General features: G+C 36.1%; 3 protein-coding genes across 5 annotated transcripts; 1 reads left to right on the top strand and 2 right to left on the bottom strand.

Annotated features, from left to right (window-relative positions):
- Positions 1 to 1,223: 1,223 nt before the first annotated feature.
- LOC106130231 (E3 ubiquitin-protein ligase NRDP1) lies at positions 1,224 to 10,535 on the bottom strand. 2 transcript variants are annotated; one of them, XM_013329025.2, is made up of 7 exons: positions 10,271 to 10,535; positions 10,055 to 10,197; positions 9,581 to 9,663; positions 8,116 to 8,321; positions 6,803 to 6,961; positions 5,657 to 5,787; positions 1,224 to 4,393 (listed from the first exon to the last, which is right to left on the bottom strand). In XM_013329025.2, exons 1-7 carry the CDS (start codon positions 10,358 to 10,360, stop codon positions 4,255 to 4,257), a joined length of 951 nt encoding a protein of 316 aa, XP_013184479.1. In that variant the 5' UTR covers positions 10,361 to 10,535; the 3' UTR covers positions 1,224 to 4,254. The 2 variants fall into 2 exon arrangements, with proteins under 2 accessions (XP_013184479.1, XP_013184480.1); XM_013329026.2 differs by having other exon boundaries at positions 6,806 to 6,961.
- An 881-nt stretch (positions 10,536 to 11,416) lies between these two features.
- Positions 11,417 to 44,638, top strand: LOC106130206 (cyclin-G-associated kinase). The gene is made up of 19 exons (XM_013328996.2): positions 11,417 to 11,688; positions 14,479 to 14,883; positions 15,502 to 15,599; positions 17,315 to 17,540; positions 18,309 to 18,464; positions 27,683 to 27,914; positions 30,124 to 30,241; positions 31,211 to 31,435; positions 32,205 to 32,368; positions 32,684 to 32,767; positions 33,144 to 33,249; positions 34,177 to 34,334; positions 36,023 to 36,231; positions 37,455 to 37,717; positions 38,412 to 38,562; positions 39,020 to 39,191; positions 40,031 to 40,226; positions 40,677 to 40,838; positions 41,279 to 44,638. The coding sequence occupies exons 1-19, from the start codon at positions 11,556 to 11,558 to the stop codon at positions 41,387 to 41,389; spliced, it is 3,369 nt and encodes a 1,122-aa protein (XP_013184450.1). The 5' UTR covers positions 11,417 to 11,555; the 3' UTR covers positions 41,390 to 44,638.
- A 606-nt stretch (positions 44,639 to 45,244) lies between these two features.
- Positions 45,245 to 59,048, bottom strand: LOC106130247 (LMBR1 domain-containing protein 2 homolog). Of its 2 annotated transcripts, none has more exons than XM_013329051.2 (11): positions 58,396 to 59,048; positions 57,924 to 58,075; positions 57,254 to 57,434; positions 56,606 to 56,803; positions 54,951 to 55,121; positions 54,263 to 54,440; positions 53,458 to 53,639; positions 52,734 to 52,973; positions 51,566 to 51,767; positions 49,983 to 50,081; positions 45,245 to 48,389 (listed from the first exon to the last, which is right to left on the bottom strand). In XM_013329051.2, exons 1-11 carry the CDS (start codon positions 58,564 to 58,566, stop codon positions 48,166 to 48,168), a joined length of 1,998 nt encoding a protein of 665 aa, XP_013184505.1. In that variant the 5' UTR covers positions 58,567 to 59,048; the 3' UTR covers positions 45,245 to 48,165. The 2 variants fall into 2 exon arrangements, with proteins under 2 accessions (XP_013184505.1, XP_013184506.1); XM_013329052.2 differs by having other exon boundaries at positions 45,245 to 48,356.
- Between the last annotated feature and the right edge of the window lie 2,908 nt (positions 59,049 to 61,956).

Here is a 61,956-nt window from a genome sequence, read left to right as displayed (position 1 = left end):
TGACACCGTCGTAATTTCTGTTGTGATGTTACTTCATGGGAGAAGTCTAGGTAAAAGACTAGTCGATTAGATTTCTCACCCAAAGGTCAACTCACGTGAGATGTACAGAATACGATTATCCATTACAGTTCCTCTATTTTCTCTGTCTGTATTTATGCGCTAAGCTCGGCAAGTTGTGGGCTGATTTTGTTCGTGTTTGCAATGTTGGAAAGAGGGATTTCTAAGGTAGGGTTTAATCTATAAATGTCCGCTGCCCGTGCGAAGCCAGAGCGGGTCACTAATGAAAAAATAAATAAAAACACCAATAGGCTATTTGACTGTATTAAAAATATACATTTCTTTTATGTCATCAGTCTTAATATTATTTTTTTGGAGCGATTTGTAATAACGCGAGATAAAAATATTGCATTATTTAAACAAAATCCGTCTCAGAAAATTAGGTTTTTATATGCAGCTGTCACGTGACTAAAAACGAACGTGATTGGCTATTTCTATTATGACGTCAATTATCCATAAACAGACTGTGGATCGTACCGTTCCTTAGTGTTCGCTATTATTTTTCAAGATTTTATAAGTGTTTGATCGCTCAGGATTACTCAGATAACATAGGTATTTAATAATGAAAACCAATTCCGCGAAAGCTGACAGTCGAAACCTACCAAAAGTGGACGCAATAATGGTTGGCGTCTTCTTCAAAGACAATCCAGATTTCTATGCTGCCGAACTGAGGAATGTGAAAACATCAATGTAATTATATCTTGGTAACCACTGATCTTAGATCATGATCTGAAACCACTTCTTGCGAATATTCAAATCCATCGGCAAAGAAAAAAAACAGTTTCGTAGGAGATTTTATTGTTGTATTAGTGCATTGAGGCACTGCACAACATTTATAGGAACTCATTTTAATTATTTTCACACATATGACGTGGCACAAGTTAAATAAAACAAGAGAAAATCAAAACTTTTCGAAACACCAACAAGCTTTGTATGATATTTACACGAAATTTACGTCACTGCATGCCATGGCCGCCATATTGCTAAAAGTCGCGTTTTGGCGGCATATTTGAATATTTCATTTTCTTTTTCGATTTTTTAATAAAATAGCTGTAATAAAGGCAGAAAAGTATTTTTGTAGGGCTCCTTATAAACAAATAAATACCCTAAGATAGTTTTTAGAACTTTGTCAAATAGCCTATTATAGAAATTATTAAATAGTCATGTTCAATTGCAATTGAGCTAAATATATTAATTTTAACGCCAATTAAAAAAACACAAACAAAACATGTAAACTATGAACTAACTAAATTGATTGTCAAGTCTTGTTATACAGGAATTTTGGAACACTCAAAAAGGCAGTAATACACGATTTATATTGAACAAAAATACACACTATATCTTAACACAGCACTCGATCATCACTGATTATAAAAAAAATATGTAGAAAACATTTTACTGGCATTTATAAACCTATTCAAAATGTTCCTTTGTAGGCTGGGTTTTCAACAAAGCTTAATATGTGTGAAATAAAGAATAATCCAAACACAATAGGCCAAATATTTTTTACAAATGGACAGAAATGATTCTGTACATTCATTTAAAGACACGTTACTTTAAAGAAAGACATTAAGAAACATTTAAAGAAAGACATTAAGAAACTGTTAAAGTACATTTTGAAGCTTTGTTGTAAGAACCAGTCTTGCGATAGGGAATGTTCAATACTCCAATTTTAACTAAGAATTAGTATCGTTACAAACTTACATTCACCAACCAACTTTATGAACTACATACATGCTTCTTTCCCGGAGGGTTAGACAGAGACCAAATCTTTCAACTTTATGAACTATCTGAGGAATTGTCTGAAATTATTTTAGTTTAGGAAGAAGATATTTAAATTGTAAGATAATATTTACGTGTCTAATTGTAGCGTCTTACGCATAATAAACTTCCGTATCTGTCAAAATCAAAATCATTTAATAATAAAAAAAAAAAAATTCAGTAAATAGGCCTTTGCAGGCACTTTTTCACGTCATTTTAATTTTTCAATAAAATAAATTTAAGTTGTTTCTTACATATTAATATTTGTCAAAGCTACATAATACTATATAAGCCTCAGTGAGGCGTGTTTGTCAGTTACACAGTCAGTCATCAACACCCAGTATTTATAGATACTAAGTAATTTTAAATAAAAGATTATTGATATTTATCATATAAAATTTCCTTTTTTTTAGCATTCGATGGGATAACACCTACATCTACCCTTAATGAAAAATAACGTAATTTTCCGTCAAGTTCAGATAGTTCATAAAGATTATACTCATTCCAATAAGCGAACAAATACAATTCGTTTCTTTTTACCGTGTACTTCGCCACTCACATTCCGTTACTACTCCGCTACAACCTGAAGACGCATGTCAAACTTGACGATATCGGATTTTGTAATCAGTCAGAGGATCAGTTCTAGTCATGGTCCAGTCATTTAGATGCTATACATCTGTTTTCTTTTCAATGATATTTTTCTTTCTTTTCAATTTCAATGATAAAATCTTCTTCTTCACTTCCACAAGCATTTAATTATCAACAACAGACCATTATTAGCATAAAGAGCATATCATTATTAGCATAAACAGCATAATAATCGTTTGTATTCCCGCCAAAATCTCTTCAGTCATCGAATATAAAGCACTACCACAAATGCTTTGCATTTTATGGCGTGCTATCCACATGTATTTACACACATTTCACATCTATTCGACGCGCGTCTTCAAGTAACCAGACTACAAAATTAACACTATAAAAAAACATTGTAATACTTAAAAAATACTTCATCAACACACGTATCAAACAATCGTATATATTGTACAAAATCATTGGTCTTTTACAGTAAATTTTTTGCACCTAGCAACACTAAACCACAACTTTTAATCACTTCTCGTAACTGGAATTTTGGGAGACTTCTTTTCGAGTGAAATGGTATATCTTCGCTGGGGTCGAACTAGAACTTTAGAACTAATTCTTGTTAGAAAGTAAGTTTGTGTTGCTTCCTCAATGCTGCGGCGGAAAAATAGTATCACCGAAACTTGCCCGACTCTTTCACACAAAGTGTTCTTATAACCTGAAGAATTGGTCGATCATAAAACCTACCAATCTTACTCAGTTTAGTTTCCTAGTAATTTGCGGTGAACAGTATGATTACTTGATGCCATGGACCGATATCATTTTGAGTCCAGATTCACCTGTATTCCGGATACTTTTTCGATATGATGATTATGACTCCAGCGACATATCTATATATTGTATTGTATATGTTAGGACGCCATGAGCTCAGATCATGCTCGATCCATACTGGGTAATATTAATTACGATTACTCCAGCGACATATCTATATATTGTATTGTATATGTTAGGACGCCATGAGCTCAGATCATGCTCGATCCATACTGGGTAATATTAATTACGATTACTCCAGTGACATGTTTTGTGGTAAACTGCATGCTCTATCCAGACTGGGTAGTATTAATTACGATTACTCCAGCGACATATCTATATATTGTATTGTATATGTTAGGATGCCATGAGCTGAGATCATGCTCAATCCATACTGGGTAATATTAATTACGATTACTCCAGTGACATGTTTTGTGGTAAACTGCATGCTCTATCCAGACTGGGTAGTATTAATTACGATTACTCCAGCGACATATCTATATATTGTATTGTATATTGTATATGATAGGATGCCACGAGCTCAGATCATGCTCGATCCAGACTGGATACTCTTAAATTACGATGACTCCAGTGACATGTTTTGTGGTAAACTGCATGCTCTATCCAGACTGGGTAGTATTAATAACGACTACTCCAGCGACATATCTATATATTGTATTGTATATGATAGGACGCCACGAGCTCAGATCATGCTCGATCCAGACTGGATACTCTTTAATTACAATTACTCCAGCGACATGTTTTGTGGTAAACTGCATGCTCTATCCAGACTGGGTTCTCTTTAATTACGATTACTCCAGCAACATATCTACATATTGTATTGTATATTGTATATGATAGGACGCCACGAGCTCAGATCATGCTCGATCCAAACTGGATACTCTTTAATTACGATTACTCCAGCAACATATCTACATATTGTATTGTATATGATAGGATGCCATGAGCTCAGTTCATGCTCGATCCAGATCTCTTAAATAACGATGACTCCAGTGACATATATCTTTGTGGTAAACTGTTCACTCGTTATTCGATGCCGTGTGCGAATATCATGACGAGGCCGGGCTCCAGCATCATGTGCTCGTCCACGTGCGCGTTGTCGCAGTGCAGCACCAGCACCGCTTGCTTGCCGGGCACCCGCTTGCACACGTACTTCTCGTATAACCTGTAATAATAATGGGAAAATCATTGATTTTTGGTGTCACCTTTACATGTTAGTATTATTGTCATTTTAATATTTTGCTCATCATATATGTATGTATAGGATAGGAGAGAGTTATGAATGTGGATGAAGCGAAGGAAGTGTGTAGTGAATAGATGTAGTCTCTGCCTACCTCTCCGAGAAAAAGGCGTGATTTTATGTACGTATGTATATTTCTGTTTGCAACATCTATATATAAGTGAATAATTTTTGACGGCCTCTGTGGCGCAGCGGCAGTACGCTTGTCTGTGACATCGGAGGTCCCGGGTTCGAATCGTGGCCAGGGCATGATGAGAAAAGAACTTTTTCTGATTGTCTTGGGTCTTGGATGTTTATCTATATAAGTATTTATTATAAAATATAGTATCGTTGAGTTAGTATCTCGTGACACAAGTCTCGAACTTACTTCGAGGCTCACTCAATCAGTGTAATCTGTCAAAAAAAAAAATTCTACCTTATTTATGTGCTACTTTCTGTACTACGCTATTACGTCAAAATCGGTCGAGAAATTTTAAGTTTATTCATTACATTTTATTTTTTTACAAATTTTTTCTCGTTTTAATATAAGAATTTGCAGTTACATTTCCTTTCATTTGTGTACATGAAACATTAAATAAGTGTACAAAAGTTTGCACGAGTGTAGAGTGCACTTGGCACAATAGTACAAAAAGTACATCACAGAAATTGTTTCTTTTTTTAATTTTTATTTTACATTTTCGGAAAACTTACAGCCAAAAACATAAGTAATTTGACAACAAAAAGAATATAAGGCCAATTACAAGTTTACTTATTATAATTAACTTTACAAATCCTCAAGATTAAGGAATGCGTCTTAAAAGCCGTTGTTACATCCTTAAAATTGAGGATCTTGACTTCAAAAAGACATTCACATTGTAAAAGTGCTCCAGTTAAGCGTAGAGTGCCTGTTTCATTTAATAAAAGTATTAACAAATACAAAGGGGTAAGTCCGCCCTTGTACGTCGTTATTTTTAATGTTTTTTTATGTATCACTATAAAACAAAGTCGCTATTTTAGTCTGTTTGTCTGTATGCTTAAATCTTTAAAATTACGCAACGGATTTTGATGCGGTTTTTTGTAACAGGTAGAGTGATTTTTATGTATATTAACATTTATAATTTTGCACCAGTGCGAAACCGGGGCGGGTCGCTAGTTACTTATAATTTGTTATGTACAATAAAGAATTTACAAACAAACAAATCTACCCACCTTCTGTTGTTCTGCCTGGTCTCCAAGGAAGACAGCCCGGGCGGCCACCGTCTCTCGTGGCAGTTCTCCATCAGCTCGTCGATGATGTGCGGCGGGCAGCCAGATTCTGACAGACTCCTTTTAATCATCATCTGAAAACATAAAGAAGATAAATAAGAATAATAAGATTCCTCTTTATGGGAGTTATTTATAACGTGGTCATTTGATACCATGCAGGTTTTGGGAATGATGAAAAATATATTTATGGAATCTTAATGTATGTAAAATGTACAATGGATGTACATACATAATGCCACAAGGCATTCTTCTTCCACCTGGCTTTAGTCTTGCATCCTCACCACTCTGAAGAGCAGCCTTGCAGTATGCCTTTGACAATGGACCCTGGATTGGACTATGAACAGATGGACCTAATACCACAAGGCATTCTCTTCAAGTTAAGCCATAAGCCCATCCCTTAATCGCCTATAACTACATCCACGGGAATGAGACAGAGTGGTCCTATTCTTTTTTCATTGGTGCCAGAAACCACACGGCACACTGCTCACATACAAACATACATAAAATCACGCCTCCTTCCCGGAGGAGGTGCTGATTTGACACTGGTTCCATATAGGGTTGTAAAATTACGTAATTTTACTGAAATCATCGGTAAAATACGCGTATTTTACGGTAATTTATATATATTACGGTAAAATTACGAGTGACTTTTTTTTTACCTCCATGTTTACGACATTTAGAATTTACATACATACATACATCTATATCCATAAAAGTCACGTCTCCATAAAATTTCATTCAAATCTATAAATCCATAACAGAGTAAACAAGTAAGCAAGCAAATATATACAATTCTGTATTTTAAAGTTTTGCCAACGTAAGTACGTTTAAAACATTTTTTACCAAATTTTACCGTAGTTTTACCGTAAAATACCAAAAATTACGTCGTATATCGTTTTTTACCGAATTTTACCAGGGTAAAATTACCGATTTACATCCCTAGTTCCATATGAAGTAGGTAAGAAGGTGTGACGAGCTGGTGATAGACACTGGTTCCATATGAAGTAGGTAAGAAGGTGTGACGAGCTGGTGATAGACACTGGCTCCATATGAAGTAGGTAAGAAGGTGCGACGAGCTGGTGATATTACCACCTGCAGCATGTCGTCGGGCGTGGAGATCATGCCGCCCCAGCGCGTCACCCGCGCCCGGGCCAGCGAGGCGGCCCAGCGCGCCACCTCGTCGCGCTCCATCTGCTCGGCCAGCGCGCGCATCGTGGGGTTCGACACGCGCATGGCCCGCATGAACTCCTGACACATTAACAAAAATTCGAATTGAGGAAAGGTACTTAGATGATTTTTTCTTTTTTAACATTTACTATGGACACACGCGCATGGCTCGCATGAACTCCTCCTGGCACGTTAAACAAATTGCAATTGAGGAAAGGTACTTTGATGACTTTTTCTTTTTTAACATTTGCTATGGACACACGCGCATGGCCTGCATGAACTCCTGGCACGTTAAACAAATTGCAATTGAGGAAAGGTACTTTGATGACTTTTTCTTTTTTAACATTTGCTATGGACACACGCGCATGGCTCGCATGAACTCCTCCTGGCACGTTAAACAAATTGCAATTGAGGAAAGGTACTTAGATGATTTTTTCTTTTTTAACATTTACTATGGACACACGCGCATGGCTCGCATGAACTCCTCCTGGCACGTTAAACAAATTGCAATTGAGGAAAGGTACTTAGATGATTTTTTCTTTTTTTTTCTCACTTACTATTATGACTATTACACAAATTGGAATTGAGAAATGGTAAAGAAAATGCAGCAGTGCAGGTTGTTACCGCTTCTTCTGCCATGACGCCTTGGAAGCGGCAGTAGACTTAGTTTTTAAGTAATTTATATGACGTCAACCAATGTTGTGAAACTAAAGTTTTGACAATTATTAAGCGATATGGAGTATCCTATAATAATGAATAAAAATTTTGAATTTTTTTTAATTTGAATTTTGCACCAAAATGATTTTCTTTTTTTTTCTCACTTATACACTGATGCGAACGGTGTCCTTTACAGAGGTGAAAATGTTAATGATTGTTCGGTAAGATGTCTCCAATAAATCGGTAAGATGTCTCCAATAAATCGAAGTGAGGGAAGGAAATAACGAATTAAGGTATATTAAGGCTTTACGTTGAAAACTGGCGAGAGATCTCACTAACGAACTCACATAGATCAAAAGCCTTGCTTCGCATATAGGTAAGTTTTCTAAATACATAAAAGTTATCTTTCTTTACCCTCTTTTAAAGTCTAATATTAATGAAAAACTTTTCAAAACCCTCATACTAATCTTCCAATCATCCAAAATAAAAACTGACTGATATTTTTCAAAACCGTAATATATTTCATATAGCCACTTTAAACTCTCTGGTAACATGCAAAAAAATGTAGAAATAATTACTTTCAACAGTGCCAGTTCCCGTTTGTGCTCGTTGATGACCAGCCGTTGCTCGGCCAACTCCTGCTGGTACTCCGTCAGCTTGCCTTGCTGGGTCGCTATGAGGGCCCGCAGCTCTCGGACGCAGTTGTGGTCCGCTAGCTCGTCTTTGGGTATTACAAGACCGCAGCCCTTCTCGCAAGGCATCGGCCTCTTGGGGTTGTATTCGCCTGTTGAATTCAATTATTGTATGCTGATCAATGCGAGTGAAAAGACGTGGTCTCTGCTTACCCCTCCGTAAAAAAGGTGATTCATGTATGTATGTATCAATCTATTCTATCATAATCTCAATTCTATCATTAAGCCAAATAGCTGACCGTGGCCATTCAGTCTTTTCAAGACTGTTGGCTCTGTCTACCCCGCAAGGGATATAGACATGACCATATGTATATGTAACAATCTATTGCAAGCATATTTTCAAATTATGTAGAGTAACATTATCAGTTTGCTTATGTTTGGACTACAAGGTGTAAAAAAAAGAATACAGTTAGTAATAAAATTTTTAAAAAATGTGTCTTTTTGTTTTCTTTAATTTTTTCAACATTGCAATTTAACTTTCAAATGACAACATGGGTAAAAGTTTTGTATCTTATTGGAAAAAAAATAATCTAATTGGAAAAAAAAATTTGGAAACCTAATCATTACTTACAAATTGTAACCCAAAAATACATTACTGATAAAGTAAAATGGGTGTTGAAATTTCCAAATTGCCTTATACTGTAACTTATTAACAGGGAACTGTAATAAAAATATTACAAAACAAAAGCAAAATATGTATTAAAATATTTTTTGACTTATTTAATGAGCAGAAAGGCAACTAAATGCAGTTGAACTAACAATGAAAATGAGGAATACAAGAATTGCATTAAACAATAACCAGTTTATTTGTAAAAATTATCCAACCAGTTATCAACACTAATTTTAACCAAGTCAATGAGTTAATTAATCCTCATTAAAATCCATAATCAATACTGGCAGACCCAATGGTTGACTGGTTGATAATGCTTCTAGCATTAAATCCGTCTATTGTGCCTAATTCTCATTGGTATTTTGTATAATACAGTTAAATAAATTTTAATAAATGCGAAAGTTTGTAAGGATGTGTGGATGTGTATGTTTTATACTCTATCACATAAAAACTACCATATCGATTTTTATTACAGTTTGCAGTAATATAGCTTAGACATTAAACTTGCATAATAATTAAAAAAATATAGCAATTGAAGTGCATACAAAGTCACAGGCAACAGCTAGTAGTGGTAGACAATACCTAACAAAGTTATTAAATCACACATTTCAATTCTGTACAGTCAAAAGACCCAAAAAGGCTTATGAAACTATTACAAGAGTGTATAATCAATGTCTTGTGTTTTGTGGTGTAAACCTGGGTTGCATTATATCAAAATTACAATTATTTAACAATACTTACATTCGGCAAGATGAGAAGGCAAGGAGTCCAGTTTTAATATTGCATTGCAGCCATGAACTGAGTTGTCACACCGAGTGCTCAACCTGAAATGAAAATAAACATTGTTTTCAATAACATTGAATGGGTCAGGGGTCTGGTGGGTCAGTGACAATAAAAACACCAGATTTTCTTTAAAGGTGTGTGTCTTGCTTATTGGTCATTTCAGTCAAATTTTTTGTCAAACAATATTTGTCTAAATGTCAAGTCATGTCGATCCATGGAGGCTGAGCAGCATCAACAAACATATTAAAGAGCAAAGGCCAGTTGTTGAATAACTATAGTTTTTTATTGCTGTCGTCAATTGAACCGATAATTAGGAATGTACTGAAATTATGAAAACAAAGTAATCAAAAAATTTTACTGACCTAAAAAACAGGAAAGAACCGTGCACATACATAACATTAATCAGGCTGAATGTTATGAAACAATAATTACCTGGATAGCAAGTTGCGTAGTATTCTTGGAACAGGTCGCAACTGGCTTGCTGTAACTGCCTGCCGGTCTACGGGACAAGTCGGCTGGCGACTTATCCATTCAGTTATACAGGCACGACAGAACGCATGTTCGCAAGCAGGCGCCTACAACAAATATATGAAATATAGCAAACAAACATCACTCGCAACAGTAAAAAATTACAGCACGAACACGAACCTGTAAAGGATCTTCCAAAACTCCTGAACAAATAGGGCAAATAAGTTCTTCGTCAACGTCACCTTGAAATCTTTTGGTTTCAAAGCCCATCGTTGATTTGACGGATATAAACAATATACATCAGTCCGGAATTATTAAGGCATGAAATTTGGACTGGTGTATCATAGAAAACCAATTTAAATCAATAAAATAACAAAAATGAAATGAGGACAATCGCAAATTGTAAACTTCTATATTAGCCAAAGGCAAAATAAACCATAAACAAATCCAGTTCACAGGTAAGTAAAATTGTAATGTCAAGCAAATGTCAACAGTACTCGAAAATAAAATCGATAAAAACCAACAAAATCGAATACATAGTTTTTACGTATTAAACTAAACTCATGTAAAGTCACCATGAAGAAAGAAGTTCGATTGTCTATGGTAGATGTCATCAATTGCCAGTATTGAAAGTTATTTTCCCCATATCCAAATTCACAGTGAAAATATTAAATTTATGGTGGTACAGGTACCTTCAATATTATTTCATATATGAATTATCTTGATCAGTTCCGATGATAACAAACAAATAAATTACAACAGTAGACATTAATGCGAAACAAATCGATACATAGAGTATCTACTTGATGTTGACGATATTGACCTACCTGTATGAATGAGGGGTCACGTCAATTTTCGTTTGAAACTAAAACAAACCATATTTGCCTGTCATAAGCAATGTCAACTTTTCGTTACCTAATTATAAAGATTTATCAAATTATTTGCACACATTGAAAAGGTCTACAGAAAACTCCATGATGGCATATGTCTATCTCTCATGGATATCCCACAATGAAATTTTTTTGTCATTTACTTTTTAGGACAATCAGCATTGCACCCGTGCGAAACCGGGGCGGGTCGCTAGTTAGAATATAAAATATTTATATCACGCTAAGATGTTACGTTGGGGTGACATGTGTGGTAATAAGATGATGAATACGAATCATTTGTATTTCTTTTTATATGCTTTGTGGCTGGCGCAAAAGGTGACTAAAGGATAAATTAAGACGTGATGATACTTTTTAAACACTTTGTTTACCGTAAATTTTAAGGTAATTTTACGCTGGCAACATATACTAATGCCTTTTGCACCAAAGACTAAAATGAAAACTGGAAATGAAATGACATTCTTTCTGTCAATTCCCCTTTCTATGCCATCGTAAAATGGACCCAGGCATAGGGTGCTGATTAAAATTTTACTTTTCTCTTTATTTCATTAAGCTAATTCTATAAATATCAGTTCAAAATGAGCGTTTTTAAATCAGCCATGGGCTACTTTAGTTCTAGTGGTGCCAATGGCGGCAGTGATAATGATTTTGTTGGTCAGTTTGTGGAAATCGGAAACATGAAACTAAGAGTGAAAAAGGTGATAGCAGAAGGTATGTTGTAGCTATAATTTGGTTACTTTTTTTCTTAATTTCAAACAAATATTTTGATGAAAGTTCTATATAGGCGTATAATACAAAAAACTCGTTCTTAGTCCACTGAATGATACGATATCTTTTGCGTACGATACGACTTGCATTTGGGGGCGTATGGTGCGTTGTTTTGTGCTTTAGTGTGAAGATTGAAAATGTTTTTATATTTGGTCTCGAATTCTAGTCATGAATGTATTCAATTACCTTCAATATTTTAATTATGTTGCTACTTGTAACTGATTACTTGCTGCATTGATGTGACGATTCGTGTAAGTACCTACGTCACTGATAATGATCTGTTTACTTTATTTATGAGGTCTATCCTCATAAATTGCAGTAAGAATTTCTCAACAAGCTACTTGTACAGTGATCTACATTGAAAGTTGTACTCATTCTCATTGGCCCAGTAGGTAGGTACCTAATAATTTTGCTAATTTTCTTTGTCCATGAAACTATTATTTGCAGTGCATTCTTGCTGTAATAGGTCAATTTATTTTCTGAAATCATCAGATTGGTCTAATAAGAATGATTATTCCATAATTTGTAAAAAATGTCATATGTACTTTTTATCATTTTTGTGGGCATGGATCAACCATTTAACACAAAGATATCATTTCGGATTCATTCATCTGGCAAAAAACAGTATAAAAAAATAAAAACTTGATGACGATAATCTTTGCTGCTAAATTTAACCATAATAAAATTGATTGAATTCAAACATATAAATTAGTGCAGTGGCAATTTGAATTATGAATTCCATAGCTAGATAGCTATAATATAATAATAAGATAATAAATAGAAAATAATAAGATTATAAAAACTATCACATTAAAAATACTCCATTATTAAATTGTGCAAAAGCCCATAACCACACAACTTTCTCTTTATTAGTGTCACACAGGAAACAGTGAACATTGGTAGAGGACTTAGTTGTCACAATGACAATGGTAACAGTGTTGTTTTGTTTTTTAAATCAACTTTTTTTATTTTTGGTTTAGATTTCTTCTTTTTTTCCTAAGCAACAAATATTCCTGACTAACTGTCTATTATATTATTATTTTTGTATTTATAAACAATGTACCTATTTCCTTAATTGTGAAGGATACTTGCACATTATTTAAAAAGCAAAAAAGTAATTGCATTTAATTTTTTGTTATACTTTTGTAGATAGCCTATTGGCTCTATCTATCCTGTAAGAAATAAAAACGGGATATGTATGTGATAGCTAAAATGGAGAAATTTCCATCTGAAATACATTGGTATAGATAAACATATATTTTACTAAGCAATAAGTGAAGTCAATGATGATAAAAATTACTCAATAAAAACATTTGCTGTTGTAGTTTGGAGCTGATCATTTTATAATTACTGTGTTTTTATATAAATATATATAGTTTAAATTGGCAATTGCATGGCATGGATGTCGTAAAAGGCGACTAAGGGATAGGCTTACAAACTTAGGATTCTTTTTTAGGCGATGGGCTAGCAACCTTTCGCTATTTGAATCTCGATTCTATCATTAAGCCAAATAGCTGAATGTGGCCATTCAGTCTTTTCAAGACTATTGGCTCTGTCTTCCCCGCAAGGGATATGGACGTGAATGTAATATGTATGTATGTTTGTTTAAATTGGCTTGAGCAAGCTGACACTGCCCATTAGGTCAAATATCACTTAAATGATATCTTTAGAGTATGAAAAGAGTTGAAGGCAGTTTTATCAGTAATGAGGGAAGAGATATGGTTAACTTGAAGAAACCTGCATATTCAGGCAACTGGAAATGTAACCAAGATCAATCCAATATGGGTCAGGTTCCCCAGAAAATGTTGCGGAGGTCAGATGGCAGTCGCTTTTAGTAAAAACTTGACTGACCCAATCGAGGATCCATGGTCAAAGGCATACCCTGGGCTTCTCTACACAGGGGTGAGGATGCAACCTGGACTAAAGTCAGGAGGGAAGAGATATGCTATGATAAGACAGAGTAGACATGTGTAATGATGATGGAGTTGGGTTATGCTATGACGGACAGTGAGAGTGTACCAAAGGGTGCACAAAAAAATGATGATGCACAAAATGCACAAAAAAAAAAAAAATTACCTGCGGCATGATTGGGTATTGCCCTGACAATGCTATAAAGAAGGTGGGCATAAAACTATGATGGTATGCTTTAATAAGAGTAGGCATTTACTATGAAGATGTGAAATATGCTATGATCAGAATGTGGCGATAAGGGTTGAGATATACTATGTTGAGAAAGAGATTTTACGCTATGATGAGAGAGGTGAAGTTTGCCTTTGTCATAGAGCTGAGAATTAGGCTTTGATAAGAAATTAATGATTATGCTATAGCGAGAAACCTGAAGAGAGGTAGGATATGCTTATGTTGGGGAATTTGGGAAGGATGTCAATTGTATTTTCCTTTAACATACATAGATCCGACGCTTGCTCATGTATGTCGTAAAAAAGATAGGCTAATAAACTTGGAATTCTTTGTTTAGGTAATTGGCTAGCAATTTGTCATACCTAATTTGAATCTCAATTCCATCAATAAGCCATACAGCTCTGTGTAACCTGTAAGGTATGAAGACGTGATTTGAATTTAGTATGTATCTGACGCTTCGAAGATAGCATGCCAAAGTGATTAGAAGAGAGATTAACGCTGAGAAGGAAAAAGAATCTAAAAATTTATGTATGTCTTTATGCACTTCAAAGCACACTTTTTTTGACCAGCTATTAACATAATTTAAATTTGCAGGTGGTTTTGCATTTGTATTCGTTGCTCAAGACGTGTCCTCCGGCACAGAATATGCCCTGAAAAGGCTAATGGCAGCCGACGAGCAAGCCAACAAGAATATAATTCAAGAGATTAGCATATTAAAAAAATTATCTGGTCACCCTAATATAATTAAATACATAGCAGCTTCCTTTATTGATAAATCAAAGACAACCCATGGAATGGGTGAATATTTGTTGTTGACTGATTTGTGTACTGGCGGCAGTTTAATGGAGGCTTTGCAGAATAGAGGGCAGGCGTTCCCTCTGCAGACGATATTGAGGGTATTCTACCAGATGTGTAGGGCTGTTCAGCATATGCACGCCCAAGTGCCTCCAATAGCGCATCGTGATCTCAAACTAGAAAATTTTCTTATATCTAGCGAAGGTGAGTAAAAAAGTTTATCTTCTTCCTCCTGGCTTTAGTCCCGGTTGCATCCTCACCAATCTGGAGAGGAGACTGGGGTATGCCTGTGACCATGGATCCGAGATTGGGTGAGTCAGGTTTTAACACGAAGCGACTCCCATCCGATCTCTGGCAACCTTTGCTGGAGAACCTAACCCGTATTGGATAGATCATGATTATACATCCAGTTGCCTGAATGTGCAGGTTTCTACACGATGTTTTTCCTCACCGTAATAGCATCGGTTAGTATTCAATCGAATGTACATAACTTCGAAAATTGTCATTGGTACATGACCGAAGTGGGATTCGAACCTGTGCCTTTCTGCACATCACGCATTTTAACCGGCTACCTTACCAATTCGACCACCGACAACGACAACGATAAACAAAGCTGCTTTAGTTTTCCATCGTCAGATGTAAGTCTCTTCCTGACCTAAATTCTCTTGGACCTAGACTAGGAGGCAACGGAACAGAGATAATTACGGGAGGGATGATTAACGATTTTCGTGTCACATAAAGAAAATTATAATTTTAAAATTTTTCTTACATTTTCGAATTTTTTTTTTTCTTGTGTCTAAACAAGTTAGGACTTGTCGGCAGGTACAATCAAACTGTGTGACTTCGGATCGGCCACCACCGACGTCTACTCGCCGAATCCCTCGTGGAGCGCCAACCAGAGGAACATGCTGGAGGAAAATGTAAGCAATACAAAATGTATATATAAATAAATATATGTATACAGGACAAATTACACATATTGAGTTAGCCTCAAAGGTAAAGGGTAAGGTCAAAAGTACCCGAAACCGCCGAGCTTGCATGAAGAGAGTTATGAATGTGGATGAAGCGAAGGAAGAATGCAGAGATCGTGGCAAGTGGAAATAGGTAGTCTCTGCCTACCCCTCCGGGAAAGAGGCGTGATTATATGTATGTATAAGTTAGCCTCGAAGTTCGAGACTTGCGTTACGAGATGCTAACTCAACGACACTATATTTTATAATAAATACTTATATAGATAAATATCCTAATCTATACAGAAATAGTTCTTTTCTCATTATGCCCTGGCCGGGATTCGAACCTGGGAACTCCGGTGTCACAGACAAGCGTACTACCGCTGCGCCACAGAGGCCGTCAAATACAACACTGATTTTATATTGTTACTAAGTACACGTAATAGGTAACTAATATGATTTGCGATTGCGCATTTTTATTCTATACTTGCTCGCTACAGATGTCACAGGTGTTTTTAGGTCGTGTGTACGTGCTGTATTTTGTAGTCCAAATGACAGAGGCTGAAAATGAAATGTAATGAAGAGAAAGAGAATAAGAGAGATGCTTCTATTTCGCTAGCTTATCCTTTGTTTGTTTGTAATATCTTTATTGCATAGAAATTTACACAGTAACAAGAAAATAGTAAGTACATAGTTTTAAAAGAAACAAATCACTTGCAATGGCGGACTTATCCCATGAAGGGATCTCTCCCAGTCAACCGGCAAACAATAAAGGAAATAGTTAATTCAGTAAAAAGCGGCGAGTCACTGTGTTATTAGAAACAATATAATTCAATCCTTCATTTTATGTGTCAGCACATGTCACTTACCTCCAATTCGACTTGCAATCTTATTAAAAGATTTCAGGATACCCATAGAGTTCTTAAAGATTTAGAGATGGTGTGACGTCGAGCCGTTTCGGTCACCCCGGCGACGCTCTTCGCAGCCCTGGAGCCCTATAAGAGATTGGATTCTTTTTGCAGGCGATGCGCGGCTAGCAACCTGCCACTGAATCTGAATCTCAATTCTATCATTAATCCAAACAGTTGAACGTGGCCTACTACTCTTTTCAAGACTGTTGGCTCTGTCTGCCCCACAAGGGATCCAGACGTGACTATATGTATGTATGTAATAGGTGTGGCGTCGTGCCGCTGCCGTCTCCTCGGCGCCCTTTTCACAGCCCGGGAGCCATATAAGAGTGTGCGCACGCGCACCGGCTAGGCACCTTTGGACTATCAGCGTCCACCAAGTAGCTTGCTATCTTCTAGCGGCTATTTGCTGGATCTCATGTCAATAGCCCCACGAACTCTTACAATTAGTTATAGCTATCATCCCAAATAAATACATACATTCATATAATCATATAATCACGTCTATATATATACCTTGCGGGGTAGACAAAGCAAACAGTCTTGAAAATACTGAGAGGCCAGGATCAGCTGTTTGGCTTACATGTTAGAATTGAGATTCGTATAAAGTGACAGATTGCTGGCGCGTCGCCTAAAAGAAGAATCCCAAGTTTATAAGCCTATCCCTTAGTCACCTTTTACGACATCCATGGGAAAGAGATTGTTGAGTGGTCGTGTTATTTTTCTATTGGTGCCGGGAATCACACGGCGAGTGTTAACTAAATGATGATTTTTCAGCTGGCGCAGTTCACGACGCCCATGTACAGAGCGCCCGAACTTCTTGATACTTGGGACAATAGGAAGATCGACCACGAGGTAGACGTTTGGGCGTTGGGCTGCATACTCTACACTCTGTGCTTCATGCAACACCCTTTCGAAGATTCAGCTAAACTGGCAATACTGAACGGAAATTACAATTTGAACCCCAACGATCAGAGGAATAAGTGCTTTCATGATATTATTCGTAAGTATTAGTGAATTATGTCTGTATATTACACAATTTTTTTTTGACATAATACAGCAACTTGTTTTCTTTTTTTTTATTGATTTACTATTTCTATCATGAATACAGATAGCAATCTGAACCGCAAAAGAAATATAACAATAAAAAAATTTAAACTATTAATGGAGGATGTTGCTATCTTTTTAATTGACAAAGCATTTTGCTAATAAATCACTTATCTATTAAATGTCATTGTTAACAAAGTATTTCGAGTATGTAAAGAAGGTTATTTTATTTATAGAGTAAAAAATAAACTAAAACTCAGATTCCTTTTATTTTCAAATTGTTGCCAATCTAATAATAAGTGCCGTGTGGTTACCGGCATCAATAGAAAAAGGAAAGGACCACTTCGTCTCGTTCCCAAAGACGTCGTAAAAGGCGACCAAGGTAAACATTTATAAACTTGGGCTTCTTTTATGCGATCGGCTAGCAACCGACCACTATTTGAATATCAATTCTATCATTAAGCCAAACAGCTGAACGTGGCCTATCAGTCTTTTCAAGACTGTTGGCTCTAACTCGCAAGGGATGGAGATGTGGCTATATGTTTGTTTGTTTGTTTGTTTGTTTATAATATCTTTATTGCATATAAATGTACACAGTTACAAGTAAATAGTAAGTACATAGTTATAAAAGAAACAAATCACTTGCAATGGCGGACTTATCACATGGTGGGATCTCTTCCAGTCAGACTAAAGTATGTTTGTACATCCTAATCTTTGTCTGCAGATGGATGCCTGACGGTGAATCCCGAAGAGCGGTTGACGATCAACAGTGTCCTAGAACGATTAGCGGCCATAGCGGAGTCGAACAACGTCAACCTGAAGCAACCACTCAAATTTGAGCGTAAAAAAGTTGAACAATCCGTGGCCACTAGCTCGCCAGGTAATAAAAAGTCAAGTAAATATTACACTACCATATCGTAATACGCGGCAGACACCCGGTTGTATGATGTGATATCCGCAATTGTACGCGAAAATCCGCATTTGTCCGCGATCATCCGGACTTTTTTTCCCTCCCAAAGAAAAAAAAAATCGTTTTGTTATTTTGCATCTCGAGCTATAAATGGTCAAGTATTTTTTGACTTTTTACACTCAAATTTTTTTTTTGTTTCATAATTTTCGGATTTTGTTCGTTTTATTGTGGAGAGGTTATTATTGTGAGATTAATAAACATTCCAATGTTTTTTTTTTCGACCAAATTGAACATCACCAAAGGTAAGGCAGTGTTGAATTGTTCCAAGGTAGTATAGCATTTATTTGACTTTGGTATTTATTATTATTATTATATCTAAATGCGGTATTGGAAAATTTAACTTATGTTGCTTCAAAGCTGAAAAGCTTTATTATCTTGTCAGTTTATTTTTTAGGTTTTGTACTTTTTAAACATTTAGGTGAAGATGCTCAGACGAATAACGCATTTCTAAAGTGAACATTAAAACAGCTTTAATTTTATTATGAAGTCTGATTAAAGGCAAATTTTAAAACATAGGATAATTTAAAAAATATATCTACTTTTGTTATGTATATACACGTACATACAAACTGTCTTTAAATTTTCATCACATAATAATTACCAAAAATTCATATGCATTTAAAAAGTGCATATTATTTTTAGATTTAGGATAATTGTCGCTAAGTGTAGAACCTGAACATATATATTAGGAGATATACATGACACATTCCCGTAAGAGTTAACGCCCGTACGAAAGATAATATAGTTCAACTGAATTTTTCTATAATATTTTCTATATATACATTTTTACGTAGGCGTAATTATAGCGCATTCCCTGAGATACTAAAATATTTTCTGAATATAACGTATATTTATATAACATTACATATTAACAAAATTTAATTTTCAAAAGACATCAGAACTAATTAGTGGGTGTAGTTATCGTTTTATGCACTAACAGTTGGGTATAAGGAGCTTATAACCTATGGAGTTTTATTGAAAAGAGTGTAGTTTATTTAAGCAAGCAATATTGCAAGTGGTTATATATATATATGACTTAACATAATATTTATCCAAGGTGTAATTGAATGAATTAGCGAATTATTGAGTGCTGTTTAGTATTTTAGTCTTTTTTAATTCTATCAATGCATCAGACTTATTTGTGGTTTAGAAAACAGTTAATTAAAAACCAATAATATCTATTTTACCCAGTTCCCATAATATAATTCACAAAGTAAATTTTTAAACATCATTTCACATTGTACGAGTTCATATGTTATTTATGATGCAAACTCCATTGGTTATAACTCCTTATTTTGGTGGCTTGGTGCGCACCGGTTGGAATTGTCACATAGGCCTTCATCTGTGTATCACTAGTCTACGGCTTAAAAGTGTGATAGAAATAAATATATAAATGTATAGTATATTAAACTATTAGATCGGTCCTTCCCTGACAATATTACGATGTTACGAACGAGGTACAAGTATTAGATTTATATTATAAAGGTTTACCTTGACCATGGCGGTTAAGAGTTGGTTTGTTGTGAAGTGTGTGGTTAGTGATACCTTGGTTATCTGAGTACTGGGGCTAAGTCTAGGAAACAATTTAGTAAATCTAGACTTGAGTAGATTTAATTAATATTGATTTCAATTTCGTTCAAAGATCCAAAATCTGGATAGCTGCGTTATAGTTTTTCTTACCTTGCCTTATCTATATTCATCAGTTATATTAATTTATGCATGATTGGGATTGATCCTTCATTATTTTGTTGTAGTAAGACAATGCAATTTCGTGAATTACAAGATTTTGCAACTAGGGCTCTAACCATGACTTATTCTGTTGAATAAAATAATGCATTTATTGATTTCTCGCTGGTTGGCTTATAAAAGGCCTTCTGTCCAGACTTTTGATACTAACTGTGGTATCACTATGGATCCAAACTTCTTAAAATAAAAAGTGAAAAAAAAAAAAAAAATCTGAATTCGTTTACCGATACCTAGATGTACCTATCCAAAGTTGAGGACGTTGTCTAATATCGGCTATCTAGTGATCAGAGGCAATTTAATTAGTCTCATGGTCATACTTTTAGCCTTAGTCGGGGTGGCATTAGGTATCATTAACTATCCATTTTCTTCAAATCACGACGAAATCCGCCATCTTCGAGCTGATAATTTAAATACATTCCTTGTCGTATTTAGCCAATTATAATTCATATGGCAAATTTAATTAGCCAATGATGAGACGCTAATAAGATTATTTTTGTTAAATATAGTTTGGTTTTTAAGCCAAGTGAACAAACACGTAAGTCGTGTCCACATTGAAATTGTGATAGATGGTTTTAGAGAATCATCTATATTTTATTTCAATTGAGTGAAGTCACTATCATTTTTAAATGTAAAGATTTAAATTTGATCTAGTTATAATGTCATCATTATTTTTTTTGTGCATATTTTATAGTTTTGACTATGTCGAAGCTTAGACAAATAAACGAGTATATTCATCACAGTTCTAGTTTGTTTTTTATTTCATACGCATTTCGAGTCCGCACTGTACGTACGTGGCCTTATTTGGAAAAGGGATTTTAAAAGGTAAAATGTTTTTTTTTTAACATTAGCATTTTGTGTTTATTAACACTGGTTCACCTTTACAATTGTTTGTGACTAATCTTTATTTCATTGGCATGCGTGCGGGTGGGGTTGAAAAATCTAAAATCTTCCCAATCAGCAGCTTCTTAACCTGGGTAGTTTCTTCTTACCCCCGTAGCGCGGCACGCGCGACGCCGTTTTTATCGCGCGGAGAACTATCGCTATTATGCTTTTATTATGACGTGAAACGTTTCGCTCCATAAAAACGGACTCGCGCGTACTAATTTACGTTGGCTGGTGTCGATGAATCAATCTTAATTTTTACTGGCATAGTAGGACCATAAGCCATAAGGTTGCGTCCACAAGGTCTCAATAAGTGCAGCTAACATGAAGACATGACATTAATATGATTACTATAAACTCTTTGGCTATGACGTTCTAATCAACAAACGTAACCTGTGTTCTAAAGGCTTAGGTAGTCTAATTAAATCACTGCAAAAAATAACAAAGGCAATTCTCACAAAGGTTTGGATTAATTACAAGGACATATATAATTCACTGCCCGCACGCCAACCTTGGCTGTTACTCCTAATTTCGTATTCGTTTATATTCATAAAGACCCGTGCACAGATCTCATTATGTATAACTGGCTCCTTCACACTTTGCTTATGCACATACATTAAAAAAGGACAGTATCACGTTTGTCATGCGGTGACTAAATTAATTATGATATGTGTAATAGGTATGTACTATGTAGGGTGTAAAAGTATTATAATGCATGCGTTAAAAATATCTAGGCTTAAAGGACCTAGTTGGACTGTATAAGATAAATTATTTTATCTTAATTAGCTGCTCTGCCCGCGCAGATCGTTAAAGCCCATTAAGGGAAAGGCTTACAAACTTGACTCTTGATTTAGACGATGGGCTAGCAACCTGTCTCAATCAGTATGTCAATTGCTGACCTTCGAGTCTTGCTAGACGTTCCGCTAAACAGTATGTAAGTCATAACTTATCTGAAGGCCTGTTAGACCCGAGATATTTAGGAGTTTTAACAAAGTGTCAATCGTGAAGGCGTACCCTGTAAAATTATCTATGCCTACCTACATAGAAATATAATGCCCTAATTATCTAGGTTATACCTACATAGAAATAAAATGACGCTCGTTTTACTGTTGATGTAAAGCTGTTATGTTTTCAACAAGGTTTTTACAACCGACTCGGGCCTCAACTGAATGTTATAATTACTTTACCTCATATTTATAGGAATTGTTATCAAATCTAATAAGAACAGATAGATAAGAGGCTGCTCCAAATATGATATGGAGTTACTAATCCGAAGTAAGGATGAAGTATTTACAGAGTTATTTACCTTGAATTCAATCTATAAGTCTTATAAACTTGAAATGATTGGTAAATAGATAGATAGCATTAGTAGGTCGATGGTGTGTTGGTAAATGGCTAAATAAGCTAGATAACTATTAGAAATTGTTAGTAAATTAGTCAAAATTTTAAATGGATTTAATAATTTTCGAACGCTTATGAGAAATGTTTGTATGGAAAAGAAGGCGACTGAATGATTACCTTTAAAATGGATTAAACTAAATTAATATAAGACATGCACTTGGTGGTTTTTAATATTAAAAAGGGCTTACTTAAATTCATCGCCACTTTTTCAAGAACTCTTTATTAAAATCCTACGAAAATATAATACATAGTTTAAGACAATTATTAAAGAACGTATACATATAATACTAATAGTTTAAATGTATTTATGTTGTTAAATATTAACGACCCTACGACCATTAACAAAGTAACAACCAAAAAAAAACAAAATTAAGAAACTAAAGAGCAATGTCTACGAAAAAAATGACAATATTTTTTTTTTTAAATTTTTAAGCAATAGAATTTGAAAAAGTTACACCCCTATCAATAAAATACATTTCTTGTTTTCAATATCACCGAATATGGTCTATCTTTTTAATGAACGTATGTGCATGCCCCTTTACAATTTAGAGTAAATGCTTTATTATGTTCCGTTTGAATGGCCATTCATCGCATGCCAGTGTTTAGTCCTGTATGGAAGCCTACGCCTTTGTTTCATTAACAATTATTTGAAGTAGTTTTTTGTTTAATTACACTTATTCGATTTGTAAAAAAAATATGGACTTCTGAAAATGCTGGAAATATGGTGATTTAAAAAATATAGAGAAAAATTTATTTTACAGCCATGCTCAAAGATGGAATGTTGTTCCATTTATTAGTGTCTAAATATTTAGAAAATCTTAAAATATCTTTTATTCTTACAGTCTAATTACAAACTCGTGTCCTTTGAAGGCGTAGGTCTCCATCCTTTAGCACCATATGCCAATTGCCTATGCATATCACGTATTTTTTTTTTCATTTTAGGTGTTTTCAACTTTTTCGGGTGCCCAATAGTATTCTCATTTAAATGACCCCGCCACAAGAGACCGGCCCCCGGCACCGCCCGCTTGCTAACTCGGATATGCTCGCAATGATGAGTATTTCGTTTTTATTTATTGTTCGCACTGTAATTTGTTATAGTCTTAACTTGACCTGTTTAGATGAACTTAGCGATGAAAGTTCACTTGCGTTGTTTGCGCAATGATAACCACTTTATAAGTAAAAAAGATGATTCATTCATGGGAACATTATTTATTATCTTTTGGCTAAAATGTTTCCAAAACCACTGTAACTTAGTTCATGTAAACAGGTTCTAGTGCCTAAGATTGTCTTAGCTTTCCTATTTATTTTTATTGTTGTTATTTATTGGAATTATAGTGTTGACTTGGCTTTTTCAAACAATTATGTACTTAAATGTATTTACATGTTTAATTTTTTTTTATACAAAATGGATACTAGATAATGTTTATAATTGCCTTGACAATACTAGAATTCCGCTCAAGAACCTCGTATTTAACTTTTATGACTTAGTGCTAGGTGCACACGAACAATAAATTTAAACATTGTTCATTTAGTGAAATATTATTAGATTTTTTTTTTCCTATTTTATACAGTCAGCAATACACGTTTAAGTACTGTAAAGTATCGGAAATAAATCTAATCAAATATTTATCAACAGTATTACATTTTAAGTGGGTTTCTAAGTAAACACACTCAAGTTTACACTCGCCAAGAGTTTATATTTGACATTCGCAATGTATTCGTACATTGATTTGCTCAAAAATAATGATTTATTATTATTATTTGAAATTAAATCTAAGTTTTAAAGATGATTCATGATAAAATGTTCGTGTCATTGATCGGACAGACAGACGAGTCAATTCGGACTGTTTGTCTTCATTTAGACTAATTGTTAACAATTCCAGCTCTTCAATTTAGTTCGTCTGTGCCTAGCACTATGGAAAATACGCCTAAGTATTATATTATGCCTTATTATGTAAACGTTGAACTTTAAACTCAAAAATTTATTAAATTATAATAACTGTATAAAAAAGTATTCAAACATTAAAAGTTGGGCAAGCGATTATTTTGTCCACGAATGTGAATAAATACAAATATGTAACGATTATATACTAAGTCCGCACAAATAACTTTAAATATTTTAAGGCTGGATTCAGTCTTTTTAATTCGAATCGTCGATGGCTTTTCATTTCCAATAAACGATACGGAAATCGCGCTGTTATTTAGCCTATGTGAATGCAGTAGTGATAAGAAAAACGTTTTTGATCATCAACATAAAAAAACGTGAAAATAAAATAAGAAATAGTTGAAAAAAAATGTGGCCGCACCTTGACTTCCTTGAAAATTCCACAGAACATATTCCTATCATAAAAAAAATTATTCAATTTTTTGACTGAATCTAACTATTATTATATATTTAATTATTATATATATTTGTGGCTTTTTCATTGTAAAACAAGACAATAATAGTGATGATTTTCAATCAAGCTAACACTCCATTTTATAAATCGTAACATTCCATTCCGCGATTCAAATTTAATGTTTTTTAGACTGTGTTTGACACTACGTTACTATTGTACTTAATAGTAATCAAGTATTTTTCAAAACCATTTATTTTTTGTTTAATAATGTATATGTACATGGGGGTTAACTAATTAAGTTAATAAAGGCATGCATTAATTGACCTTTCTTAAGCATTTCATTCGTTTCGCTGATAGCATTAAAATTTTAAGATATCAAGGAGTTCATTTCATATTGTGTTTATTAAAGTGCATTTTTATGATACCAAAATCATTGCAGTAAAAAAAATAATTAAAAAATTATTTTAGCTAAATCTCAATGTATGAATCTTTACAATTTTTTGATTAAGACTTTTTTTCCTGATGTTATTGAAAGAATATTTGGTTTTCATTTTTCTGTTTAATTTGTAAAAAAAAGTATAACTCTTGCAATTGGCTAAGTTTGCTAAGTATTATATTTTTTTTTCATGAAATATAATCGTATTCCAAGACGACATAGGAAGTTATTATTTAGCAAATTTCACATTACTTCTAATTAATTAATGTAAAATAAGCTAGCAAATTGAGTTCAGTTTGTTCGGAGTAGTCTTATCTCCTTCGCACTTATGCGTTATTCTTATCAGTCATTTAGCATTTTTTTTTCTTCATATTTTCTTTTATTCTTTCACTAAATTTCTTCAAAACGGCTCAGCACTAAAACATTTTTTTTATTACAAGACATAGCCCTAAGACTACACCGTCACGCGGATGATATAATATTATTTTCTGATAAAAACTGTTTTATTAATAATCCTAATAAATACAGAAAAACAATAATGGATCGTTTTTAGATGAGTTTTTCCTTCAGGTAAATATAAACAATAATTGTTAAGAAAAAGTGAACTTAGCCAATTATTTAATGTTAACAGTATAAGCATTCCATCGTTAAAGGTGTACGTACAAATACATGCGAATCAAAATTCGCATCGTAGTATTAATTAGTTACCATAGTGTTGTTTTAATATATTATTCATAGTTTATTAATAAAAATAAATATTACTTTGTTTTACATCATTTTGAAGTATCCGTTGGTTTTAGGAATAGACAGCTTTTTTATATAGCAACAAGTTCTTATGGTGCTTTTATTTTCTATTTTATATCTATAAGTTCCGAGTATACCTTTTTTTCCCAAAGGTTTTTTTTAGTAGTTATTTTATTTTAAAGATACTTATGGCTTCTAATTCGACTTATAAAATACAGGGTGAAATGGATATTGTCAATAACTTTTCTAAAAAAAAAAATAACTAGAAAAATATTCTCCCATTTAGTGTGCACACAAATGAAAATAATTTTAATTTCTTTTGTTACTCTTTCTAGGTGTAATTGGTTTTCCATTTAATCTAATACTATTTATATTAGTTTTAATGGCAGTATTTATTATATAGTTACCCAATTGATTTTTTCTTGTGATATATTAATAGTTTAAGGCCTATTTGGTTGTTTTTAACTTCAATATTGTTTGCGTTACGATTTGTTTTAATATCACAAATTTTGAAATCTAAATTAAAAGATATATATTTGTTTGTTATATAATTTATAGACGAGCAATATTTTTGTTACTATTAGAAATTTAAGACATCAACATGTAAGATATTTAAGAAATAAATAAATAGTGTGTAACTCATATCGTTGTTTTTATCATTAACTTACATGATAAAGAAACTGGTGGGGTATTTGCTAACCTTGAGAAGCTATATGTCTCATCTATTATTCTCTTACTCTAAGGTTTACTAAATTAGTCATTAGTTATATATCAAAGGCCACAGTTTATGAGTCATTATTAATTTAGTACATTTATTTTACATTGTGCTAACGTGCTTTGATTGGCGGGCAAAATATAAAATTTACTTTGGTAAATAAAATTATGAATGAAATGTATGTAGAGAATAACTCTGATGGACCAATATACGCATACTAATACAAGTTCAACATATTTTATGTAAAGCCTTGCCTAGGTATAAACTGGTCGAGAACTGAGCTCAAAGAAGAAAAAACTGTTTTGGCTGCAGAATAAAAAGAGTCAGAAAGAATGTTCTCTTAAAAGTGTAAGATTTAGACTAGAAAAGAAATAGTTTTTTCTCCACTTCAGATGTTCCGAGTAAATGTAAAATGATGACTGCTACAGAATTTATACAATAGAGATTACAAAGATCTGTAGCGAAGATCAACTTCTAAAAAATAACCAAGAAGAGCATGTTTAATCTACATAGAATATTAAAATTAGAATAGCCAGCATAGGTTTAACAGGTTTTTACTATGATGTAGGTAATTTCTTTTAAAGGGTTTCTCTATATATACCAAAGAAAGCCGGGGCGGACTTCTTTAATAAAATAATAATCAAATCCTCTCTGTGAAGTTATCTGCAAATTCTTTCGTAGCACTTATTTTTGGTGTTGTTTACAAAACAGTACTCATCCACAGCCGCTAATAAAATTAGCATTCTATAACTATTCCAAATTTGAATAATGAACATATGAGCAGACTGAAAAACAATGTACGTATCATCTTTTAGTCCTATATTTGAAATTTGCGCGGGAATCACATGTTTTTTTTCTTTTTCAGCGAGCAAAGATCCTGCATCTGCCAGCCAGGAAGTGCCGAACTCTCGGCCTCCGGAGCCAGCGCGGCCTCCCCCGCCGTCTCGCCCTCCTCCCGCGGCCCCTCACCCCTCGCAACACCCCCCCTCGGCTCATTCGAACTCGGGAGGATTGTTTTCGTCAATCAAAGGAGGCGCTGGTAGTTTCCTGAGAAATTTGAAGGACACGTCGTCGAAGGTTATGCAGACTGTCCAACAGTGAGTTCCTTGGACTTTTTAATATTAAAGTTTTTGGGAAGATAATTGTTATGATTGTATTACTCTCTAACTCTTCTATTTTCTGGGTTCTATTAGCGGAATATGAAAACAGTTACCTCTCTCATCATAGCGTAATTCGAAATAAATTCTCAGCTGTCAACTTCAGTATACAGGGTCCACTAAACACAAATACATACATATAATTACGTCTATATATAGTGGTGCGCAACTAAGTTCTCGCTGTTTTTCATTCAAAGCTGAATTTTATTCTACAAAAAAATATACATACAAACTATTCGAAATATTTTCCATCGCTTGCCACAACTTTTTCCCATCTTCCTGGCAAAGCACGAATACCTTCACGATAAAATTGTTCGTCTTTTGATTCTATCCACGAATCAAGCCATTTTTTGATTTCTTCATGTGAACGGAACTCCTGATTAGCGACACCATGTGCCATCGATCGAAACAAGTAATAATCTGAAGGCGCGATATCTGGGGAATATGGCGGGTGGGGTAGGACGTCCCATTTGAGCGTTTCCAAGTAGGTTTTAACAGGTTTGGCAACATGAGGCCGAGCGTTGTCATGGAGTAAAAAAACTTTTTCGTGCCTTTGCTGGTATTGTGGCCGTTTTTCGCGTAGTGTTCGACTCAATCGCATTAATGAGTTCGATATCGTTCCCCAGTAATAGTTTCACTTGGTTTCAACAATTCATAATAAATAACGCCTAACTGGTCCCACCAAATACACAGCATAACCTTCACAGCACTAGCGTGTATATTCGGCCGAGCCGATGACGTGGACGCATGACCAGGCAGTCCCCACGACTTCCTTTTCTTTGGATTGCTGTAGTGAATCCACTTTTCATCGCCCGTCACGATTCGGTAAAGAAAACCTTTCCTTTTCTGCCTCTGGAGCAGTTGTGCGAAATAACGACGCTCGACGTCCCTTGGCTTCAAATCATAAGGAACCCATGTTCCTTGCTTTTGAATCATTCCCAAGGTATGCAATCGCTTCGAAATGGCTTGGCGAGTTACTCCTAATGCTAAAGCAAACTCTTGTTGCGTTTGACATGCATCCTCGTCGAGCAGTTTCATCAATTCAGCGTCTTCAAAAGTTTTTGGCCTTCCTTCACGTGGACTGTCCTCAACATCAAAATCACCGTCTTTGAAGCGACGAAACCAGTCACGGCATGTTGTCTCACTTATAACTCCGTTCCTGTAAACTTTTTGCAGCTCTCGATGTGCTTCAGCTGCTGTTTTCTTTGAATGAAATAAGAAAACGAACACTTCCTGCAAAAGACCATTTTTCGGCACAAAATCGGACATGTTCATTCAAATAAAAGAATATGACGCCGCAATGGCATCACGATTTTGTTGAAGCCACTTGTTCACTGAATGTATAAGCTACCGCCATGACACTTTGCCGCGTAAAAATTGGCTTCACTTCACTTTTGGCGCCATCTATCGATAAACAGCGAGAACTTAGTTGCGCACCTAATACCTTGCGGGGTAGACAGAACCAACAGTCTTAAAAAGGCTGAAAGGCCACGTTCAGCTGTCCACTAAAGGCACCGTAGAAAAAGATTTGGCGTAGTCAGTCTGACACCAAAACTCTTTTGGAATTTCTGATGCATATTTATAAATGAATTTTGGGATTAGATCCTTTTACTTTCAGACATTTTAAGTCTATTTCTCTAGAATCTATTTCTAATCAATTTTCGTTACCATATTTTTTTTTATAAACAGCAACACAACGGAATTCTAACTTATCATCCTAAGGCATGCACAATTGCTTTAGCTAAGGATGTAATACACACAAGACATAATATTTAAGAAAAATTTTAGTAATAACAATAAGGCATGCGTGTAATTTTAATAATTATCCAAAAATTACTTTTCTATATTATAAATAAATAAATATATACGGGACAAATTACACAGATTGAGTTAGCCTCGAAGTAAGTTCGAGTCTTGTGTTACGAGATACTAACTCAACAATACTATGTTTTGTAACAAATACTTATGTAGATAAACATCCAAGACCCAGGCCAATCAGAAAAAGTTCTTTTCTCATCATGCCCTGGCCGGGATTCGAACCCGGGACCTCCGGTGTCACAGATGGGCGTACTACCGCTGCGCCACAGAGGCCGTCTTACGTATTAGTGCTGTGAAATTAGTGGAGATAATATTTTCACTTTGTTCACAGGTCGATAGCTAGAACTGATTTGGATATAAGTTATATAACTAGTCGCATCATTGTTATGCCGTACCCGTCTGAAGGTCTGGAGAGCGCGTATAAGACTAACCACATTGATGACGTTAGGGTAAGTTTGTACATACATATATATGGTCACGTCTATATCCCATGTGGGAAAAACAGAGCCAACAGTCTTGAAATGACTGATCGGCCACGTTCAGCTATTTGGCTTAATGATAGCATTGAGATTCAAATAGTGACAGGTTGCTGGTTGTTGAATCTCAATTATATCCTTAAGCTTTACAGCTGAACGTGGCCTGTCAGTCTTTCAAAACTGCTGGCTTTGTGTACGTGACGCGTGTAAAGGCACAGGTTCGAATCCCAACTCGGCCATGTACAAATGAATATTTTCAAAGATTAGTTTGAATACTAACCGATGCTCTTACGGTGAGGGAAAACATCGTGAGGAAACCTCCACATTCAGGCGACTGGATGTGTAACCATGATCGATTCAATACGGTTTAGGTTAACCTTCCGGAGTCGTTTCTTGTAAAAACCTGACTCACTCAATCCAGGAACTATGGTCAAAAGTATACCACGGGCTCCTCTCTTGATTTGTGAGGATGCAACCGTCACTAAAGCCAGGAGGAAGAATATCAAAATGGAGTGTCCGCGTGTGCTAAGATACACATACATACATACATACATATGATAACGTCTATATCCCTAGCGGGGTAGACAGAGCCACCAGTCTTGAAAAGACTGATAGGCCACGGTCAGCTGTTTGGCTTACTGATAGAATTGAGATTCAAATAGTGACAGGTTGCTAGCCCATCGCCTAAAAGTGGAATCCCAAGTTTATAAGCCTATCCCTTAGTCGCCGTTTACAACATTCGCGGGTAAGAGATGGAGTGGTCCTATTCTTTTTTGTATTGGTGCCGGGAACCACACGGATATATTTATGGGTATATGGGTATTTCTCCAGAAACTGGTCCACTTTCATGCGAAATCTGTCTGTCTGGAGTGGTCTTTTTTTGTATTAGTGCCGGGAACCACACGGCACTGCCAAGATACACGTATGTCTCTTTCCACCCAGGCATTCCTGGAGAGTCGTCACCCCGGCGGCAGGTACTGCGTGTACAACCTGTGCCGGGGCGCGCGCTCGCCGCTGGGGAGGCCCGGCGGCGAGGGCGCGGGCCGGGCGCTGTGGCCCACCGCCGCCCACCGGGCCCCACTGCTAGCACCGTTCTATTCATTACTGCAGAATATGTATCAATATCTGGGAAAGGACGATAAAGGAGCGCTAGTGTTGACTTGCCAGGTTTGTGGTTATACATATATTATAGCAGATATACAAGGAGAGTGTGGAGGGAAAGGTCGGAGTGGGAAGACCTAGATGAACGTGTCTTGATCAAATTAAGGACGTCCTGGTAAAGGGTCAGGTCAAAAGTACCCGAAACCGCCGAGCTTGTATGAAGAGAGTTATGAATGTGGATGAAGCGAAGGAAGTATGCAGAGATCGTGGCAAGTGGAAAGAGGTAGTCTCTGCCTACCCCTCCGGGAAAGAGGCGTGATTTTATGTATGTATGTATATATATGGTCACGTCTGTATCCCTTGCGGGGTAGACGGAGCCAACAGTCTTGATAAGGCGGAATGCTTGAAAAGGTTAAATGCGCGAAATATACTATATGCTTTGTAACACCTATAATTGTACTGCATTTATAGCAAATAAAGTATTTGTATTTGTATTAATGGCCACGCTCAGCTATTTGGCTTAATGATAGAATTGAGATTCAAATAATGACAGGTTGCTAGCCCATCGCCTAAAAAAGAATCCCAAGTTTGTAAGCCTATCAGAGTGGCTATCTTCTTAATATCTGGCAGAATTAAATTTGAAATACGTCATATAATATTTGCTTAAGCGATATTTTTAGATGAGTTTAATGTTCACGCCACTCTTTTTTTTTTCTAATTTTAAGATGTCACTGTCAAATTGTTTATGGTGCGTTATAATTTTTTACCCAAATGACGTTAGATATTTTTCCCTCCAATTTTTTTTTAAAGAATAATGTTTTTTTTTGTGTTCCAGGACGGCAAAGCAATGTCATGCGTGGTGCTGTGCGGCCTGCTGTTATACGCCAAACTGGTGACTGTTCCGGAAGACGCGCTACAAATATTTGCTGTCAAACGGTCACCCATCAACATCGCGCCCAGCCAACTGCGGTATCTCTATTACCTCAGTAATATCGTCAGGTCAGTTTCTCATTTTAATTTATATACATACATACATATAGTCACGTCTATATCCCTTGCAGGGTAGACAGGGCCAACAGTCCTGTAGAGACTGACAGGCCACGTTCAGCTGTTTGGCTTTATGATTGAATTGAGATTAATTTTCATTTCAGCATTTTCACCGGACATGCTGCAGTGTAGTTTGTTGGACCGTACAAACTAAAGTACGTTACATTAATGGCCTTAAAGAAGAACTTTAATATTCTTTTCTTTTCTTTGATTGTTTCTTAAAATATGCGCGGGAAGAGAAATTAAAAATTGATTTTTATATTTCAGACCTGAACCTGTTCTCCCACACTTCAGGCCGGTGACACTGGTTTCTCTAACGATACAACCTGTGCCGTTGTTCACGAAAGCGAGGTAAGTCAAATGGTGCCGTGTAGTTGCCGGCACAAATAGAAAAAGAGAATCCCGGACTACGCCTTCTATTTCCTATGGATGTCGTTAAAGGCGAGTAAGTGATTTTAGGGCTTATAAATTGTGATTCGTCTTTTAGGCGATGGATTAGCAACCTGTCACTATTTGAATCTCGATTATATCATTAAGCCAATATAGCTGAACGTGGCCTTTCAGTTTTTCTAGACTGTTGGCTCTGTCTACCCCGCAAGAGATATAGACGTTATTATATGAATGAATGAATCATTAAGTTAAACAGCTGAATGTGCCCTATCAGTCTTTACAAGACTCTGTCTACCCCGCAAGGGATAAAGACGTGATGATATGTAAATATTTTCAGAGACGGTTGCCGGCCATACATAGAGATATACAACGAAGATAGACTGTTGCTATCAACATTGCAAGACTACGATAGACTTCATGTGTATACAATGGCTGAAGGGAAAGTGAGTATTTTTTTTTGAGTTTATTAAATATTAGTATAATATACATACATATATAAATTGGGTATAATATAAGTGCCGTGTGGTTCCAGGCACCAATACAAAAAAGAATAGGACCACTCCATCTCTTTACCATGGATATCGTAAAAGGCGACATAGGGATAGGCTTACAAACCTGGGATTCTTTTTAGTCGATGGGCTAGCAACCTGTCACTATTTGAATCTTAATTCTATCATTAACCCAAATAGCTGAACGTGGCCATTCAGTCCTTTCAGGACTGTTGGCTCTGTCTACCCCGTTGGCTCTGTCTACCCCGCAAGGAATATAGACGTGACCATATGTATGTAATTACATAATTACATACATAAAATCACGCCTCTTTCGCGGAGGGGTGGGCAGAATAATAATAACAATAATAGTCACGTATTCATGATTATGGCAGGTGTCTTTTTTAAATCCATCCAAACGTCAACTCCATAACCCATATTACTTTCCCTTATTTTGTAAAAGCTCCACCTCCTGCCGAGACCTGTTCATGGACATATCATCTATTGATATGGCCGGGAACGGGTTTTGGCAGGAGAACAACATAACATCAACTTCTCCAAAGGGCCTCTACGTGTTGGATTTATATCCCCACGCAAGCCTCTCAAAAATCCGGGGTGTATAGACCCGTGAAATCTAAGAGGAATAACAATAATAATCCTACTACTATTATAAAGGCGAAAGTTTGTATGGATGTATGGATGTTTGTTACTCTTTCACGCAAAAACTACTGAACCGATTACCATGAAATTTGGTATGTAGGTAGCTGAAGACCCAGAATAATACATAGGCTACTTTTTATCCCAGAGTTCCCGCGGGATTGATAGGGTTTCCATGCGGACGAAGTCGCGGGCGGCCTCTAGTTACATAATAATTTTGCACAGGTGACGTTACCGCTAGACACGACGGTGACGGGAGACGTGTCGGTGTGCGCCTACCACGCGCGGCAGCAACTCGGCCGAGTGCACTCGGTGCCGATGCTCGCCCTCCACTTCCACACCGGCTTCCTGGCCCACTCCCAACACGCCATCAAGTTTAACAGGTGAGAATTTTTGATACATATGTATTTTCCGCACACATAATACGGTATCTTACACGTGGCCCTTCAAAAAAGAGATAGTGCAACCGGGGGGATAGGCAGAGACCATATATTTCCATCTGCCACTATCCCTGCATACCGTACTTCTTTCGTTTAAACCACATTCATAACTCTCTTTATGTGGGCCTGTCGGTTAACGGTATAATGACATGCAACTCGGCCGAGTGCACTCGGTGCCGATGCTCGCCCTCCACTTCCACACCGGCTTCCTGGCCCACTCCCAGCACGCCATCAAGTTTAACAGGTGAGAATTTTGATACATATGTATTTTCCGCACACATAAAAATTGTTCCGTCGCTTCTTCTACACATGCGCATTGGAAGCGGTAGTCGTTATAATTAGATTTAAGATGATGAGAGGTTGATGTGACGTCAATAAGTGATACCTTGTATCCAATTTTGAAAATAAATCTATTCTAATACGGTAACTTACACGTGGCCCTTCAAAAAAGAGAAAGTGCTACCGGAGGGGTAGACAGAGATCACATATTTCCATTTTTCCATACTTCTTTCGTTTAAACCACATTCATAACTCTCTTTATGTGAGCCTGTCGGTTAACGGTATAATGACATGCAACTCGGCCGAGTGCACTCGGTGCTAATGCTCGCCCTCCACTTCCACACCGGATTCCTGGCCCACTCCCAACACGCCATCAAGTTTAACAGGTAACAATTTTGATACATATGTATTTTCCGCACACATAATACGGTATCTTACACGTTCAAAAATGAGAAAGTGCAACCGGCGGGGTGGGCAGAGACCACATATTTCCATTTTTCCATACTTCTTTCGTTTAAACCACATTCATAACTCTCGTTATGTGAGCCCGTCAGTTAAAGGTAGTATGACATACCCAATCATACATATGACACAAGAAACTCAACACATACACTTAAAGCTCACCCAAGCCCAGGTTTTGACCTGGGCTGGCATACCTACCTTATACCCCCCTCCTCTCCTGGCTTTAGTCCTGGTTGCATCCTCACCACTCTGGAGAAGAGCCCGGGGTAAGGCTCTTCTTGACCATGGATTCTGGATTGGGTGAGTCAGGTTTTGTACACGACTGCCATCCGACCTCCGTTAACCTTTGTAGGTAAACCTAACCCGTATTGGATCATGGTCACACATCCAGTTTGCCTAAATTTGCAGGTTTTCCTCACGATGTTTTCCCTCACCGTAACAGCGGTTAGTTATCAAACTAAAGTAAACATAACTTCGAAAATAGAAATCGGTACATGGCCGCGGTGGGATTCGAACCGGTGACTTTAGTTGCAACCGTGTTTTGACAAGGCACCTTACCGATTCGGCCACCGACGCTCCAAACTCAAGCGCGAAATAAGTCCAACACTTAATGACACTTAACGGCCTCTGTGGCGCAGCGGTAGTACGCTTGTCTGTGACACCGGAGGGTCCCGGGTTCGAATCCCGGCCAGGGCATGATGAGAAAAGAACTTTATCTGATTGGCCTGGGTCTTGGATGTTTATCTATATAAGTATTTATTATTAAATATAGTATCGTTGAGTTAGTATCTCGTAACACAAGTCTCGAACTTACTTCGAGGCCAACTCAATCTGTGTCATTTGTCCCATATATATATATATATATATATAATGATTACACACATTCACAGATCTGAAATCGACGGTATAGACGAATCATCACCGGTGAACGACCACTTCTCAAACAACACGAACGCGGTGATAAGCCTAGTGGTGCAGAATGGTGAACGCAGGAAGCCAAGAAGCGATTTGTGGGAGGAAGACCATTCGTTCCCGATACGGACGCCTGATGTACTGTTCTCTACTACGCTGGAGAGGGACGAGACTATTGATAATTTTGGTAAGTCTTCTTATCCATGATAATGGAGAGGAGAGATATGTATTTATGTATGTTTGTAACGAATAAACTTTTAAATGACTGAACCGATTTTGTTGAAATTTATAAATAGAATAGACTTTTAGGAATAACATTTTTCTAGAAATTCTCATGGGAGCGAAGCCCCGCGATAGGGCTATTTATTAATAAGTAGTTTATCTTAAAAAATAAAAATAACAAGAAACTTGATGATGATTGAAACTAGTTCTTGCTGTTATATGTTAACTTAACAACTATAAATAAAAGTAAAAAAAAAAAACACTTTGCAATAAGAGGAATTTCATGTTTATAAACCTATCCCTTAGTCGCTTCTTACGACATCCAAAATTAAATTATTAGTACTACGACACACTAAATTATATGTAATTACATACTACATGAAATCATAATCGGATTTTTAACGTAGAGATTATGTTTTATCTACTTACACAGCAAATCTACAAGGAAAGTCGGCTGCACGGACAAGTATGTTGTAGATGAATGTAGTGTGAATCATTTTTTTTGTTTGAAATCATTATTTGTATTATTAGCAACATACTTTATTCTGAACTTGCATGATTTTTGAATTGATTTCTCTTTTCATTATTGAAACACGTTTGAAAAAAAATATTTCGCCTAAGATTCGAAATATTAAAAAGGATTAGGCAATTAGTGGTCTATGTTTCATCCCTTAATGTCAAAATGTCCTCTTAGACATAGTGTTGAGCCAGTCCATTCATTTTTTTTTCATAAACGGGACTAATAACACAGATTGATTTAGCCTCGAAGTAAGTTCGAAACTTGTGTTACGAGATACTAACTCAACGATACTATATCTTATAATAAATACTTATATAGATAAACTATTTATTTATTTTGTCCCGTATATATATTTATTTATATTTATAAACATCTAAGACCCAGGACGATCAGTAAAAGTTTGTTTCTCAACATGCCCTGGCCAGGATTCGAACCCGAGACCTCCGGTTTTACAAACAAGCGCGCAACCGCTGCGCCACACAGTCATTTTCTTAATTTAACCGAAAATCAATGGGTGTTTCGATTTAATGTTTGTTAAAATCATAATTATTTCATTTTTTTTTAACAACCGCATTAATACAAATGCATGACAAAGTCACGTCTTTCATTGGCTGTTTCATTCATTTTGATACACAAAATTCATTATTCAAGCATCATAACGTTTATAGTGACAGCGGATTACCCCCCAAAAGAGGTCGAGAAACCGGCCCCCGTTCCTACTCGGCCGCCGCCCCCCCGGCCCGCGCCCCCCGCCGCGCCCCCCTCAGACACCGCGGACTTTCTCAATCTAGCCAATGCGGCGGTGGCGCCGCCAACCGAGCAGAAGAAGAAACTCACCAGTGATGATTCGTTCGATTTCTTCGGCATGATGGAAAAACAAACGGACGAGAGTTTCGGAGATTTCCTCAGTTCTAACAAGGAAGAGGCGCAGGTTAGTTTACCCTTCAGTATCATATCTAGTTCTTTGATAAGTAGAAATATCAATTGTTTCCTCAATGTTGTAATTGTCTAAAAGCGTACGAGAAAAATACAATATGCCAGATAACGTACATACATACAAGTACATATAATCCCTTGCGGAGTAAACAAAGCCAACAGTCTTGCAAAGATTAATAGGCCACGTTTAACTTATTGGCTTAATTGAGATTCAAATAGTTGACAGTTTGCTAGCCCATCGCTTAAAATAAGAATCCCAAAATTATAAGCTTATCCCTTAGGCGCCTTTTACGATATTGTCTTATTCACGCTTGTGATCTTCAGGATTATACAGTGATTGATATTAACGATCTTAGTGTATATCCTTCTCTAAAAGTTGGCTTTACGGTCGAAAGCATATTGACCTACCCAAATTCACACAATTCGTTTCTATTACCACATCTTACAATTCCGTGGTGCTGAGTTACTTGATGTGCAGGTGACTGTACTACGAACATATATTTAAGGCCAATCGGTCGTCAATTGTCATGAAGTACGTCTTAAGAGTCACATGCTTACTTACTTAAATCACGCCTCTTTCCCGAAGGAGTAGGCACAGACTACATCTTTCCACTTGCTGCGCATGAGTTGATTAAGTTGAAAAAATAATAATTGCTTTACTTGACTACATTTCTTTTACCGTTTCTCAGAATTTCTCATCGGAATCTATATTCGGCGAGCCGGCCAAGGGTGTGGAGTCAGCAGAGCGACCCGTGGCGAGTGACTTCGACCCGTTTGGCCTCAACGACCCGCTGCCCAAACAGGAGCCGCTGTTGACACCACGACCAGTGGTGGAAGAGGGTAGGTGTTACGTCAAATTCAATTCATTTTTTTATGAATTATCATGGGATATTTCAAACATATATACATATAATCACGCCTATATCCCTTGTGGGGAAGACAGACCCAACAGTCTTGAAAAGACTGATAGGCCACTTTCAGCTGTTTGGTTTTATGATGGAATTGAGATTTAAATAAAATACTCAAATAGCCCATCGCCTAAAAGAAGATTCCCAAGTTAATGGGCCTACCCCGTGGTCGCCTTTTACGACATCCATGGGAGAGTGATGGAGTGGACTTATTCTTTTTTCTAATGGTGCCGGGAACCACATGGCACATTATTGTCATATCTTTCGGTTTCACAACATTTTGTCGTCGAAACCGTTTCCAAAGGATCAAAAGTACACAATGCACTGCAGCATTTTGTTCAATATCGTCAACTTATCTCTTACTTTACTTATTCTAACCCTTTAAACAGTCCGATCTCAAAGCGTGCCCCCCGAATCATCAAAGAAGGATCCGTTCGCGGATCTGGGCCTGCTCGGCTCGTTGCCTAGCAACGCGGCCGGCGCGGCCAGCGCGGCGCCGTCGGCGGCGGCGTCGCCTGCGCACACGCCGGCGAGGTCGCCTGCGCATCAACCTGATTACAGGTGACGTGTTTCAATGTTTCAATAGAATAGATTTACAGGTCAAAAGTACCCGAAACCGCCGAGCTTGCATGAAGAGAGTTATGAATGTGGATGAAGCGAAGGAAGTGTGCAGAGATCGTGGCTAGTGGAAAGAGGTAGTCTCTGCCTATCCCTCCGGGAAAGAGGAGTGATTTTATGTATGTATGTATGTAGAATAGATTTTTTTTTCAAAATTGGATACAAGGTATCACTTATTGATGTCAATGATTTTCTTATCTATAGTATAACAAGTGTTTTGGATGACATTAGACTATGTTCTGGAAGATGTAACTTGTAAGGTTGTAAATCGTCCTCAGATTGGCGTTGAAAGTCCAATATTTTTTGCCTTGTATGAAATAATCGAAATAATTTTCTATTACTTCTTAGGAAAATTGACGAAGGTAAAAATTTAAGCGCAAATCGTTCTTTATCTGTGAATTTCGCCAGAGAGAGAGAGTGAGACATATTCTTCTTCCTCTACGTCGATTCCTCATGACTGAGAGTTGTGACCACCATAACGAAGGTAAAATTAAATAAATTATCTGGTAGGTACGCTTTCTGGGTACCAAACTAAAGTTAAAAAAAGGACACCTGCTTTTACCAGCGGTTTTGTTCGTGCGAATTTAACGACATCTACAAAAGAAGAAGTTTTTCGCAAATCTGACATGTATTATAGTTATTACCTGGATTAAAAGTACCCTTTGTTCTTCGCCAGACTCTTATTTACATACGAGCATACGCAAATTCAAGAAGATTTTAAAGAAACTAACTATATATTGAGGATAATTTCTGATTAATAAACGTAATTCTCATTTTCACAGCCGAAGCCACTTCGAACCAGCAAAGACACCGGCCGACGACAAGCCCAAAAAGTCCACAGATGTGTTCGGCGACTTGCTCGGCAGCCAGGGGTACGACTTCGCGAAGAGAGACGCCGGGCCCAAGACCATGAACGCGATGAGGAAGGAGGAGATGGTGAGGGAAATGGACCCCGAGAAACTGAGGATACATGAATGGGTAAGGTTTATTCCTGAAAGCCAGTTGTTTTGTCTTGGTCGTACGAAATAGGAGAGAAAAGTGTGACGCTGGGCCCAAGACCCTGAACGCGATGAGGAAGGAAATGGTGAATGCATTATAATCACGTCTATAACCCTTGCGGGGTAGACAGAGCCAACAGTCTCGAAAAGACTGAAAAACCACGCTCAACTATATGGCTTAATTGAGATTCAAATAGAGACAGGTTGCACACTCATCTCAACAACATAATATGGCTGTGTCTTACCTGAATGGAAACGGAATGTCTGTTAATTACCAAGATCCGGCAGGTTTTCTTCTAATTTTTTTTTATTCATTATTGTAGGAAATTTCAACATTACTTAATAATTGTCATGTCGACTTTTATTCCTATACTCTTAACCTGTTTATATTTGGCGCTCACAAGTAACATTGTATCTGTTTTATGTTCAGACGGAGGGCAAGAAAGCCAACATCCGAGCGTTGCTATGCTCCCTGCACACCGTGGTGTGGGAGGAGTGTCGCTGGACACGCGTGGACATGTCTCAACTTGTGTCGCCTGCCGATGTTAAGAGGAATTACAGGAAGGCGTGTCTAGCTGTACATCCTGATAAGGTGAGATTATATTTTGTTTCTGAGGGATTTTTTTACTAAGGTATTTTTTATATTTAACATGTCTTTGCACGTTTAGATAAGTCTATATTGTGCTTCAATTTATAATGTTTATGTGCCAGTCTAACTAAGAGTTATGTATGACGGTATGTTCTAAAGAAACCTAACCCATATTGGATTGATGAGGGAGTTTTCTCACGATGTTTTTCTTCACCGTAAGACCATCGGTATTCAAACTAATGTACATTACTTCTAAAATACGTAGCTAAGGTGGGATTCGAACCTGTGCCTTTTATACGCATCACGCATTTTAATTAGGTACCTTGAATGACTTTTACAATTTGCGCTAAAAGGAAAACAGCTGGCATACACATCTTTTTTTCGCTGCCAGGCTAGCAAGGAAGCTTTCAATAATCATTTTGGTTTTATTTTTTAATTTTCAGCAAATGAACACTCCCAACGAAAACATTGCAAAAATGATATTCATGGAACTGAACAACGCATGGAGTGACTTTGAAAATGACGCGAAACAGCAAAACCTGTTCCAATCTTAACGTGTACGAAAATAATAGGTATTTAAAAAAATATTTTTTTACCCTCTTTAATTTTATGCCAGTGTCCAACGATAATGTGGTATTTTTAAATTTGGATTTTTTCGAATGCACAACTGATCTTCTTTTATATAGCCAGTGAATAAATAAATTGTATTAATTGAAGGAAACTTATTTTTAAGCAAAACAATAGTTCTGATTATGATTTGTTTTATTGAAATTCGTAAAAATGGTACACAGGATGAAAATGCTGAAACTTGAATGACTAATCACTTCAAAATTATACTAAATCGTCTTAAAATGTTTTATGCACTTACTTAAAAGTGTTTTTTTTCCTTTAACGGCCTTCTACAAACCAGAGGTAGAGATGGAATGATCCTTTTCTGGGCCCATTCCAAATTGTCATTTTTCTTGTTCGATTGCAATTAATAATGTATAGTTATATATAAATTTATATAGATATTGTGCGATAGCAATCTATGGCACAGATATAAATAAGCTGTTAAAATTACTATGTCTTCTCCGTATTTCTACCAGGTGTTGGTTGTATTGTCGCCCTGTTAAGAATAAGTAAAGATAAAGTGTAAATTGGAATATATGGGTATAATCTATAGTGCATAGCGAAGCTGTTTTGAGAAGTTTATTTGACAGATGCCCAATTTTCTAATTTTTTTTTAAATTTATTTATTGAAATGTAATAAATATTTATATAATACGGGACAAATTACACAAAGTTAGTGTAGTTTATGTACTACTATTATTATTGGAATATATAAATAAAATAAAAAAATAAAATATTCAAAATTATTTTATTAATTGTCCCACGTTGGGCGCCAGTGTTGCAAGCTCAAATATCTGTCAAATAACACTTCTCAGGACTACCACACATCGTATTGTTTATAATCATTCACGGATCAGAATGAACGTTGCCAAAGAACAAATAAATCCACTAGCAATACGCTTTCTATCTAGAACCCAGGGTCCTCTTAAGACAACTATAAAATAATAACAAGGTAAGCCAGGAAGCCCGAACAGCTCTGGGGCTTGATATGCCTCGACTTATCTACGTATTTATTTTACTCTATGGTTAACGTCAAAGGTAAAAAGAGAGGTTAGTTAAGCCTTCTCAACGTTCATGAATAAGTTGTTCGTTCTATTTGCCTGGATGTGTAGGTTTTCACACGATATTTATTATCCTTCCCCACAAAAGAAGGTGTAAAGATTTGATTTATTTATTCTGTGTCAACGTTCAGAAACATCCTTGTTGGTCTATAGCTAACATTTTCATAGATAATATAGAAAGTTTTCAATGTTGATGCTTCTAAACTTCGGCCCAGTCGGATGAAATCTGTTTGAGTAGATATAATAATGAAATATAATAAAAATAATGTCCGCTTTCGGATTTCTTTCTCATTCGGACGAAGTGTGTAGTGTAGTACAATTTATATAACTGAAAAAAAAATTATATTCAATGTTGAATGTTTCCGCGGATATGCCCGGTTAGGTACCGTAAATTCTCACCTTTTTTTTAATAAATTGGAGGTCTCATAATTAAACAATCATATGGTTTATATAATATTTTTCTATCTCTGAGGACAACTGAATATAAGACATATATACGTCTTTTTTATGTTTTTGAAGAGCCGCACTTTTTGTCTAGTGTTTCTGTACTATTCACTCGCCAAACAAGGAATGGAGTTTCAAATCAAAATATACTACAATATTGTATACCTATCTAATTATATATAAATATATGATATACAATATACAATCATCAATATAGGTAGGCTGAGAAAATTTCCATTTTTTTAAAATATTTAAGTAAGTTCAATACGTAAACTCAACAATTATAACAGAATTCGGCATTGTTATTGTTGCAAATAGGTATACGATTGAATGCAGAGGATGTAAGGATATCCGCGGAAATAATGTTATTCTCGGCGTAAACGTAAGCGAATGTTAGCGGCTTCATAAATGCTGTTATATGTATATTGTGTAATTAAAATGTTTGTCTGTTTTTGGATTGGTGTAATTATGAAGTTGCTTTATTAACTGTATTGATAATTATAAATAGGAAGCTATTAAGTAAAATTAATTACAGCACAACAGAAGCCGCGGGCGAAGTTATAAAAAAAAGTTATGGTAGTGCACGTAAAAGGTCGTAGTTGAGCGAACACGAATGTACGTACCATTTTTATAAATGTTAAGTTCACTTTTACAAAACAAGGAATGGAAAAATGACCTTGAAATTATTCCAGTCCTCTGCCCCTTTTTTGTCACAATAATAAGAGACAGAGGCAATAAAAACGAATCTGTTATTTTCTAATAAGCCTTTTAAAATAAATTTTATCCGAGATCATTTCTTCATTCTAGAATTTTGTATGTTATAGGTTTGGCTTCAAAGTTTGTGTATTACTTCTGCGCAAATCTATCAAAATACCCGGCACGTAATTTAACCCAAAATGGCGGCGATAGCCTATGCCATAGTTGCCAGAGCTATACGTCATTAATGACATCTCTAAACGTGTATACATAAGTCAAGATACGTTCCGGTAAGAATACTAGGTAGGTATGTTGTTTAAGGCCCGTACTTACTAGGATTTTCATGTGTACGAGCCTTATGGATAAACGCTGGCCGTTTTTCTTATTACTATGTTGATTTTGGGTTTGTGAATATGTTTTAGTACATTCCTATGTTCCATGTGTATGGCAATATTGTGCTGACACCCTGTAGTGGTAATGTAAATCACAGCTATTCAGAATCAATGCAATGTATAGAAATAAATAAATAAATAGTTAATTTCTTGTTTGTACATAGTTGTGGATCACACCTTTAGGCGCCTCGAATCACTATGCATTTATAATTACCATTTTCAATTAAGAATAGCGTTTTAATTTAAATTACGGTTTAAGTTTTAATTTGTCGCTTTGCCATGAAACTGTTCAGTAATGAAATTTCAGAATTTTCTGGTGCTAGATCAGCTATATATGTAGAATAGCTGAGGTTTTATTTCGTAATTGTAAAATTGGCCCCAAAGTTAAAGATTATGTTTCAAGCTTGGTGTGATTCTACCCTTATTTTAAGTTCCTTATACTCAAAGTATTTTGTATTTTTTGTTATGGCATTTTATTGTTAGGTATGAAATGAATTGCGTTCAAACGTACGTACTTACGTCTTGTGAAATGTATATTTTGCTTAGGAAACGATGTCCATACATTACGAATAAACGAAAATAATAATAAATAATTGCAAATGAAACAGGTTTTTATTACACACTCTACCCCATTTTTATAGAAGGTTCGGGTAAAGTAAAAAAAATTGATTTGCCTGATCTAATCAGAGTTCTTTCCAGTCACAAACGGTTAATTATTTCTTAGTATCTGAAAAGGAGTGTCCTGTCCTGACATTTCAAAACTGAGTGTCTGACACTTTTCGAAGTGGACTCTGATTTCAAGCCGTTCAGTTAAATAATTTTTCTTTTTCATACAAACTTTATTAAGAGCGTTGAATTTTAAAAATATTCAAAATACATTGACGACCTTTGTTCTTTTATACGAACTTGAACTTCCTGTCGCGTTTCACAATATGACTTAAATATGTTTTTTTTTCTAATACCTACAAAACAAACTAAACATTACTTGTTTTGACATTATAGCTAACTCCCACGTTTAGTGTCCTTCGAGCATCGTTGCCGCGTAGGCGCTAGCAAAGCGCCTGCGCATCGTGCACTTACCTGTATGATGCACATACCATGCTACCTTGACGCTGTGATGACGACGTACGGAAAACGCCAAGTGTGTGAAAGTGGGACTCAAAAAGAGAAGAAAAATTAGGGTAGTTTTAAATAAAAGAAAATATTATATCACATCCGTTTAATGCAATCGCATCAAATAAATCTTATGGAATGAAACAATTATAACACTTGCATAATATATTAATTATTTAAATAATATTAGCTAACATTAAATATTATGCCCGACACCAAACCCATTATATAAATAGTATAATATTTAATGCTAAAGAAAGCGAATAATTAAAAGTATGAATTTTGTTAGAAAATTTTTATATTCAGGCTAGAAGGGACAATTAGTTAATTTTGTAGCTTCAAGAATGCTAACGAATTTGCTTATTTTTTTGTCTTTTCGTGCGAAAGCTAAACGGAGTACTAAGTTACATTGTTGAGACTTTTCGTCGATATTGTCTGTATATTTGTACTTTTCTAGCCCAATCATTTTTGGTGCAAATTCTTAGTTGTCGCAATGATTTTATTAAATATACTCATATGTGCCTCTAAAGTATAATGCTCCCATTAATTTAATAATTGTTATCGATACTAAACAATTGACCGTGATAGTTTCGCACTTCTACAAATAATTTAATATAAGCTCTATTTAAAATTACACTTTACACCGTCTTACTGAATATTACATTATATTACAATCTAAATGAAAACCCGCCATTTATTTTTTGATAACTGCATGGCAGGTAATATACAAAAAAAACATACAAAGCTTACAATATACAATACTTAAACATAACGGACGAAGCATTTTGTACAAAATAACACATTAAATATACACAGTCATACACTTGGCTTATTTACAATTCTTTATAATATTACTTCATATAGTTACCTATTTGTTAAATTAATAAATGAACTAAAGGGCCCTGAACGCTACAAAGGCCTCTCGTGACTATGATATCTATAAGTTATTATTATCTAAAACAGCTATCAAATCTAGTTCACTAACACATCTATTATATTTAAAATTATGTTAATAGAAGCTAGTTTTTCAATAGGCAGATAAATGTTTTGTGATAGATAAGTCGCATACGACCAAAAACAAAAATAATGAAGCAGTAGCGAAAAAATATAATAGACAATGCTCTCTTCTTTAGCCCTATTGCAATTAATCTGAAATATTTTATCTGTGCCGTGTGGTTCCCGGCACCAATTAAAAAAAAGAATAGAACCACCCATCTCGTTCATCGAATCATCCCAATCTTCGTCGTTCATCTCCATCTCAAGACTGTTTGTTGGCTCTGTCTACCTTGCAAAGGCTATAGACGTGATTATATGTATGTAATATTTTATCTGCCTATTGAACAACGCCATCAAATCGAGAGCCTCCTTCTTTTTTGAAGTCGGTTAAAAAGTAGCTTTTAGATATAAAAAATATTAAGATCGATAAAACTTAATGCCGGACAACCTTAAATAACAATAATAACATTTAAAATGGTTACGTATAATAGTGTCACAAGAAATATTTATGCGTGATTATTATATTAGAACAAAATGGCGTTATCTTAGGGATACTGGTGCCCGTTTTTACCAACGAGTCCCAACTCAAGTCCTTAACTAAGTATTTATTACCTAACTATATTTTTTCACGCTAGGTGTAAGTGACGATTAGTAAATACCTTTATCTTTCAAAGTGACAAATAATGTTCAAAACAGTTTAAGGGAAAATTTAAGGGGTCACGTAAATTTACGACACTACACTTTTTTTTCAAGAACCAAAACATAAATAACCGTTTCTTCATTTCACTTTTCTGGATCTATACAATATCTTAAGATTGTTTAATAGATTTATTTTTGAGCAAAATTAATAAAATCCAATATCAGAACGGCGATGTCATCTCTATGACGAAGAGAAGTTAGTTACATATCGTAATCTTCTGATGTTAATTTCAATCCACTGAACCATGTGTCAACTGTCAGGAAGAATAACATTCGCAAGCGTAAACATAATCTATGGTTACAGTTTCATATACAATTATAAAAAGACTAGAGGCCGCCCGCGACTTCGTCCGCATGGAAACCCTATCAATCCCGCGGGAACTCTGGGATAAAAAGTAGCCTATGTGTTATTCTGGGTCTTCAGCTACCTACATACCAAATTTCATGGTAATCGGTTCAGAAGTTTTTGCGTGAAAGAGTAACAAACATCCATACATCCATACAAACTTTTGCCTTTATAATAGTAAGTAGGATGTTAGAAATTTGAAATTTTGTCAAACCCTAAATGCTGCTTAGGTGACTCTTTAAACTTAGGAATCGTTGGTGAAAACGAGCATTAATTTCCGGGAAAATATTATGAATGTTACGTTCCCCTAAAAGATAAAAATCTTACAAGAAATCTTTCAAATAGTAGTATTATGATGAGTTTACAATTCACGTTGACTGTAGCACTATTAGTATTTTCCTATAGTATATAATTCAAAGCAACTGGTAGTGCCATGGTAAAATGCCTTGTACAAATTACACAAATAAAATTTCTAGGGATATCTCGCATTTAAGGCAACTTAATTAACTTGGCTTTTTCCACATAATTAAGCGCAGGTGAGTTATTTAAGTATTCAAAATTGCACTAAATTCTATTAATCATTTGTGTTACGCAGAATTGAATCATATTTGGTGAGAGGCAATAAAATATGGCCGCTTCGGTTCTAGGCCCAGCTTCAGCTTTCCGACATTTCACTCCACCTTGTCCGGTCTTCGGCATGCGCTGCGCACACACAGGGCCAACTAAGGCCAACGAATAAGGTTCGCTGACTTTCTTTGGGCGTGTTTGGGCGGTTTAGCGTACGCCAACGCCTATATTCACATTAAACATCATACAGAATGTGTATAAATTTTTTGTTTGATGTTAGAAAACATACAACAAATATCGCAGAAGACTCTAAGAGCTAACGAATTTGTCTCAAAGTTCGTTCGGCCTTCGTTGGCTCTGGGTGTATTTTATCTTAATTTCAGGCACACAATTTACATTGCAGCTTAAACATCATCGAAGATACCTCTCGGCGGCATCGTCATCTTATTCCTATCCGGCCTAATAGTCGGTAATGTGCTCTCCCCAAAGCGCTGGTCCATTTCGTCTTCGAGCGTCAAATTGGACCTGTTATACCCCTCCGTTCGCTGGTACCCCCCACTGGCGCTTCTTTCAGGACTCGGGGTGACGTAGTAATCTGAGTCGACGTCGTTCAAAAGGCCCGTGTGGGCTGGAAAATGCACGCCATAGACAATAACGGGATATTAATGATGTTACTATACAATGAGGTGAGGTAGCCTACACCGGCTTGTGAAGGTTTAGAGACAAGTGCGCGAGAGTTAGAGTGTCACCAAACCAATCTAGCGATCATGATATTTTTTTATTGTCGAAATTATCTTGTAACTATTTATTTAGTAATTGGTTTTTATTCCCTAATAAATAAATAAGTGATCGATTGTTTACTCGTTCGAATCAATGGCGTAATGTGAACTACCGATTTAAGTCGACTATAATGTTTTTCATCAATCGATAACATCGACTAAAAATTGTCCGATTGGTTTGGAAACACTATGTGCAACAAAAAATATTAAAAGAAGCGACATATATTTGACTAGCTCAACTTGAGGTTGTTCTTGGGTAAGTGTAAATTAAGATTACTACAAAAAACGAAATGATTTTAAAATCGGTTCATTAATTTAAGAAGTTTTACACTTCACAAACAAATTATTATTTTTATATTACGCAGACGTAGAGAATATAAAAATATATATTTAAACAGTAATATTAAAGGCTCTATAAATGGCGAAATTATTTTAAAATCGGTTCATTAATATAAGAAGTTTTACACTTCACAAACAAATAATTCTTTTTATATTACTCAAATGTAAAGAACATAAAAATATATATTTAAACAGTAATATTAAAGGTTACTGTGCAATATATTTATAAGAGAATAGTGAAAAAAAATCCTACAATTACGATAAAAAAGAAAGTTTTAAAAATAACATTTAGTGACAGCGTGGAGATATGAATTTAGAGAGAGTTAATACATTTCACACCTCAATGTTATCCTCTAGCCCTTCACCCAATATTTATTACTGAGATCAAATCAATAACTTCAAGAAACGATTTTAATAAAAAATATTGCCAAAAAAACCGTCTGTGTAAAAACAAATAAAAATTGAAAAGAAAGAAAACATGCCACCGGGACCCATTTAAATTATACGGGTATTTTATATGGATTGGTCGAAAAGGAATGGAACGTAAGTCTAACTGACTGTAGGTAACTGTAGGTTTCCTCACGACGTTCTCCCTCAACGTAAGAGCATCGGTTAGCAACGAAACTAACGTACGTCACTTGGAATAGTCATTGGTACATGGCTGACTTAGGGCACGAATTAATACACCCATGATTACCCACGCTCAATGCAAAAAGACACAATATAAAATAGAACTGCCGTGTGGTTCCCGGCACCAATAGAAAAAGAATGGGACAACTCCACTTCTTTCCCATGGACGTCGTCAAAGGAGACTAGGGGATAGGCTTATAAACTTTAGATTGTTCTTTAAGGCTATGGGCTTGCAACCTGTCACTATTTGAATCTTTATTCTATCATTAAGCCAAACAAACAGCTGAACGTGGCCTATCAGTCTATTTCAAGACTGTCGGCTCTGACTACCCCGCAAGGGATATACACGTGATTATATGTAAGTATAATGTAGAACACTAAGATTTAAGTTATAAATAATAGTATAAATGTTAGCATGTATAATGTAGGAGACTGAGATTGAGGTTACAAATAATAGTATAAACGTGTATTACCTCCGTCCTGTTTGTCCCGAGCGCGGTAGCTGGCGAACCGCTCGTTATAATCGCGACGGCGCGACAGCGCCTCTTCGGCGCGTTGGCGTTTACGTTTCTCTGAAAATACGAAGAATAACGTACAAAAATAATAGTCTCGCTTATATCCATTAAGGGTGCAGAATGAGAAGTGAAAGCAGGTTGAAAAGTCGGAGTGGAAAGACCTAGACGAACGTATCTTGATCAAATTAAGGACGTCCTGGTAAAGGGTCAGATCAAGAGTACCCGAAACCGCCGAGCTTGCATGAAGAGAGTTATGAATGTGGATGAAGCGAAGGAAGTATGCAGAGATCGTGGCAAGTGGAAAGACGTAGTCTCTGCCTACCCCTCTGGGAAAGAAGCGTGATTATATGTATGTATGTGCAGAGTGAGACATAACCAACAGTCTTTAATAGACTGAAAAGGCATGTTATACAGCTGTAATAGCTTTGAGTTTATAAGCGTATCCCTTAGTCGTTTTTTAAGAAAAAGATATGGAGTGGATCTATCCAAAGTGCAGGAAACCACACGGCACAATTGAAGATAAATATCATCGGTAAGAGAAAGGAATATTACAACATTGATTTAGATCAATGTAATAAAATGTAATAAATAAATTGGAGTTGAAGACTTCAGCTAATATATGGTGACTTAATTTTGACGAAGGTCTTTTTAAAAGATAATGACACTTTTAAGGCCGAGTCACAAGCGCCTTTAAATTGTCACTTATAGCTTGTTGGAAGGTCTGGTCAAGAGTAGACTTAATCGAGGAGTTTGCATGAAGATTGACGAATGCGTATTATATATTATGATGTACATATATGATTAAAACCTTCAGCTATTATGCCAAAAAGTAAACCTTAAGCTGGTAATCTTTGCATTGTATTGAAAGGTCAGGTCAAGAGCGACCAAATGCGTGAAAAGATAAATTAATGTGAATGAAGGAGATGTAATTGGCGACAAGTGGAAGTGTTAATGCCGTGTGGTTCCCGGCACCAATAGAAAAAAGAATTGGACCACTCCATCTCTCTTCCACGGATATCGTAAAAGGCGACTAAGGGGTAGGCTTTTAAACTCGGGATTCTTCTTTTAGGCGACGGGCTAGCAAAATGTCACTATTTGAATCTCAATTCCCTAGAACCTAGAACTAAATATGGAAAGAGTGATATATTATATGAAGGAGCAAAAATGTTTAATGACTTACCTAAGGACTTAAAAAACATAAAATCTTTGACTTTGTTTAAAGGAAGACTTAAAAATTATATCTACACCAAAATTTTGTAAATCACTTAACTTTTTCTAAAACTACATTGTTTATTTGCGTCAATATTTTTACGAATTATTTATAAATTAGTTTTAGACTCATTATAAGTGAATTATTGTATTCTTTATGAGTCAATAAATATCTATAAACCGATTCCATCACAAAGCTACAACAGCTGTATAACATGCCTTTTCAGTCTATCTTAAAGCCCAATAGCTGAACGTGGCCTATCAGTCTTCACAAGACAGTTGGCTCTGTCTACCCCGCAAGGGATATAGACGTGATTATTATCTCCGCCTACCTCTCTTGACGATCTCCCGGCCCTCGTCCACGAGGTCGGCGGCGAGCTCGTCGTCGCCCACGAACTGCTGGAAGCCGCACAGCGACAGCAGCCGGCTGCCGAGCGACAGCCACGTGGCGAGGCACAGCAGCACCACCAGCATCGGGAAGTAGATGTTGAAGCCCTCAGCTATTATGCCCAGCACGTCCATATGGCCCATTATCTGGGAAGTTAGTGACAGTTTAAGGCGACCGGTTAAGCTTTCTTTCTTTCACATGGCGATGTTGCTCGATAAAACTCCCAAATACTTTTTCACGAAGCCGAGTTGGCAGCGCCGTGGGTTAATTGAAGAATGGACCACTAACCTGATCAGCTTATTCAAATTGGAAAAAAAATTCAAAATTTTTATTCATCACTATAGTATACTATATATCGCTTAATAATTGTCAAAACGTATGGTTTAACAACATTGGTTGACGTCAAATAAATTACTTAAAAACTAAGTTCACTGCCGCTTCCAAGAAGAAGCGGTAACAAACTGCACTGCAACATTTTCTTCAACAACGTCAACTTCATCTTCAACTTCATTTTTCTGGCTTTCTTTTCTTTCTTTAAACTTTCTGAAGCGGAGCCCGGGGCGCGCCTTTTGATCTGATCCCGGATTGGGAGAGTCAGATCTCCGCAACCCCTGCCTGCGTACTTAACCCATATTGCATCATGTGGTTACCCAGTACACATTCAGTTGGCTTATTGTTTTACGAAGTTTTCGCTTACCATCTTTGGTTAGCACTCAAACTAATGTACGCAACTCACAAAAGAGTCATTGGTAGATAGTCATATTTTTTAAAGTCTCCACAATCCTTTTCTAAAAACATATGCGTCAATATTTTTAAAATTAAGCGGGTGTGAGATTACGCACAAACATTTTCGAGAAGAGAAAAGAAGAGAAAGAACTTTATTTCCTTCATTATATGTACTATCACATTTACTAGAAAATTACAAAAGAATTTACTTACCTGAGTATAATAAGTCTCCATAATTCTTTCCTTTATGACATGCGAGTCCATGACTTAAGAAGTTTAGACACATAGCCGGTGTGAGCCTTTAGACCAACATTCCGTAGAATATGAGACTATATTCTTTTACTTTATAATTATAAACATGATTCACTAGAAATATATACACTTACCTGAGTATAATAAGTCTCCATGATTCTTTCTTTAATGACATGAGAGTCCATATGTATAAGACTTAAGAAGTTTAGACACATAGCCGGTGTGAGCCTGCAGACTAACATCCCGGAGAATATGAGACTATATTCGTTAGTCTGATGATGAGGCGCTAAGTAGTAAAGATTTAGAAGACGAATCTTGAGCACGGTGGAGTATGCGCAGTAGAACATGTATGCAATAATGATGGTTGATATCGTCTGAAAGAGAAAATGTTATTTACGTCTCGCTTGTTGGCAGTATTATCAATTATATGTATATGAGAATTATATAGATAAGTCTAAGTTGTTAATTCAAAAAGTGACAGGTTGCTAGCTTATCGCTTACAAGAGGAATGCCAACTGTATTAGCCATTCCCATAGTGGCTTTTTACGACAACCATTAAAAAAATAAGGAGTGGTCTTATTCTTAAGTGCTGGCAACCACACGGCACTACTACTAAATAATAAAATAAATTAACCTTATTTCCTACTCTGTCTAAATACAGTCCGTTTCTATAGCATTTCATTTTTTTTCCTACTTAAGACGATTTTCGAAAACTAACGAAGTAGGATTCGGGGTTAAGATATTATACCCATTCTAGCTCTCTGGCAAAGTTTTTTTAGTTAATTCGTTACAAACAAAAATACAAATATTTTATTTCTATACATAATGTAACTAGGTACTTATTGAAACTCAACTCACCACAATAGCCGCGTAATTGCAGTTGTACTTCGCCGCTATGACAATATTGGCGAATATCGACAGCACTGGTTTCTTGCAGAAGAAGGTCAGTTCTGACCACACCACAGCCACCGACATTATGCAGGTCACGACCGCCATGCTTTTCAGGAAGTACGGCTTCAGGAAGCATTCCCAGTACCATTCTGAAATTATGAATAGAAATTAGCTCTTTTGTAAAGTATACCTAAAGATATTATCACGTCTATATCCCACGCGGGGAAGACAGCGCCAGCAGTCTTGGAAAGACTCCAATCCTGTCTTTTGACAAGAATCCAAAGTCATGTTCAGATGTATGGCATTTTATATTATATGATCTCATTTACATCATTGTCATGTGACAGGTTGCTAACCTATGGCCTAAAATAATATACATACATACATATAGTCACGTCTATATCCCTTGTGGGGTAGACAGAGTCAACAGTCTTGAAAAGACTGACAGGCCACATTCAGCTATTTTACTTAATAGAATTGAGATTCAAATAATATATTCAAATAGCCCATCGCCTAAAAAAAGGATCCCAAGTTTGTAAGCCTATCCCTTAGTCGTCTTTTACGACATCCATGGGAAAGAGATGGTGTGGTCCTACTCTTTTTTCTACTGGTTCCGGGAACAACACGGCACTAAAGAAGACGGCCTAAACGAAGAATCTCAAGTTTATAACCCTATCCGTTAGTCGCCTTTAACGACATTCATTGGGAAACATACGCAGCGGTCCTATTCTAAAGTGTGAGATACCACATTGGTGCTGCCTTAGGTACTCACCAACCATGGGGGGGTACAGTATCCTCTGCAGCCTCGGGCGCGGCGTGTGGAACGAGTGCTGGAACCGAGGGTCCGGCGAGCGCAGGTTCGAAGCCACGTCCTCCAAGTGGAACACCCTTTCCAACATCAAACCCCATTGGGTCTCAGTGCGTTGTAGCACGTGGAGAGCTTTGATCGTCTGTTGGTAATAAAGAAATATGATAAAATGAAGCGTTTGTCACTTAAAAATGCGAATAGGAGTGAAAAAGTATTATAACTTTTCGTCTTTGGAACCTACTCTGTTTTGTCATCTAAATATGCTGTGAAAAAGGCGGCACATCAGCTATACTAATACTAATATTATAAAGCTGAAGAGTTTGTTTGTTTGAACGCGCTAATCTCAGGAACTACTGGTTTGAATTGAAAAATTATTTTTGTGTTTTATAGACCATTTATCGAGGAAGGCTTTAGGCTATTTTTCATCACGTTAAGAACGCAACTATTAAGAAGATTAAAGAAACGGGGAAAATTATTCCTCCTTGAAGGCTTCAATGATGCCCAAAATAACTATTCCACGCGGACGAAGTCGCGGGCACAGCTAGTTTCGATATAACCCTGTACGTCTCCAAACGCAAAACGTATCCATTTCGTCCTAGTCATTTGTATTAGTCACGCCATCTATCGGCGTCTATGTTAAATAGGTACTTACTTTTTTATGAAGGTTCACGAGTGAGCTCATAGATGGCGGTGTAGACCTTTCTGAAGGTTGCCTCGAGTTTAGCCTATCTCTCAGTTGGACTGGCAACTTCAGTATGATGGTTTCCACGTGACGTTGTAGCGGGTGGCCGGAACCGACCGCGGAATTCACCGAGTTTAGAGACTGTAAAAATTCAATGATTAGTCGTTCATGTAATTAGGTATTTTTTTTTAATTACATACAACATACATACATAAAATCACGCCTCTTTCCCGGAGGGGTAGGCAGTGACTACCTCTTTCCACTTGCCACGAACTCTGCATACTTCCTTGCCTCATCCACATTCATAACTCTCTTCATGCAAGTTCGGCTGTTTCGGGTACTTTTGACCTGACCCTTTACCAGGACGTCCTTAATTTGATCAGGATACGTTCGTCTAGGTCTTCCCAAACATACATATAAATGGAATCACGTCTTTATCCCTTGCGGGGTAGACAGAGCCGATAGTCTTTGAAAGACTTAAAGGCCACTTTCATGCTGTATGGCTTAATAATGAAATTGGGATTCAAATAGCGACAGTTTGCATGCCCATCGCCTACAAAAGGAATCCAAAGTTTATTAGCCTATCCCTTAGTCGCTTTAACTCATAACTTACAGGTTACACCTATCCAGTGATTTTAAGAATCAAAAGCTAGAATAAGCTTAATGATGGAAATGACATTAAAGAAAATACCTTAATTCTATATAAGCCTCTCTTTTAATTGACTTTTATAATAATAATAATCTGCGTAGGAAGAGATATACCTAAAATGAACAGTAATATTGATATTTAACAAATTATCTACTCTACCAATCTTCTTGAAATTTTGCGTATATATATATATGAGAGTCTGGAGAAAGACATAGGGTTCTTTTCGTCCTGGTAAAAACTACAGTACCCGAAGGATTTTAGAAAAACCTGTATTCATTTGTAGGCGGCGCTAATTTAACGCGTGTTAGTGGCGCTAAATTCGCGCGGGTGAAGCTCTGTGTAAAAGGTAAAATTAAATTATAATATATAAATAAGTCACATATTTAATTTATCAGTGGCCTATGTCTTCTCAAGACTGTTAGCTCTGTCTAACCCGCAAGTCGTGACTAGTATATGTATGTATGTATATTTAATTTATTTTGGCACGGCTAAAACCGTGAAAATTAATACAATACACACATTATTGTATAATGTACATACATTATAACATAATACACATTGAGTCGTAAGAAAAAAAAATTCGTGGCCGACAACAATGCAAAGATAATTTTCTTTCTTATCTACACACGTTTGCCGATTATACTTATATAATTTTACGCCTTTTACATTGTATCTGTCTTTTATGCTCTTAAGATTCAATAACTTCATTGATTTTGATGAAAATTTGGCAAACTGAAAGTTTATTCTCAACAAACCATAATCGTAACCGTTTTTCCATTAATGTCGTAACAGGCGACTGAGGAATAGGCTTATACACTTGGGATTCCATACATGAGTAGATGGTGGGCTAGCAATCTGTCATCTCAAATCCATCACGAAGTCATACAACTGAAAAGTCTTTTCGAAACTGTTGGCTCTGTCTACCCCGCAAGGGATATATGTGACTACATGTATGTATTAGTTTTAAAGAACTCACATCCAATATTTCATCGACAGTCTCCTCCGCTTCACATTTGTCAGTGCTAAGCTTGGCAATCTTGAAGTACGTGTATGTCAGGGTGTAGTTCTTCTTGGAGTTGTTCCATAGGTTCCTGGGCACTTCCACCAGAGCGTACCCGAGTAGCAGGATCAGAAGGAACAGACCCCATGTGTTACTTGCTGAGGACGCTATAGCCTGAGAAAGATATACTCGTATAACAATATATATTTAATATATATATATAGTATAAATATATATATATTCAACCGTATAAGAAATAAGGGTCATTGCTTCTTCCACTTGCATGGTCAGAATAAGATTATAGTTGCGACACTGTCAATGACATGTGTAGCAAATGAAGGTTATAAATTGCATCTCAATACCAAGACATATTTGACAACTTTACAACTGCATACAATGCAAGAATATAATTCTGACTTCTATGGATATGACATAATGTTTTTAAATAATAGGAAAATATTCTAATTAGACCAAAACAAACTTGAACTTCACTTCCGAATTTCTGTGTGTGTGTGTGAGAGTTTATTCTTTACAAACATACATAAATTCAAACCTTTTTATCTTTATTAATAGTGTGGTAATAACATATGTATATACATAAAAAAAGAATGGATAAGCAAGCACCTTTATTTTAGGTCCGTCAAGATGCACATCCGGCTTCAGAGCTATGTAAATGAGGAGGATGCCGCAAATGAACAGGTATGACCCGTAGTATATGGCATTGTCCACGAGAGCCGACTTAAGTTTGCCTTTAACTGTGAAGTCACCGGCCTTGCTGTATGATTGCATCATTGGCATTATTAGCCTGAAAAAAAATATGTGGAAACAGTACTCAGAAATGTGAATGTATTTAAAGATTTCATTCATTGAGATCTGAAAACAAGAGTACTTTGACCTAACACATACACCACACTATATTATGCAAAATGAATGTGATGTTACCTGGCAGAACGCAGTCACAGATAATGAATAATATTTATGAATTAATTTACTACAAATATATGCTAATATGTATATTAAGCAATATAATAAGTTTATTAAGTAAGGATATATATTTGTAGCAAATTTTAAGAACTACTACTACTAAAGAACACTTCTATAATGGTTACCACAGCAATTTAAAATACCTATAACATTAAACCTATTTGGTCGACTGGAAGTAATTAGGATAAGTCCGCCATTGTACATTTTTTTGTTTTAATTCCAAGAACTGTATGATTAAATTTTTTTTGTGCAATATAGAGTTTACAAACAAACAGACATTATTTTGAAGCATTCCATAGATTTTCTTTACCAAGTTAAACATTGTGAAGTCCAGTACACCACTCTCCAGAGGTTGGGGAATATGTTCTTCCAAGACTGCTGGTCAGGGTCGATGAGTGGTGGAGCTAGGGTAGTGGATTCATTGCCGAGTTGTGTCACATTTTCTTGAGATCTTTGGATAGTCTAAAATAAGAATTACATATTATGATTTATGTACCTGTGATATCCTTTATGTAGGCTTGAGAATTTTGCATAGTCTAGTGTAGCCTATCATCTGTGGTGTAAAATGTAAAAAATAAGCTCATTTCAAAGTAAATAAAGCATACATTTTTAATTTCTGTTTACATATGCAGAAGGTATGAAATGAAGGAGTCATATTAGAATAATTTAACTGTAGGTATTAGGATGTAATTCATATAATGTTTATTGAAAACATGGCCTAGATGGTATAAACAGTCATGTCTTATAACTTTGAAGCAAAGGCAGTAATATTGAGTACTCACATAAGTTATATCCAATGGCAAGATAAACATTATAACAAACGAGAAGTACCATGCTATTAGAACCGACACGGTCACTATTATGTGATTCCTATAACAATCCCCATATCTGTACAGCAGCGTCGCCGCCAAAATAAAGGCGGCTATCAACTCTATCACGAATAATGAATACATGTTGACAGTCCTGGGTTATTTAGTTTTTCTTCGCAGTTTTCTGCTTCTCGCGCCACACTCTCGCTGCTTCGTGTTGTAGCTGCTCAAATCGTACTTGCGTATTAGTCTTTAGTGGTAGTAATCTAGGCTTTTCAATCTCGTAGTCTGACGGGCATTCCTCATAAAACAAAACACCCGTATCGGGCAAAATTGGATCGAAGTCAACACATTTGCTTTCCGACACTTCGGCGTCACTCATTTTAGGTAAAAATTAAGTAATATGAGTGCATGTTGTTTTTGATATCACAGCGAGAACTAAATTAATTTAAAAACATGAAAGCAATAACACAATCTAGAAAATGTGATTTCATCACAAAGCAATTCATTCAAATCGAATCAATTCGACAATTTTGTTTCTGTTGTTGTACAATACAAATTACAAAACAACTGCGTTGAACCATTGGGATTTCATTTACCGATGGATGGATTATATTTTATTCTGTCAGATTATTATTTTAAATCGTTAATTTTGTACAACAGGAACACATCAGCAAGACACTGACTTTGGCATTTTCGTTTGTCAAAGTCATTTAGATTACAGACTAAAAAACAAGTTTAGTATGTACGTTCCCTAATAATCCAATAGGACGGTTTTTTTTTATTTGGCTGTGAATGTAACGTTTCTACTTTAACTCTATCGTTGATTTACTTTAGTAAATACAACAATAATACTTTTGTAATTAATTACATACAATCTTTTGTACCTAATATGGAATGAACTTTTTTGTACCACTTTAGGGGGAAAATTTCAAGTTATAATATTATTTTCTTACTGAATGAGGGTTTTTATTGTACAGCAATCTCCAGGGCTAAGTTTACGGTTATAATTACTTTTTGCTGGGGCTTCGCCAACGTGTTTTTAACCGACATCAAAAATGGAAGAGGTTCTCAATTCGACCGTATATTATAAAATTAAATTTTATAAATGTAACGAAATGGTATTCATGTAAGTAGTTAGTAGGTATGCGACAGTTATATAGCGAACCAATGTAAAATTTACCTAAATCTTTCGATATTTTTCGTTTCAAGATAAAACTAACAAAAGAACTATCTAGTGAAAATAAATGGAATGGAAGTTGGGATTATCGGGCTTACCTCGAGGTGCGGATTGAATAGACCCTTAGCGGAATCCATTATTTCTGTTCCTAAAGTGTTTGACGTTGGATCTGATTGCTTATTCGACGCTCTACCTACGTTACGTTAGGTTTAACGTGTGATAGATTCTTTACTATCTGTCTGTAGACGTGTTTTATCTACCAATGGAAAGAAAATATTCATACCTATACTTAAGCTGAAGGGCGTTGGTACCTAGTCGAATCGGTAAGGTGCACGGTTAAAATGTGTGATGCGCAGAATGGCACAGGTTCTCGAATCCCACCTCGGCCAATGTACTAATGATTATTTTCGAAGTAATGTCCATTAGTTGGAATATTTACCAATGCTCTTAAGGCGAGGGAAAACATTGAGAGGAAACCTGCACATTCAGGCAACTGGATGTGTAGGTATTTATGATCGATCCAGCGGGGTACGCTTATCTGCAAAGGTTGCGGTGGTCAGACAGATGGGATTCGCTTCGCGTTCAAATCTGACTCAGGGTTATCCTGATCTCTGATCCAGGGTTCAAGGCATACCTCGGCCTCCTCTATAGTAGAAGTTGCAACCGGGACTAAAGCCCAGGAGGGAGGAATCTAGACGTACGTACTTGTACGGTCAGGGACAAATAACACTGTCTGTTTGTATATTTACCGATTTTATTTTCTTTTAATACAGTCCACCTTTTGACAAGAGAGTGGTCCAATTCTCAAGAGCCATCACAATACAACACGGCGCACTAAATCCTATTTCACTTCGATATAGAAATGATGTCTTATTTTTTTTTCTACATTTACATAACACACAGTTCAATGTGCTGTAACTCAGCCAGAATATCCCCCTTATAAAACACAATAAATAGCTGCGGCGGTGTTAAATCTTCTTTAAACGGGAACAATTTTTACGTTCGAAATCCTCGATATTTCTCCGTACATTTTATTTTTATTACATAAGACTCTAGGGAACAAGCGACACTTAAATATAGCTTTTGTCCGTCACTTTAGAATAGAACCATCCCATTTCTTTCCCTAAGGTATCGTAAAAGGCGACTAAGGGATAGGCTTATTAATTAACGTGGGTTCCTTGTAGGCGATGGGATAGAAACCAGTCACTATTAGAATCTCAATACCAACTTCAAACCATACCTACCGCTGAACGTGACCTTTTAGACTTTGTGTGAGACTGTCGGCTCTGTCTACCCCAATAGATATAGACGTTATTAGGTATATATGTAAGTATCGCTTAGCTTCTGGAGAACAAGAAGCTTTTAAATTCTCACTGACATCTTAAAATTTTGTGGTTGTAAAAATATGATGTATGTTAAGCCTCCATTGAAAAGGCGCGCAAGATTTTCACTTCTTTTTTCATACTTAGTTGAGTATAACTAATACACAGTGCCGTGTGGTTCCCGGCATTGAAGAAAAGGACAACTACATCTCTTTCTCATGGATGTCGTAAATGACGACTAAGGGATAGGCTAATAAACTTGGGATTCTTCTTATAGGCGATAGGCTAGTATAGCTTGGACTAAAAAACAAGTAATTTTATACGAAGGAAAGTGTCCTTTAAAAATAGGTAGGTACTATGTCACTGATTCCTCTTCAGAGATGTGAAGACGGGACGGGACGATAGCCTGGGGATGAGATACTGCATCCCAATTAGCTTTGATGTTAAAGACTTAAAAATAAATAATTGAAACCTATTTCTTTCATATACGTAACTCGTATGTGATATTCTTGAAAACTTTATTTTGTTAATTTAATTTCACCTTACCCTTTACCACCAGAAGTAAAACTTTCAGAACTGTAAACATAATTCCGAACTTCCCCGACCAAGTTCAAGCCGCAGGGTTTATTACGAACTCGCAAATTACCCTCTTTTCAGACCATTTACTGAACCGTTGAGTTTAAACTTTACGTTCACAATTTTCAATTTATCTTATTTTTGAAATGAAGAGCGAAGAAATAATGGAAAATGTGAAAAAAAAACGGGGAAAATTATTCATCCTTGAGGGCTTCAAAGATTCCCGAAATAACTATTCCACGCGGACAAAGTCGCGGGCACAGCTAGTATTAAATACATTCAAAAGTTAAATAAATGGGTATCTCTTGGATAGTCATGTAACATCTTTGTCTACATGCATAATCCAATATTGTATTAAGAAATATATTATACCCCTTAACTAGGTAGGTATTTTTGTTCCAATAACCATTGTTTGAAATCTAACCCAAAACTCTAGAGGTCTGGTAACCAATGAGC

This window comes from Amyelois transitella, chromosome 7 (assembly GCF_032362555.1).
Source record: "Amyelois transitella isolate CPQ chromosome 7, ilAmyTran1.1, whole genome shotgun sequence".
NCBI lineage: Eukaryota > Metazoa > Arthropoda > Insecta > Lepidoptera > Pyralidae > Amyelois > Amyelois transitella.
The sequence above is the reverse complement of the archived record's forward strand: the minus strand, read 5'-3'. Positions and strand labels throughout refer to the sequence as shown.

Bases quoted from the DNA above. Each gene is read 5' to 3' on its own strand.
- LOC106130231 (XM_013329025.2), bottom strand. From the start codon at position 10,360: ATGGGCTTTGAAACCAAAAGATTTCAAGGTGACGTTGACGAAGAACTT. The intron at 10,198-10,270 runs GTTCGTGTTCGT...TATTTGTTGTAG, and splicing joins TTTTGGAAGATCCTTTACAG to GCGCCTGCTTGCGAACATGC. The intron at 8,322-9,580 runs GTAAGTATTGTT...TGAATTCAACAG, and splicing joins GCCTTCTCATCTTGCCGAAT to GCGAATACAACCCCAAGAGG.
- LOC106130206 (XM_013328996.2), top strand. From the start codon at position 11,556: ATGAGCGTTTTTAAATCAGCCATGGGCTACTTTAGTTCTAGTGGTGCC. The intron at 11,689-14,478 runs GTATGTTGTAGC...TTAAATTTGCAG, and splicing joins GAAAAAGGTGATAGCAGAAG to GTGGTTTTGCATTTGTATTC. The intron at 34,335-36,022 runs GTGAGAATTTTT...ACACATTCACAG, and splicing joins CACGCCATCAAGTTTAACAG to ATCTGAAATCGACGGTATAG.
- LOC106130247 (XM_013329051.2), bottom strand. From the start codon at position 58,566: ATGTATTCATTATTCGTGATAGAGTTGATAGCCGCCTTTATTTTGGCG. The intron at 56,804-57,253 runs GTGCTTGCTTAT...TATCTTTCTCAG, and splicing joins TTGACGGACCTAAAATAAAG to GCTATAGCGTCCTCAGCAAG. The intron at 55,122-56,605 runs GTGAGTTCTTTA...GAATTTTTACAG, and splicing joins CTGTCGATGAAATATTGGAT to TCTCTAAACTCGGTGAATTC.